Source organism: Pristiophorus japonicus, chromosome 12 (genome assembly GCF_044704955.1).
Source record: "Pristiophorus japonicus isolate sPriJap1 chromosome 12, sPriJap1.hap1, whole genome shotgun sequence".
NCBI classification, from domain to species: domain Eukaryota; kingdom Metazoa; phylum Chordata; class Chondrichthyes; family Pristiophoridae; genus Pristiophorus; species Pristiophorus japonicus.
The window spans coordinates 129057517-129129605 of NC_091988.1; the positions used below are offsets into that span (position 1 = coordinate 129057517).

The 72089-nt window shown below is 46.6% G+C and overlaps 1 protein-coding gene across 2 annotated transcripts; it reads right to left on the bottom strand.

Annotated features, from left to right (window-relative positions):
* Positions 1-5806: 5806 nt before the first annotated feature.
* Positions 5807-44656, bottom strand: stx16 (syntaxin 16). 2 transcript variants are annotated; one of them, XM_070895924.1, is made up of 8 exons: positions 44457-44656; positions 25184-25291; positions 23662-23802; positions 15850-16012; positions 11976-12067; positions 9753-9896; positions 7330-7410; positions 5807-6555 (listed from the first exon to the last, which is right to left on the bottom strand). In XM_070895924.1, exons 1-8 carry the CDS (start codon positions 44535-44537, stop codon positions 6451-6453), a joined length of 915 nt encoding a protein of 304 aa, XP_070752025.1. In that variant the 5' UTR covers positions 44538-44656; the 3' UTR covers positions 5807-6450. The 2 variants fall into 2 exon arrangements, with proteins under 2 accessions (XP_070752025.1, XP_070752026.1); XM_070895925.1 differs by lacking the exon at positions 44457-44656 and adding an exon at positions 44415-44435.
* Positions 44657-72089: the final 27433 nt, after the last annotated feature.

A 72089-nucleotide genomic window follows, 5' to 3' on the forward strand; every position in this document is an offset into this window, starting at 1 on the left:
GTGACCCCCCCAGGATGTTGATGGTGGGGGATTTGGCGATGGTAATGTCATTGAATGTTATGAGGCAATAGTCAAACTCTCTCTTGTTGGAGATAGTCATTGCCTGGCACTTGTGTGGCACGAATGTTACTTGCCACTTATCAGTCCAAGCCTGAATGTCAACCAGTTCTTGCTGCATGTGGGCCTGGACTGCTCCATTATCTGAGGAGTTGCGAATGGCACTGAACACTGTGCAGTCATCAGCGAACATCCCCACTTCTGACCTTATGATGGAGGGAAGATCATTGAAGCAGCTGAAGATGGTTGGGCCGAGAACACTGCCCTGAGGAACTCCTGCAGCGATGTACTGGGGCTGAGATGATTGACCTCCAACCACCACAACTATCTTCCTTTGTGCTAGGTCTGACTCCAGCCAGTGGGGAGTTTTCCCCCGATTCCCATTGACTTCAGTTTTACTACGGCTCCTTGGTGCCACACTGAACCCAAACTGAGCATCGGTGAGTAGGTTGGTAAGTGCTGCTTGATAATGCTGTCGACAACACCTTCCATGAGTTTGCTGATGTTTGAGAGTAGACTAATGGGGTGATAATTGGACAGATTGAATTTGTGGACAGGACATACCTGGGCAGTTTCCACATTGTCGGGTAGCTGTACTGGAAAAGCTTGGCTAGAGACGTGGCTAGCTCTGGAGCTTGACAGCCGGGATGTTGTCGGGGCCGTAGCCGTTGCTGTATCCAGTGCGCTCAGCCGTTTCTTGATATCACATGGAGTGAATCGAATTGGCTGAAGACTGGTTTCTGTGATGGTGGGGACCTCAGAAGGGGGTTCATACGGATCATCCACTTGGCACTTCTGGCTGAAGATGGTTGCAAACACTTCAGCCTTGTCTTTCACACTGACATTCTGGGCTCCGCCATCATTGAGGATGGGGATATTCATGGAGCCTCCACCTCCTGCTGTTATTTAATGGTCCGTCACCATCCACGACTGGATGTGTCAGAGATGCAGAGCTTTGATCTGATCCGTTGATTATGGGATCACTTAGCCCTGACTATAGCATGCTGCTTCCGCTGTTCAGCATGCATGTAATCCTGTGTTACAGCTTCCCCAGGTTGGCCCCTCATTTTTATGTAGGCCCGGTGCTGCTCCTGGCATGCTCTTCTACACTCCTCATTGAACCAGGGTTGGTCCCCTGGCTTGATGGTAATGGTAGAGTGAGGGATATACCTGGCCATGAGGTTACATGAGATGGAATACAATTCTGCTGCTGCTGATGGCCCACAGCGCCTCACAAATGCCCAGTTTTGAGCTGCTAGATCTGTTCTGAATCTATCCCATTTAGCTCGGTGGTATTGCCACACAACACGATGGTAGGTGTCATCTGTGTGAAGATGGGACTTTATCTCCACAATGACTGTGCGGTGGTCACTACTACCAATGCTGTCGTGGACAGATGCATCTGCAACAGGTAGATTTGTGAGGACGAGGTAAAGTAGACTTTTTTTATCAAATGCTTCTCTCACCGCCTGCCACAGGCCCAGTCTGGCAGCTATGTCCTTCAGGACTCGGTCAGCTCGGTCAGTAGTGGTGCTACCGAGACACTCTTGGTGATGGACACTGAAGTCCCTCACCCAGAGTACAATCTGAAGTTGAGGTGAATAGTGTAACTACCATTTAAGGGGAGGCTAGATAAGCATATGAGAGAGAAGGGAATAGAGGGTTAGGCTGATAGTTAGATGAGGAAGGACAGGAGGCTCGAGTGGAGCCTGGAATGGTTGGGCTGAATGGCCTGTTGCTGTGCTGTATATTCCATATATCTGCAACAGCACTCAAGCAATATTTGTCAGTTGAACAGCTTACTGGCATAAGTGTCAGAGTCACCTACTGTCCAAACACTTGGTCAATATTGTACCAGCCCAGTCAGGGAACCACTGCAAGTGGTATCCAGGGAGACGCTCACCCTTAATTTTATCACTTTCATGGGCGTCACCTCTTTTTGCAACTTTGAAATGTATCACATTGGACACAAGAACATAAAGTCTGGAGCAATAGTCAGCCATTGGGCTCATCAAACCCATGCCATGTAGAAATCCATATATAATGGACTCTCTCCCATCCCTACCATTCAGGAGATTGATCAATTGTGGATACTTTTCAGGCAATCTGACTTCAGCATTCAAATGAGATGCGAGTTTGAATGCCTAATTCCGTCAGCTACTGCCCAATACAATGGGATTGCAACTTTTAAAAAGAAAATTTTGGGGAGAAGGGTGTTGCTGGTAAGGCCGATATTTATAGACTCCCTAATTGCCCTCGAGTAGGTGGTGGTGGTGGGCCTTTTTGAACCGCTGCAGTCCGTGTGGTGAAGGTACTCCCACAGTGCTGTTAGCAGTTCCAGGACTTTGACCCAGCGACGATGAAGGAACGGCAAAATATTTCCAAGTCAGGATGGCATCTGACTTGAAGGGAACTTGGGAGGTGATGGTGTTCCCATGCGCCTGCTGCCCTTGTCCTTCTAGGGAGTAGAGGTCGCAGGTTTGGGAGATGCTGCCAAAGAAGCCTTGGCGAGTTGCTCAGGGCATCTTGTAGATGGTACACACTGCAGCCACGGTGTGCCGGTGGTGGAGGGAGTGAATGTTTAAGGTGGTGGATAGGGTGCCGATCAAGCAGGTTGCTTTGCCCTGGATGCCGTCGAGCTTCTTGAGTGTTGGTGGAGCTGCACTCATCCAGGCAAAAGGAGAGTAGTCCATCACACTCCTGACTTGTGCCTTGTAGATGGTGGGAAGTCAGGAGGTGAGACACTCACCGCAGAATACCCAGCCTCTGACCTGCTCTAGTAACCAAAGTATTTATGTGGCTGGTCCAGTTAAGTTTCTGGTCAATGCAACAATAACGGTCCAGGTGGATCTACCTCACACTGTAGAAAGCATGAAGCTGGACTGCAGTGGATGCTTAACAATGTCCTGTGAAGCTGGCCAGTCCCAGGGCATGACGTTCTGTTAAAGGAGCCTCACATTTTACAGGTACAATTATTGTCTTGAGCTACTGATGGGAGAAAAGCAAACCGCGATACAGAATTCCACAACATTAAAGCTGCATAAAGTCTGACAATTCCCACTGGGCAATGAGGTAGGCAGTTTATAATTTAGCTGTGCCTAGCCCACAGAGGAATCCTTTATTCCAAATGTTTCCGGACAACAGGACACCTGGGATAACCAGAGTATTACAGCAATGCAGATTTACTGAAATCTAAATCATCGTTCAAACTGCTAACATCTACTTTAAACAGAATTGCTGTAGTCTCGGAAATAAAAACAGAAAACGCTGGAAACACTCAGCAGGTCAGGCAGTGGCTGTGGAGAGAGGAACTGAGTTAATGTTTCAGGTCAATGACCTTTCATCAGACATTGACTTGAATCGTTAGCTCTTCCTCTCCACAGATGCTGCCAGACCTGCTGATGTTTCCAGCATTTTGTGTTTTTATTTCAGAATTCCAGCACCGGTGGTATTTTTCTGCAGTCTGTACCTCTCACTCCTGTGCCCCTTTGTACTACATCAAAACCCAGTCATGTTCTTTCAATTCCTTTACACTTTATAGAATTATAATGAAACAACACTGAAATAGGCCATTTGGCCCAACCAGTCTGTATTGGCATTTATCCTCCACGTGAACAGTAGTCCTAATCCCATGTGTGCACTCTGTTCCCATATCCCTTTATCCTCCAGTCTTTCAACTTCCCTATCTAACCCATTCTTAAATGTTGACAGTGATTGAAGCAGAGACTAACTCCGATAGTGCATCCCACAGCCTCACAACTGCTCTATTTAATCTCGAGTTTAATTGTATATCTAAGTTTCTTGTTCTAGAACACTCAGCCATTAGAAACAGTCTGTTTCTATTGACTTTGTATCCCTTCACCATCCCAAAGTTTCTCCATTACTGTGTGCTCACTGCAACCTCATTCTATTCCTGATTGTGGTTACAGTTACAAAGCATTGCCACAAACACAGTTTATTTTTAATTAACATCACTGTTGGGAGGGCATAAAACAGGCTTGTGGTTACTGTGCCCACGAGCACAACCTCAATTAATCGACAATGTCGTAAATGCACACTCCCTTCAAAAAACAGTCTGCTCTGAAGAGGTTTCACAATACTGTTACGGATACTACAGGCAGTGCATTCAGCTCACTTCAGTTACCTGGAAATGGGACCCATGTGCATGAAGAACAAACACAAAAGTCACAAAGGAACTTACTGCAGAAGGAAGCCACAACAGGGAGCAATGCCAGACAACCGTTTACTAGCAAGGATGAGAAACAAACTGGTGTTCTATACTGCTTAATCCATTTATAGTACAGGTAAAAATTAAGAAAAACTATAAATTAATCTGGCGTGTCAAAATAGTTAAACACTATTGTTAGATATACAACAGTAAAAAGAATTTTCAAGCACCAACTCTTATTACTTGGTTTATGCTCCTACCCATTGGTAGCATTAATACAAGTTGCTGATTAAAGCCAATCTCGCCACCAAGTCCCAATATTCACTTGACTTGATTAGTAATGGGACCACCAATTACACGCGCATGCACTCATACACACAGAGTTTTATGCTCATTCTGAGCCTCTCTACACATCACAATTAAACCCGCTGTCGAGTTACAGCCAGCCAAGCTGCACATTTTCTAACTTTCACTCCCACTGAAAGAGGCCCAGGGAGGTTGAAAGGCCCCTCGCCATTAGAGAAAGTCTGGGGACTGGATTTCCCGCTCCTGGTTGCCTCTGTTTTTGCCCCGGAGGGGCTGCGGTGAGCTTTTCCGGGCGGGCGGCCAGCTTCCAGCGCCCCGCCGGGGTTTTTGGGGCCGGTGTCGGCGGGGCACGGAGCATTACCACCCCTGGTTGTCACACCGGCTCGATTTTTGACTCGCGCCTGACCCGTACACCCCTTGCTGAGACCACCTGTGAAAGTGGGCGGACCGACCTATAGCGGCTGCAGTGAGGTCAGTAATGTTCACCTCAGGTAAGTGTGATTGTTTATTTTATTTTGCAATTTATGTAGTGGTGGCGTGGGCTATGTATTGTCAATATATTTGGTGTTTTTTTCTACCAAGGCCTCTCTGAGGCCGGTTGTTTAGCTGGGGATTTTCCCATGCTCAGCCGGCCTAGTGCCCTGAGACAGGTGTGAAACGCCTCCCTTACTGCTCCGCCCCACACTCGGGGTCCAGCTGCCCAATTTTGCTGACTGAGGCACAAACTGTTCCCGGGCGGGATCAGGACCGTCCCACCGTCATTAACGCCCCGAAATCCTAAAAGCTGAAACTCCAGCCCTGGGTGTCTTACTGAAAGTGTTTCGGTTTAGAAAGTAAAGATCGTTTGGTTTCAGCCTTATTGTCTCATGTCTTCTCGGGTAGAGCTCGGCTAGCTCCGTTTCCATCACCTCCTGATCTTTAGTTGAAGCATAGTGTTGCAGGTATTTCCCATTCTAGCCATGATTATTTTTGGTAAAAGCAGTTACTCCTTTTTATCCTTTTAATCCCATTCTTATTTAGGTCTTTCAATCATCAACTGCAGCCAAGGGTGGAGTGGGCCAGAGTCCCCGGTACAGATCTCGAGCCAGCCTCCAGCAGTGCGACAGTACCGACTTTGCAACTCGCCCGACCACCTTCCCTAGCCTCCCTCAGCTCGGCGGGCAGGCAACCGACCCTGGCAAACCGTGGCCAGAGCCGCATTGCACCAGTCTGTTCTGCCATACTTTGCAGAAGAGCACACCCTACCCCCCCCTCCCCTCCCCCCCCCTAACGTGCTGAGCATTCAGACGCACACACAGTATGCCAAGCAGAGAGAAGTACAATAAAGCTGGACAACACATACAACTCCAAGAATTATTTGCTCATTAAGTCATAAATGATTTTTGCTTCTGACAAGTCCCCATTGGGACACAGCCGTGAATACAAAAGCTTGGTTATAAGCGATTCCCTCCTGAAAAAAAAAGCTCATTACACAGAACCAGAGTTTGCTGCAACACATACATCAGGGTAAAGGAAAGGGATGCAGACGAACCGGCTGTGCTCAAGGCAAACTAGAGACGCCCTAATCCACACTGGGCTCCACGCTGCTGAATCGCTGATGAGGCTCCTTGCAAGGTGAAACCTGTCCCTGAATGGGTGATCGGCTGGAAACACAGCACCGGAACATCATCAGCTCAAGACGGAAAGCGGAAAGAAGCAAATCCGAGTACTGCTCACAGCAACACGAGAGAACACACCTGGCCCCCCCTCCCCCAATTTACAACACAGCAATCATAATATATTCCTGATTTTCTGTAGTTAAGGAATTCAGAGGATCTATTCCGTATTGCTCTTCGCCCCACCCCTCCCACAGACATTATTTCACCACCAACCCCAGTGAATTGTCCTCGCGGTTCCCACCGCAGGAGAGATCCTGCCCATCACCTCGATTTGGTTCCTATTAGCACGATAATGAGAACCACTACGATCACAAACAGGATCAGAATGACCAGCATCTTCCGGTTCTTCTTCTGGTATTGCTCTGCCTGCAAAATTAAAATATAAACTATTAAACCACATTTAAAAAAAACATGCATTTATATAGCACCTTACACGTCCTCAGAACACCATCATTCAGCCCACTTTCCCGCAATGGAGCCATCTACTCTAATCCCCCTTCCCTTCCTGTACCTTTTAATATTTTTCTACCTGAAGAATTTTCCAACTCCCCTCGTAAATGTTGATCAACTCCGTTTCACTAGCCACTTGTGGTAATGCGTTCATGTTCTAAAAACGTTATACATGAAACGATTTTTGCTAATCTCCCCCTTTAAACTTTTCATGCTAATCATAAATGTATGCTCCCTTGGTATTGATTCACTGACCAGTGTTAATAATGGCCCAGAGGTGGCGGTCGGAGGTTTCTTGCAGGCAGATGCTTCCGACCGACCCTCGGCATCTCTCATCTCAATTCCAAGTCTCGCTCATCTCTATATTCATTGTATAATTGTACACCAATAGCTCAACGTATATTGCTCAGTTTGATACATAGCAACACTGGCACACATTGTACAATCCACCTGAACGATGGTCATAACTATAATCGTATCCATAAAGTTACACTAAACTTGTTTCAAACCTTGCTTAGACCACACAGAGTGCTGTATACAGTTTTGGTCGCCTTAATATCAGAAGCTATACAAGCAGATTGGTGAGACATATTTAGTGCAATAGGATCGCTATACTCACTACAGGAAGCTGCATACAAGTTTGTTTGACAAATAACTTCCGCACAAACAGTTGTCCTGAGGAGGTCATACCTTCTGCAACTGTTGCAAGCCCTCTTCTGTTTTAACACAGGATTGTTCAACATTGTAATCAATCCGGTCCAAAATCGTCCCCTGAAAATGAACACAAAGAGTGAGGCAGCCGCAGTTAATGAAAAGCTCTCGTCATCACACTAAGGAAATCAGAGCTCCCTTGCACCAAATTCACTATCCTGGCCGACAGGAAGCACGGCTGAACTAATAAGAACATAGGAAATAGGAGCAGGAGTCGGCCATTTGGTCCCTCGAGCTTGCTCCGCCATTTAATAAGATCATGGTTGATCTGATCTTGGGCTCAGCTCCACTTCCCTGTCTGCTCCCCATAACTCCTTCACTCCCTTATTGTTCAAAAATCTGTCGATCTCCACCTTAAATACATTCAAACTGCTCCAATGCTACAGGGACTTGTGCTGCAGAGCTGGCTGGATACCAGATCTCCAGCTGCCACATATATATATTGAAAAAGTAGGAATGGGGCAGGAAAGGGGACCTTGAGGCGGGAGAATGATTCTTCGCAGAATAATTACTGAATATATTTAAGAGGGAGATAGATAGATTTCTAGACACAAAAGACATCAAGGAGTATGGGGAAAAAGCAGGAATATGGGCCCCAAGTTTCCACACGCGGTAAAACAGGCGCCCCTCCGAGCTGGGCGCCCGTTTTTCGCACCGAAAACGGCGCCTGAAAAAAAACGCGCTATTCTCGAGCACTTTGTAGCTCGATGTCAACTTGGCGCGGCGTCCAGGGGGCGGAGCCTACCACGCGCACCGATTTTGTAAGTAGGAGGGGGCGGGTACCATTTAAATTAGTTTTTTTCGTGCCGGCAACCCTGCGCGTGCGCGTTGGCGCACGCGCAGTGTGAAGGAAACATTGGCACTCGGCCATTTTTGAAGTTCCTTGTAGCTGTTCAATTTTTAACATTTTTTAATAAAACCACATTGCCCTTCCATGATCAGCACTGAGGCTTCTTGCAGCAGTGAGAAGGCTGCAGGAAGCCTCAGAAGTTGAGGCAGCCGTTACCCGACGGGCCCGACCGACGGCAGGGAAACCTCCCCCACCCCGCCATCGGGAATGGCTGCCTCAACTTCTGAGGCTTCCTGCAGCCTTCTCTCTGCCTCCTCCCTGCCCTGCCGTCGGGAACGGTTGCCTCCTCCCTGCCTCCCCCCCCCCCCGCTGCCGTCGGTCGGGTCCTTACTGCCTCCCTCCCCCGCCGTCGGGAACGGCTGCTGCTGTCGGTCGGGCCCTTACTGCCTCCCCCACCCCCTGCCGTCGGGAACGGCTGCCTCAACTTGAGGCTTCCTGCAGCCTTCTCCCTGCCTGAAGCACTTTCACACAGGTAGGAACATGGTTTATTTAATCTTTTCTTTGCTTATAAATTTTTATTCAGGTTGGAATTATTTGTATAATATTTGTATAAGTATAACTAAGGATTTATTGTAGAATGTAATGACTTCCCTTCCCCCCTCCCCCACCTCGTTCCGGACGCCTAATTTGTAACCTGCGCTTGATTTTTTAATGTGTAGACAAGGTTTTTTCAGGCCTACAAAAATCTTCACTTGCTCCATTCTAAGTTAGTTTGGAGTAGGTTTCCACTGTGGAAACTTTCAAATCAGGCGTCAGTGGCCGGACACGCCCCCTTTTGAAAAAAGAATTCTGTTCAAAAGTGAAACTGTTCTAACTGACTAGAACTGCAGAAAACTTAAATGTGGAGAATTGCGATTTCTAAGATACTCTGTTCTCCACCAGTTGCTCCTAAAAATCAGGAGCAAATCATGTGGAAACTTGGGGCCATGGTGTTGAGATAGAGGATCAGCCATGATCATACTGAATGGCGGTGCAGACTCGAAGGGCCGAATGGCCTACATTTGCTCCTATTTTCTATGACCGCTGATTTTGGCAGAAGTGTCTTGCCGTTTTGCTCGGTGACACTGTTCAATTGGGCTTCCCAACATCAGAGCAGCCAACTGAGGTGGCCTGCCTTCTACAAGGGGGAAGGGAGGGGGGGGGGGGGGGGGCGGGTGAAGTTCGATCCCTCCTCACTGCCTCTTTCCTGTGGAGAATCAGTGGTGCATAAAGTAAGGGACCTGGTTTGATATGGAGGGGCAAGGATGTTGGAGTAAGCTGAAAAGTACTGGGGTTGAGCTGATGCACATGTGCATAGCAAGTGCAACTGTGGCCATGAGTCGCAGACTATGGAACATGTCACATCACATCAACCTGCCCACTAAGATCTTTCGCGGGAGGCACCTCATTTCTCTATTCAATGGCTTCCTAAGATGCCGAGTGGAGAGCCAAACCTGTTCTAAGCTTTTCCGGTCATACAAAACAACATTTACATGACTCCTTCCTTCTAGTAGCACAGCTGGAAAAGGATCTTATTTTTTAATGTGTTAACGCTTATCCAAAACCACTCCACCTGTTCCACTATCATGGTGGCCAGCTCTCTGAAGATTTCATTCAAGTCTGAGATTGACTGCACGATTTGTCGGATCTCTCTCTCTCGTTCTTCCACCATCAGAGTGTTCTCTTCCACCAGCAGCAACTGATCATTCGTAAAACCCTGCGAGTGCAACAGAGAAAGAATATAAGGCCTGCTCACGTGCCCTTAACACACGGGGACACTTTATCAAATTAGTCACACACAGGATACAGCAGATCCACACTTGCACACAAAAGATTCTTCCCGGTATCAGTAGGTTGTGTCTTAAAATTCATACTCTACAAAGTGGAGCTTTCCATACTAGGGCCTTCATTTTCAAGATTTATGGATTTAAAAACGTGACATATCCTAAATACACAGATCATTACGCACTGCACCTGAATGAACAACCATAGTGTGTGTCAGGGCAGCAACTTACCCGGGAGTTGCTTGTACGCTAGGCCAGACTCGTGCTGGCACTCCCAACTCCCGGTGCATTAAGCCAGCTGCAACCTGAAGGGACATCGGCTCAGATTTGCCAAAGCCAGCGACTGAGATGACAGGAATTTCACCGCGTCTCGCCAGTGGCCAGGCCTTGCAAACGCAGCAGCTTTATTTTTGGGTTACAGCCAGTTGGGTGAGCCCTGTAAAATCAGGAGCTGACGGTGCCAGGACGGGTCGTACACAGTATAAAAGCAGCTACTTAATCTCTTAAGATTCAACTGTTACAAGAACCCTGGTTACGGAGCTCGCTGTCATGATAATTTTTAAAAAATCATTCTTGGGAAGTGGGCGTTGCTGGTAAAGCTGGTATTTATTGCCCATCCCTGGTTGCCCTGAACTGAGTGACTTGCTAGGCCACTTCAGAGGGAACTTAAGAATCAAGCTTTTCCACCGTCTACAAGGCACAAGTCAGGAGTGTGATAGAATACTCCCCACTTGCCTGGATGAGTGCAGCTCCAACAACACACAAGAAGCTCGACACCATCCAGGACAAAGCAGCCCGCTTGTTTGGCTCCCCATCCACCACCTTAAACATTCACTCCCTCTACCACCGGCGCACCGTGGCTGCAGTGTGTACCATCTACAAGATGCACTGCAGCAACTCACCAAGGCTTCTTCGGCAGCACCTCCCAAACCCGTGACCTCTAGCACCTAGAAGGACAAGGGCAGCAGGCGCATGAGAACACCACCTCCACATTCCCCTCCAAGTACACACACCATCCTGACTTGGAAATATATCGCCGTTCCTTCATCATTACTGGGTCAAAATCCTGGAACTCCCTAACAGCACTGTGGGAGCACTTTCACGACACGGACTGCAGCGGTTCAAGGCGGCTCACCACCACCTCCTCAAGGGCAGAAGGGATGGGCAATAAATGCTGGCATTGCCAGCGATGCCCACATCCGATGAACGAATAAAATTTTTAAAAACTACGATGGTGTGGAACCAAACTTGACCAGGTAAGGTCGGCAGGTTTGCTTCCCTAAAGGTCATTAGTGAACCAGTTGGGTTTTAACAACAATCAGACAGCTTCATGGTCACTTTTACTTTTTTTCTTTAGTTGAAATCAAATTTGCAAACCACCATGGTGGGATTTAAGCTAGCTCTCTAGATCATCCATCAGGCAAGAGCTCTAGTCCAGTAACATAACCACGACATGACCAAAAGACATGTACAAAATTACACTACAGTCCCCGCCACCTAAAATGCCCAAGGTTAAAATGGTCAGCTGCTTATTTCAACCAAAAGGCGATAACCACCAACAAATTTGCATTAACCCCAATTTCAAAGTTTAGTTTGTGAAGAAACAGCTGTGCTTACTCACTAGCTCGCACCTCGCTAAGGTGCGCTGGATGCAAGAACAAACATAAGTAAGTAAATAAGAAAGTAATTATTAATGTTCAATTACCTTTTGTGTACTTAAACGCTTCCAATTCACCTCTGAGTGGTGTGTGGGGTTACTGTTTGTACTAAACACTGACTGCAGTTTAAACAAAGCGAGTTGCATTGGGTGCAGTCTAGTTTAGTTTAGTTTATTCAATGGTGATCTGCAACATTTTTGTCGATGACTATAATGTTATCGGCCATTGCGTATAGCAAGCAAATCGCTTTCACACCAACGCACTTCATTATAAGCACTGGGGACTGTACCACTAAGCCAAGTGGGGCTGGCTAACACGCATCTCTGCAGCACGATGCCATTGAAGTGTGCCCACCTTGTCATAAAGGGTGTTGTCTTCACCATCGTCCATTAGTGGTACCGACGTGTCAAAAAAGTGTTTGGATCTTTCCTCTCGATTCTTCAAACCTGTGACAAAAGCAAAAATCCTGTAAATGGAAGGGAGCAAGCATGGGATATATAAATAAAACATGGAATCCCTTTGGTCCATTCACTGATTCAGGACAGGGTCATATTTGGCAGGATTGAGATAAAACCAGTACTCCCGTACAGCACCCTCCAATTATCCCGCCGCTCCCCTAGAGGTGCTGAATCTCACTGGGATACAGGTGCTGGCAGCCTGCAATTCCTCATCCATTCTCCATGTGTACAATTGGTCAGTGAATGTGAGAAGGCTAGTCAAATTCTGTCTTTGCCACACACATGTACACTTTCATCATCATCATAGGCAGTCCCTCAGAATCGAGGGAGATTTGCTTCCACTCTTAAAATGAATCCTTAGGTGGCTGAATAGTCCAATACGAGAGCCACAGTCCCTGTCACAGGTGGGACAGATAGTCGTTGAGGGAAAGGGTGGGTGGGACTGGTTTGCCGCACGCTCTTTCTGCTGCCTGCATTTGGTTTCTGCATTCTCTCGGCGTTGAGACTCGAGGTGCTCTGCGCCCTCCTGGATACACTTCCTCCACTTAGGGTGATCTTTGGCCAGGGACTCCCAGGTGTCAGTGGGGATGTTGCACTTTATCAGGGAAGCTTTGAGGGTGTCCTTGTAACGTTTCCTCTGCCCACCTTTGGCCCGTTTGCCGTGAAGGAGTTCCGAGTAGAGCGCTTGCTTTGGGAGTCACGTGTCTGGCATGCGAACAATGTGGCCTGCCCAGCAAAGCTGATCAAGTGTGGTCAGTGCTTTGGGGTTGTTGGCCTGATCGCGGACACTAATGTTGGCGCGTCTGTCCTCCCTGGGGCTTTGCAGGATCTTGTGGAAATATCGTTGGTGGTATTTCTCCAGCAACTTGAGGTGTCTGCTGTACATGGTCCATATTTCTGAGCCATACAGGAGGGCAGGACCACAGAGGCGGTCGCTGGACAGTAACGAGGAGGGCAATCCCTCCCTAGTCCCAGGGCATTGGACAATTTTTGGGTATTTTGCCATAAATGTAAATCTACAGACACGTCACCTTACACCAGGTGATGAGTGTTTATCTCCGGGATAACAAGTGTGTAAGTGCACATTTGTTAAAATAAACCAACTGTTACTGGGCTTACAACATACTACATACACTGGGCTCAATTTTTCTTAATGCCGTTTTTTGGCATATTTTTTGGGGGGCCTGACTACGCCCCCAAAAAAGTTAAAGTTTCCCCGTTCCAATTTGTGAAATTATTGCCGCCAATCCTTTAGCTTTGGGGGGTGGAGCTGAAGGTCTGCGCCGAAAAAAGGCATCGAGAAAAATTGAGCCCAGCGTATGTAGTATGAAGTTTTCACGTAACTGGTATGGGCGCGCATGTCCAGTACCCCTCCTAGTCTGCATACAGCCATTTTTAAAGAGCCAGTTGTGTGAGAGAACTTTTATTCTGAGTGGAAAAAAAAATCGGAGTTGCAATATGCAATGCGGCTCAAGGAGCAATAATTCCTCACAGTATGAAAAGGAGGCACTAGTTACTGTAATTGAGGCCAGATGGCAAGAGCTGGATACCAGCAGAGATCAAATAAAAGTTTCACCAAATGAAATGAAGAAACGCTGGAACCAACTTGCAGAAGATTACTGTGCAATGGTGACCACCCCGAGGTCCGCAGGCCAGTGCAAAAAGTGGCAAGACCTTAGTCAAGCAGTTAGTGTAAGTAATATTTTCATTTATTCACTGTGATTGCAATTGGAAATACTCATGCCACCCTGCCCCCTCCCCTGTTGCTAACCATTTGTCTGTTCGGTTATATTTTGCAGAACTTGAGGCCAACCCTGACGAGGCTGAAGCCGATGCAGAAGATGATTCAGACGTGGCGAGCCTGAAGAGGAGAACATCTTCCATTCCGTCCTTCCAGAACAAGAGCTTGGGGGTGAGGGGGAGGATAAGCTCCCACTCTTGTACTCACTTTGGAGGTGCTGGTGCCACCCATGGAGGTACCAGCCGCTTTCTTAAGTGCTGCGAGAGTGTTGGGACATTTCATGTGTTCACAGTGTCTGAGGCTGCGGGTCCCAGTGGGATACATTGAGCTACACCCAGGGCCCAACCGTCCGAGGCTGCGGGTCCCAGTGGGGTGCAGCGAGCCACACCCAGGGTGAGGAGGGGCAGGAGAGCTCAAGAGCACTCCCCCGAGATGCAGGATGTAACATATGTGGTTCAGATGATGGCAATGAGTGCTGAGAGCACTGACCTTATGCGATCACTCCTGGACACCATCGGTGGGGTGGGTGATGAGGTATCGGGACTGTCGGGAGAAGTAACAACACTCTTGCGAGAAATGGGAACACTGTCGGTGAGCGTGAGGGAGGGAATGTCGCAGGTAGCCGATATTTGCTTAAATCTCAAAAACTGGCGCAGTCATCAGGTTACGCCCGTACGACGCAAAAAAATCTTTGCCTAAAAAAACCGTACCAAGTGAATTACGCTGCCGCAGAAACTTTGGAGAAACGTGGAGATTTTTATTTACTCAAAAAAAAATGGTACACGCCAAAAAAAACAGTGCAGATATATTTCAAAATCCCCAAGTATGCATGTGGGATCCTCGGTTTTTTAAACAGAGACATAGAGTACCAAAGCAAGGAAGCTACATTAAAAAGAGTTATAAATCACTGGTTAGGCCTCAGCTACAGCAGTGTGTCCAATTCTGGGCAGCACACTTTAGGAAGGATATCAAGGCCTTGGAGGTTGTACATAGCAGATTTACCAGAATGACAGCAAGGATGCTGGACTTCAGTTATGTGGAGAGATTAGAGATGCTGTGATCGTTCTCCTCATGGCAGAGAAGGTTATGGGGAGATTTAATACGTGTTCAAAATTATGAGGGGTTTTGATAGAATAAATAAGGAGAAACTGATTCCATTGGCAGGCGGGTCGGTAACCAGAGGACAAGATTTAGAATAATTGGCAAGGAGATGAGAATTTTTATTACACAGCAAGATTTTAAAGGGTGATGGGAGCAGATTCAATAGTCACTGTCATAAGGATATATACTTTGCATGCCAGACACGAGACTCCCAAAGCAAGTGCTCTATTCGGAACTCCTTTACGGCAAATGAGCCAAAGGTAGGCAGAGGAAATTTACAAGGACACCCTCAAAGCCTCCCTGATAAAGTGCAACATCCCCACTGATACCTGGGAATCCCTGGCCAAAGACCGCCCTAAGTGGAGGAAGTGCATCCAGGAGGCACTGAGCACCTCGAGTCTCATCGCCGAAAGCATGCAGAAACCAAGCACAGGCAGCGGAAGGAGCGTGCAGCAAACCAGTCCCACCCTCCCTTACCCGCAACGACTATCTGTCCCACCTGTGGTTCTCGTATTGGACTGTACACCTAAGGACTCATTTTAAGAGTGGAAGCAAGTCTTCCTCGATTCCGAGGGACTGCCGATGATGATGATGATGATGTTATACTTGAAGAGGAAAAATTTGCAGGGCGATGGGCATAGAGTGGAGGAAGTGAGACTAATTGGATAGCTCATTCATGAGTCGACACAGGTGCTGTAAGATTCTATGAATTGATGCGGGAGCGACTTATAACCAAAGCAGACCAAGTGCTTACAGTAGCATTTCTTTTGCATGTCACCTGCTTGGGCTAACAATGAACGTCAGCCCATTTGGTGAAGACACTTGGTCGTTACCAATCAATACAAACATTTTACTGTTCTAGAGAGCACTGCTGGCCAATAACACTCAAAAAATGATTCTCGGACCAGACCTGTCCTTGGCTGCTTACGTTTGAGATAGCTGGACTGGGCGTGTCGAAAGTTGGTCGACAGTTCCTGAAGAGCTTGTGCCAGAGAGGAGACGACGTTTCGAAGGACCCGTTCTTCCTGCTCCGTGCAGGTACGCCGCTTGCTTTGCAGGCTCTGCACCGATCGCTGACACCTGTGAAACATCTGAAGGACAGCAGCAACGTCAAAGGTTAGGGCATCCAATTCATCTCCCAGCTCAACTGGCATCGAATGCTTTAAACCGGGGACAATTTGCCATTGTATGGAAACGTATCTATCGTGTGAACCTAGAATAGACTTGCGGCAGACAAACCCCATCAGAAATTCGCCCCCTCCCGTGTTAACTCTGGCTTTTAGCATTGGTATTCTGCATCTGGACAATGTACATGGAAAAACCTGACGGCTTTCACATTGCCACTGCCTGACATCACTTCCATGACAGTTTTTTCCTCCATTCCTCTAGTGAACACCTTGTTGCGGTATGATTCCATGGGCGCTAGATGCACACACACTCTTTATTGAAAAAGTTCCGCTTCCAGTGAAGAGAATGTTAATTGGGAGTGCAGAACCTCAACCCCGCACTCTGCAACCATATCGTCACAGAGGGGAGGTCTACACAAGATCATCAGCACAGTCAGTGATTTAAAGCATTGTGAGCAGGAGGAGAGAAGCCGAGATGGATCTGAAAGATCTTCCTTTAAAATAATTATCTGGCATTTCATAATTCAATCCTCTTAAAAGATTTCCTTAAAGAAGAATTAAACTGCTGACAATACTTCTGATTAAAATTATTACAGTTTAATTTGTTTATTTCTATTGATTTTTTTTTAAAACATTGTTACATAAATAGTAAGCGCTAGTGACATTATCAATGGAGCTGGTATAAAGGATTAACTTATTCTGACACTGTGAACCAAACAGCCAATTAGTAGGAGCCCACATGCCTTGATTGAGGACGTATATGTCCATCTCCTTAGAGTTCTAGTTGGGTTTGTATGTACACACATTTCCTCCAACAGCCAGTGCAGCATTAAGTGTAGGTCAGGTATCTCGAGTAAGGGCCCCCCTTCTTCCCTTTGATTCATCTGGGAAAAATCACCCTGCGTGACCCAAAACCTTAAAGACCAGGAAGGTCCTATGTGCACCCATAATGGCAGTACAATTAATGGGTTACTGACCCTGGGGTAGAGGGAAGGAAAATCAGGCATGACTGTCACGTATGACCACTGTTCATAACCACTGCTGATAAAGTATCTGTCTGTATTAAACCAGTAATTGGCATAATTAGAGGAGGGCACCAGTAAATGAGGGAATTGGGGGAGGGCACCAGTAAATGGGGGAATTGGGGGAGGGCACCAGTAAATGGGGGAATTGGGGGAGGGCACCAGTAAATGGGGGAATTGGGGGAGGGCACCAGTAAATGGGGGAGGGCACTAGTGAACTGCTCTCCTGCTGCAGGTTGATTCCCTCTTATATAAGCCTACAGCTTCCCTCTGTGCCTCTCTTGGCAGACCAACTGAACACTAAAGAAGACACAAATAGCCTTCCAGAAATACTAGAGGACCGAGGGTCTAGCGAGGAGGAGGAACTTAAGGAAATCCTTATTAGTCAGGAGATTGTGTTGGGGAAATTGATGGGATTGAAGGCCGATAAATCCCCAGGGCCTGATATAGTCTGCATCCCAGAGCACTTAAGGAAGTGGCCCTAGAAACAGTGGATGCATTGGTGGTTTCAACATTCTATAGACTCTGGATCAGTTCCTATGGACTGGAGGGTAACCCCACTTTTTAAAAAAGGAGGAAGAGAGAAAACAAAGAATTATAGACCGGTTAGCTTCACATCAGTAATGGGGAAAATGTTGGAATCAATTACTAAAGACGTAATAGCAGCGCATTTGGAAAGCAGTGACAGTATCGGTCCAAGTCAGCATGGATTTATTTTATGACAAACCTTCTAGAATTTTTTGAGGATATAACTAGTAGAGCGGACAAGGGAGAACCAGTGGATGTGGTGTATTTGGACTTTCAAAAGGCTGTTGACAAGGTCCCACACAAGAGATTAGTGTGCAAAATTAAAGCACATGGTATTGGGGGTAATGTATTGACGTGGATAGAGAACTGGTTGGCAGACAGGAAGCAAAGAGTAGGAATAGCAGGCAGTGACTAATGGGGTACCGCAAGGTTCAGTGCTGGCCCCCAGCTATTTATAATATACATTAGTGATTTGGACAAAGGAATTGAATTGGTGGTGCAGGCTCGAAGAGCCAAATGGCTAATCCTGCACCTATTTTCTATATTTCTTGGCATCTTCTGAAGGGGCCATTGAGGCACTTGTCGAGCAGCAACCCCAATCTTACTCTCTCTCCAACCTTCCCGCCCAGCAAGCCCACTGGGAGCTAATCTTGCGAATTTCCTTCCCGTCCAACTCACCCCTCCCAGCGCTGACCCTGTGGACGCTGGCAGTGGATCAGCCATCACCGACCCTCTCCACATCTCCCTCTTGCAAACAAGACCCTCGTCATCCATGAGCTTATTGTGGATGATTGCATCAACATCATGACCCTGATGTAAACTTGGTTCAGGGGCGATGACACCTTACCCTTAAATGAAGCCTCCCGCCCGGCTATACCTTCCACCATTTGCCCCACTCAGACCGCCATGGTGGCAGTGTGGCTCTCATCAACAAACCACACCTTGGTCCATCCCTACTCCTCCCACACTTTCACCTCCTTTGAAGATCTCACTTTATTCCACCCCTCTCATTTAAAATTCACCCAAGTTACATAAAAATATTATCACCGAGATATCTTCAATGGTTTCCTCCCTCAGCACCAAGTGACTTCTCATCCTCAGTAATTTAGAAACATAGAAACATAGAAAATAGGTGCAGGAGTAGGCCATTCGGCCCTTCTAGCCTGCACCGCCATTCAATGAGTTCATGGCTGAACATTCAACTTCAGTACCCCATTCCTGCTTTCTCGCCATACCCCTTGATCCCCCTAGCAGTAAGGACCTCATCTAACTCCTTTTTGAATATATTTAGTGAATTGGCCTCAACAACTTTCTGTGGTAGAGAATTCCACAGGTTCACCACTCTCTGGGTGAAGAAGTTCCTCCGCATCTCGGTCCTAAATGGCTTACCCCTTATCCTTAGACTGTGACCCCTGGTTCTGGACTTCCCCAACATTGGGAACATTCTTCCTGCATCTAACCTGTCTAACCCCGTCAGAATTTTATATGTTTCTATGAGGTCCCCTCTCATTCTTCTGAACTCCAGTGAATACAAGCCCAGTTGATCCAGTCTTTCTTGATAGGTCAGTCCCGCCATCCCGGGAATCAGTCTGGTGAACCTTCGCTGCACTCCCTCAATAGCAAGAATGTCCTTCCTCAGGTTAGGAGACCAAAACTGTACACAATACTCCAGGTGTGGCCTCACCAATGCCCTGTACAACTGTAGCAACACCTCCCTGTCCCTGTACTCAAATCCCCTTGCTATGAAGGCCAACATGCCATTTGCTTTCTTAACCGCCTGCTGCACCTGCATGCCAACCTTCAATGACTGATGTACCATGACACCCAGGTCTCTTTGCACCTCCCCTTTTCCTAATCTGTCACCATTCAGATAATAGTCTGTCTCTCTGTTTTTACCACCAAAGTGGATAACCTCACATTTATCCACATTATACTTCATCTGCCATGCATTTGCCCACTCACCTAACCTATCCAAGTCGCTCTGCAGCCTCACAGCATCCTCCTCGCAGCTCACACTGCCACCCAACTTAGTGTCATCCGCAAACTTGGAGATACTACACTCAATCCCCTCATCTAAATCATTAATGTACAGTGTAAACAGCTGGGGCCCCAGCACAGAACCCTGCGGTACCCCACTAGTCACTGCCTGCCATTCTGAAAAGTACCCATTTACTCCTACTCTTTGCTTCCTGTCTGACAACCAGTTCTCAATCCATGTCAGTACACTACCCCCAATCCCATGTGCTCTAACTTTGCACATCAATCTCTTGTGTGGGACCTTGTCGAACGCCTTCTGAAAGTCCAAATATACCACATCAACTGGTTCTCCCTTATCCACTCTACTGGAAACATCCTCAAAAAATTCCAGAAGATTTGTCAAGCATGATTTCCCTTTCACAAATCCATGCTGACTTGGACCTATCATGTCACCTCTTTCCAAATGCACTGCTATGACATCCTTAATAATTGATTCCATCATTTTACCCACTACCGATGTCAGGCTGACCGGTCTATAATTCCCTGTTTTCTCTCTCCCTCCTTTTTTAAAAAGTGGGGTTACATTGGCTACCCTCCACTCCATAGGAACTGATCCAGAGTCAATGGAATGTTGGAAAATGACTGTCAACGCATCCACTATTTCCAAGGCCACCTCCTTAAGTACTCTGGGATGCAGTCCATCAGGCCCTGGGGATTTATCGGCCTTCAATCCCATCAATTTCCCCAACACAATTTCCCGGCTAATAAGGATTTCCCTCAGTTCCTCCTCCTTACTAGACCCCCCGACCCCTTTTATAACCGGAAGGTTGTTCGTGTCCTCCTTCGTGAATACCGAACCAAAGTACTTGTTTAATTGGTCCGCCATTTCTTTGTTCCCCGTTATGACTTCCCCTGATTCTGACTGCAGGGGACCTACGTTTGTCTTTACTAACCTTTTTCTCTTTACATATCTATAGAAACTTTTGCAATCCGTCTTAATGTTCCCTGCAAGCTTCTTCTCATACTCCATTTTCCCTGCCCTAATCAAACCCTTTGTCCTCCTCTGCTGAGTTCTAAATTTCTCCCAGTCCCCAGGTTCGCTGCTATTTCTGGCCAATTTGTATGCCACTTCCTTGGCTTTAATACTATCCCTGATTTCCCTTGATAGCCACGGTTGAGCCACCTTCCCTTTTTTATTTCTATGCCAGACAGGAATGTACAATTGTTGTAGTTCATCCATGCGGTCTCTAAATGTCTGCCATTGCCCATCCACAGTCAACCCCTTAAGTATCATTCGCCAATCCATCTCAGCCAATTCACGCCTCATACCTTCAAAGTTAGCCTTCTTTAAGTTCTGGACCATGGTCTCTGAATTAACTGTTTCATTCTCCATCCTAATGCAGAATTCCACCATATTATGGTCACTCTTCCCCAAGGGGCCTCGCACAACGAGATTGCTAATTAATCCTTTCTCATTACATAACACCCAGTCTAAGATGGCCTCCCCCCTAGTTGGTTCCTCGACATATTGGTCTAAAAAACCATCCCTTATGCACTCCAGAAAATCCTCCTCCACCGTATTGCTTCCAGTTTGGTTAGCCCAATCTATGTGCATATTAAAGTCACCCATTATAACTGCTGCACCTTTATTGCACGCACCCCTAATTTCCTGTTTGATGCCCTCCCCAACATCACTACTACTGTTTGGAGGTCTGTACACAACTCCCACTAACGTTTTTTGCCCTTTGGTGTTCTGCAGCTCTACCCATATAGATTCCACATCATCCAAGCTAATGTCCTTCCTAACTATTGCCTTAATCTCCTCCTTAACCAGCAATGCTACCCCACCTCCTTTTCCTTTTATTCTATCCTTCCTGAATGTTGAATACCCCTGGATGTTGAGTTCCCAGCCCTGCTCATCCTGGAGCCACGTCTCCGTAATCCCAATCACATCATATTTGTTAACATCTATTTGCACAGTTAATTCATCCACCTTATTGCGGATACTCCTTGCATTAAGACACAAAGCCTTTAGGCTTGTTTTTTTAACACCCTCTGTCCTTTTAGAATTTTGCTGTACAATTTTGCTGTACAATGGCCCTTTTTGTTCTTTGCCTTGGGTTTCTCTGCCCTCCACTTTTCCTCATCTCCTTTCTGTCTTTTCAAACTCCATCTCAATTCATCATGCGCTCTCCTCTGAGATCACTAGCCCCTCCTATCTTCCCTTAATGTCTCCCTCCATGTGAACTCCCCAACACATATTCATGGCCATCACCTCAACCTTGCTATCTCTCGTGGACTCTACTTCCTTCGTGTCAATCTCAGATAAGACCATCTCTGACCACTTTCTTGAATCGTACTCCACCCACAACTCCCTCCCCCACCCCCCCAAACTCCACATAACCTTACTTCCTCCCATGTCCGCCCCTGGAAAAAACACTCTCTCAACTCACTTACAACTGCACTTACAAAATCCCAACTGTCCAGCCTTTGGCCCTCCATTCACTATGACATTTGCGCAACTATCGATCTGCTCAACCACACCCTCACCACCACCTTTGATGCCCTAGTCCCTACTAAAACACTCTCCCACCCTGGCCGTTCCCCGATATCTTCGCTCCTTTAAGTCCAAGGGACGAAGACTTGAATGGTCAGGGCGGACAACTGGCTGGACCACTTAAAGCATTATCAAGTCCTGCTCTCGTCTGCCAAAATTGCTCAGTGTGCTAGAATTGTGGAATGTAAAGATAAAGCCCGGCTTCTATTGTCCACTGCTAACCGTCTTCTCCCCCATCTCCTCCACCCTCACCTCCGACAATAAGTGTGAGGAGCTCATGGACTTCTTTGTCTCTAAGATTGAGACATCCCTATTCTAATAGCTGCCTCTGCCCTCCCTTCCCCTAGTCCACCGGGCCAAACTTCCTCCAAGGATACCCCTGCCTAGACCTGAACCCACATCTTTCTCCAGTTTCTCTCCGATCTCTCCTCAACCTTTCCACGCTCATGAGACCTACTTCTTGCCCCTTTGACCCTATTCCCACCAAACTGTTGATCTCCCAACTTACTTTTCTGGCTCCCATGTTAGCTGACATTGTTAACAGTTCTCTCTCCTCAGGTATAGTCCCCCTCTCCCTCAAATCTGCCGTCATCAACCCTCTGCTCACAACCACTGGACGTCCCAAAGCACCTTACAGCCAATTAAGTACTTTTTTCTTCTAGTTACTGTTGTAATGTAGGAAAACATGGCAGCCAATTTGTGCACAGCAAGGTGAGAATGACCAGATAATCTGGTTTAGATGTTGATTGAGAGATAAATATTGGCTAGGACACGAGGGATAATTCTCCTGCTCTTCTTAGAAATAATGCCAATTGATCTTTTTTACATCTCTTCAATAGTGCAGCACTCCCTCAGCACTGCACTGGAGTGTCAGCCCAAATTTATGTGCTTAAGTCTCTGGAGTGGGACTTGAACCCACAATCTTCTGACTTTGAGGTGAGAGTGCTGCCCACTGAGCCACAGTGGACACTGTTGAAGCATTGTTCATATATTCATCAAAAAGGGAGATGGATAGCTGCTTGACAAATAGGCATGTTAAAGGTTATGGGGAGCTAGCAGAAGCGAGGGATTAGAATAGGTGGCTCAAGTGGAGATGATTAGGGCAGACTTTATCGGCCGAGTGGTCTGTATCATTGTATGGTTGGTTTCCGAGTAAAGCAGAGGCAGTTTGATGGGAATAGTGTCGAAGGAGCAGGAAGTAGGTCTCATGGACAAGATGACCACAGAATGGTCATGAGGAGAGATCAGTGAGAAACTGGAGAAAGATGTGAGGCAGGGAAGTTTGGCCCGGTGGACTAGGGGAAGGAAGGGAAGAAGCAGAGGCAACTGAATGGATGGTCTCAATTTGAGAGACAAAAGTCAATGAGCTCCTCACACTTACTGTGGGAGGTGAGGGTGAAGGAGACGGGGGAGAAGACAATTAGCAGTGGACAATAGAAGCCGGGCTTTATCTTTACATTCCAGAATAATTCTAGCATACTGGTGTCTCCTCTCCATTAATGCTGCCTCAGTGCAGAGGTATTCCTCACCTGCGTTATTTCCTGTGTGGTGATTTCTATCGCATGCTCCTCCTCGCTGCTGTCATCCAGTGTCGGCCGGTTCAGGTACTTGTCGTGTAAACTGGCCAGCTCTTTCATCTTCTGTTTTATTCTGGTGATGTCAAACTGAATCTGAAAGGAGAGAGCGAATAAAAACATCTCAACATGCATCCCACCTCAATGACACGTGGTGGCTCTCCATCAATGTTCCCTGTGAGCTGCCCTTTGTTCTGTGCCACTTGTTTCCTTGAGTGCATGGTTCCTGTAACTTTCCACCCACGCGCGGTATTTACAACAGAGAAACCCGTGACGTTTCCCATTGCTGAGCGGCTGCACAGATTCATCATCCTTAAACCATGAAGGTTATGGGGAGATTTATCATCATCATAGGCAGTCCCTCGAAATCGAGGAAGACTTGCTTCCACTCAGAGTTCGCAGGTGGCTGTACATTCCAATACGAGAATTACAGTCTCTGTCACAGGTGGGACAGACAGTGGTTGAAGGAAAGGGTGGGTGGGACTGGTTTGCCGTACGCTCCTTCCGCTGCCTGCGCCTGCTTTCTGCATGCTCTCGGCAACGAGACTCGAGGCGCTCAGTGTCCTCCCAGATGCACTTCCTCCACTTCGGGCGGTCTTTGGCCAGGGACTCCCAGGTGTCAGTGGGGATGTTGCACTTTATCAAGGAGGCTTTGGGAGTCTCGTGTCGGGCATGCGGACGGTGTTGGACCTAGTCATCAATGTCTGCCCTTGCTGATAGTAGGCAGCCTAGGAATGGAAAATGGTCCACGTTGTCCAGGGCCGCGCCATGGATTTTGATGTCCGGGGAGCAGTGCTGTGTGGCAGGGTCAGGTTGATGGAGGACCTTTGTCTCACGGATGTTTAGTGAGAGGCCCACTATGGTGAAGATGTTGACGATGGCTTGGAGTTCGGGCTCTGAATGTGCGCAGACGCAAGCTTCATCCGCGTACTGTAGCTCGATGACAAAGAATGGGACGACTTTGGATCTAACCTGGAGGTTGAACAGGTTCCCAGTGGTTCTATAGTTTAGTTCCACTCCAGCGGGGAGCTTGTTGAGAGTGAGATGGAGCATTGCAGCAAGGAAGATTGAGAAGAACGTTGGCGCGATGACACAGCCCTGCTTGACCCCGGTCCGGACGTGGATTGGGTCTGTGGTGGATCTGTTGGTCAACCGTTTCGGCTGCTCCCAAAAGTTTGTCACCATGCGCAGATTAGAGGGAACGTGTCTCCCTCCCCTCACTGATCATTGGAAGCCTCTCTTTCCTTCACCTTCCCGACAGACTTTGATTTTGCAGAGCCTTCCCACTCCCTCCTCCGAGTCCAACAGTTGATTATAGGGAACCTCCTCTTCATCTCTTTTCCCCCCTACGCCCACCAAAGTCACCCATTGATTACAGAGACCCTGACCACTCACTAGCTATCGTGTGAACATTACCCTGAACACGTGTCTCACTTTCCCAGAGACTACATCACCCGGAGACAAACTAGTCACTTACCTGCTCCACTCCATCCACCCATTTTGGTGGCAGTCTCTTGGTGACACCAATGGCAGCTTCTGGATCCAGGCTGATCCCGGACACCAAGGCCATGCGATCATCAGCAATCTGACAAGAAGACAAACACAGTCAGTATCCTCATCCCACAGGGAATGCATTCTGACTGCACACCTCCAGATACTCAGAAGTACCAGCCCGTGTGCAATTATTACTTGGGCCCTTTAATGTGGCCCAACCTGTGTCAATGCTTCTTCTGATATCAAAATTAATAGTTTATATAAAAAGGTTAATTTAGCATCCTATGGTTCCATGCACAGAAGTCTCTAAAATTTAAAATAGTTTTCCCAAAGCAGAATCTCTGCTTGTAACCTTTTCTTGTCATTACAATACCAGCTTCATCAGCTGTTATACAGGACCCTGTTTAAAGATTAACAGACAGTGGAGGGAAACAGAAAATATCGGAGATAAAGTAAACCGTGTGGTGTGTAGCCCGGATAACGGCTCAGGCGTCACAGGTTGGGCAGGTTCTGGTGCAATATTTTAACTGCATCTATTTACAAAGGTGTCTGCTGCGGCTCCCAAAGTGGATGTCCTGAGAATCTGTCCCAATTCGAGAGGGTTATATCGCCGTTAGCTGGGTGGAGGGGAGACTCAAATGTCCGCCATTGCATTATTCCTGAACTTACCTCCCACCATGTTTCAACCCAGTGAACTAATCGCAACAAGTACAGATTGGCCAATCCCCTGGAACACCGGCTCTCTGGTCACCTGCTCCCTCGACACTCCAAACCTGTCGCACCTCCCAACGGATCAGCTCAAAATAATACTGCGCCCACCCCCAGAATCCCCAAGGCTGTGCCCCTCCTATCCACTCTAGATGGAATGTGGTATCTGTTTTCTTGGAGCAGTCTCAATCCCACCGTCCCCCGCCCTTTCAGCCTATGAAACGCAGCCCTCTGCTACATTATCTTCCTCCATTTTAGAATCCAGCTGCACTGTACACACCCCGCAACGATTATTCCAAACATTCTTTTAGTCTTTGAGTGAAGAAGTTCTCAATATATTAATTTTAGCTTCTTCTAATTAAGCTTTAGTCCTACTTTACTTTCTCAAGTTAAAGTAATATTCTAGATTTACTCTCTCTACACCATTTAATACAATTTGGATCCCCCCCACCACAACCCCCTCTCTCTAGACTGGAGAGATTAAGCTCTCATCTTTCCTCAACACTCAACTTCTTTTACACTGGGGTTCAGTCGTTTTCTGAACCCGTCCCAATAAGTATACATTCTCGGTGTAGCATGGTAAGCAGAACGGTGTGTGAACAAGCCAGCACAGTATCGAGCTGCAGTGTCACCTCCTGAGAATCCACCTCCAGTCAACCGGTCCAGCAAAATATCCCTGCATTTCCAGACTGAGTGACGGGTCCATCATTACCTCCATTCTAAGGCCCCCTCTGCTCATTTAATCCCACTCACTATCTATTCTGCTCAAGCGCCACTCTCTCCACAAAGGACTACATATAAAGATCCCAATAAAATATTCAGCACCCTCTTCACAGTCAGAGACACAGTTCAGTACAGAAGGCAGCTACTACACAATGAGGTGTCCTTAATGCAAGAGCCATCAGCAATCCTAAACATGTTATATAGGGGACCCTGCAACACACTAATTTAATCCAATTAAAAAAAATAGTAACAGGTCGGTAGAATTTCAGGAGAGAAGTATGTGGGGAAAGATTTTCTATCTGCCGGTTGCAGCATTCAGGCACTATCCCTCTGATCGTCAAATATGGGACACTGAGATTAGGGAACGTTGGCGTGGGGAGAAAGTATGAGAGGGGAGCACTGACATTGATTGTCCTCTGACAGTGGAGTGGGAGCTGGGGCCAAGCAGGCATCCAAAGTCAGAGAGAGTGCACAGGCCGCTCTGGAGAAGATCCCCAGGGAAAGATACAGCGAGACCATGAAGAGATTTAAAAACACGGACAAGTAGTGGAAACTGACATACTGGGGGCGGGGGGGGGGGGGGGCGTGGAGTGCCTGCGGAACTCAGCAAGAGCGGGGTAATGGATGCGTGTGCGTTCAAACAGGATAGGACTCTGGATGCAGAGCTCTGCAGTGTATGGAGCAGGGGGGTCATCCTGGAACAGCATTCAAGCAATCAGAAGGTGCAACGATGTACGCGTGGACTTGGGTTTCAACAGCAGAGGGGATAAAGGGACAATGTTCAGAAGTGTTGGTAACTGGCGAGATGCAAGGTAACGATGACAGCTCAGGGTCTAGCAGAACACACAAGGGTGCATTCCACCATACCAAATAAATCAAACTGAAATCATGGTGTAGGGTATGAAACATTGGGCATCGTCGGTGTATAAACATAGTAAACTCCCATTACTATCGATGGTCCAGAGGTCTCTCATTTGGTGTACATATGTGGGGTGAGGTGGGTTGTGTTTTGCGGTGATCTCATTGAAACACATAAGATTCTGAGGGGGATTGACAGGATAGATGCTGAGGGATTAGTTCCCCGGGCTGGAGTGTCTCGAACTAGGGGGCACAGTCTCGGGATAAGGGATCGGCCGTTTAGGACAGAGATGAGGAGGAATTTCTTCACTCAGAGGGTTGTGAATCGTTGGCATTCTCTACCTCAAAGGGCTGTGGACGCTGAATTGTTGAGTAGATTCAAGACAGAGATCGATAGATTTTTGGACTCGAGAGGAATCAAGGGATATGGGGATCGGGCGGGAAAACGGAGTTGAGGTCAAAGATCAGCCATGATCTTACTGAATGGCGGAGCAGGCTCGAGGGGGGTCGAACGGCCTACTCCTGCTCCTTTTTCTTAAGTATTAAAGGCCATTACCGTCAGAGGTGGAAGTTCTAACACCTTGAACCCCAGAGTCAATACCTCCCAGCCATTTGGGAATTCGTGTTAATGTGAATTTTCAACACAAGATTAAACGGGGCTCGAGCACCAATAGCTTCGCCCTTTTGCAGTTTATGAATGATAAATTGGTCAGTACCTCATCCAACTCCTGCAGCGATTGGTTGCATCCATCAAACCCCGGCCAACCAGGGAGACCAGAACAGAGGAAACAGACACAGGTGGTCAGATCAGACAGTGAGAAAAAACACACACACAGCAGACCGTAAATGAACAGAATCCAGTAACCCCAGTCAGGTCTGTGCCCGTGTGTCACGTGCCATGGCACGCGACACACGGGCACAGACCTGACTCGGCCCACCAGCTAACAGCAGCCTGCTCACTTTACCTGGAGAAAACACAACTGCCCTGCTTGATGACATTAATCCTGGGACTTTCTTTTCCCCCCCCCACCCCCGTCTTATTTATAATGCCGAGATGGGTGGAAGGCGCACTATCGAATACAAGTGAGGGATCTGGTCGAGAGGGGTTACTGAGCCTGGTGTGAGCAAGCTGCAGAATGAAAGCTGGGCCAGCAGCTTAGTGGTTTATCACTGCATGTTAGCTTCAGTATCTCCTCACAGACAGACTCACTGACAGTTGTAGCATTTGCTGCTTGAAAAGACTTACTTTTATATAGAGCCTCATCACATCTCCCAGAAACATCAACAACAACTTGAATTTATATAGCGCCTTTAACGTAGTAAAACATCCCAAGGTGCGTCACAATGTTTTAAGACACAAGAAATAGATTTGACACCGAGCCAGATAGGAAGAAATTACAGATGACTAAACGCTTGGTCACAGAGGTAGGTTTTAAGAAGCGTCTTAAAAGAGGAAAGAGAGGTAGAGAGGCGGAGAGGTTTAGGGAGGGAGTTCCAGAGCTTGGGGCCTAGGCAGCTGAACCGATGGTTGAGTGATTATAATCAGGGATGCTCAAGAGGACAGAATTAGAGGAGTGCAGACATCTCGTGGGGTTGTGTGGCTGGAGGAGATTAGAGATAGGGAGCGGCGAGGCATTGGAGGGATTTGTACACGCGGATGAGAATTTTGAAATCGAGGCGTTGCTTAACTGGGAGCCAATGTAGGTCAGCGAGCACAGGGGTGATGGGCGAGCGGGACTTGGTGCGAGTTAGGACATGGACAGCCGAGTTTTGGATGACCTCAAGTTTACATAGAGTAGAATGTGGGAGGCTAGGAGTGTGTTGTATTGGTCAAGTCTAGAAGACTTGACTACTCCAACACACCCAAAGTGCTACACCAGCATTAAATTACTTTTGAAGTGCAGTTATCATCTGGGTAAATGCAGTCGTCATTTTGCGAGCAGCAAGATCTCACATACAGCACAAGATAAATTACCCATTTAATCTATTTTGTTGATGTTGTTGGTTGAGGGACACGTTGGCCAAAACATTCCATGTTCCTCCTCCACCCTTCAGTTTAACAGCTCACATGAAAAACACCAACTCTGAGTACAGCACTCCTTCAGCACTGCATGGAAGTATCAGCCTAGATTCTGCACTGCAGTGGGGATGTTAAGCATTCAAGATTTAAGTTTTTCCAAGTGGAGGGATTTTCTGGCTATAATTGTTTAATGTTGCACAAAGATCCAAATCATCTTTGTCAGAATGTCAACATACAGCGTCCAAATGGGACTCAATGATCTGGAGAGAAGTTCACTGATGTTAGTGACACTATATCTGTACTAGTACAGTTCACTGGCACACTTGGCAAGCTGTTCCTTTCATGAAGTTTATACGCTCTGTGCACAAAGGGCTTGGCAGCTATAAATTAGGCTCAACAGATTTGGTTATCGACTAAACCTTTGCAACTTGCTGACATCAGCTGCAGACATGTTGCCAACTTCCACAGATGTACCGATGACGCCAAGCTCTGCCTCTGAACCAGTTCTCTCAATCCCTCCACTGCCTGTGCGCGAGACCGCTTGCCCAACATCCACGATTTCCTCCAGTTAAATATCGGGAAGACCAAAGCCATTGCCCCCTCAACAAACTCCATTCCCCAGCCACCAACTCTATCTGCCGCCCCAATCACTGAGCCTAAAGCAGACTGTTGGCAACCTCCATGTCCTATTGGTCCCCAAGCTGAGTTTCCGACTCATTATCTTCTCCGTCTCAAAGACCAACTACTTCTACCTCAAACACTGCCCGCCTCTACCTCTACCTGACCCCATTAGATTTGGAAAATCTCATCAATGTCTGTGTTACCTCCAGACTCGACTATTCCAACTCCTAGCTGACCTCTCAACCTCCATAAACTTCAGCACATACAAAGCTCTGTTGATTCCCACTATTTGAGGGATATGGAAATTTACTTTTAAAGTTACATTTTCTGTTAAATGTACCCTTTTGTAATAAAACAAAATGGAGTCTCAGTTCTCCCAGAAGCCCCTGCAGCAGACAGCCTGTTTCTGCATAAACATAGTAACCTTGACTGATAAGTGATTAAAGAAAGGCAGAAGTCATCTGTGTGAGTGAGGGAACCTTGAACTTACCCTCCCTATCCTGTTAGAACTATACTCCCTGCTAAATAACTGTCGTTGTGCTAAATCTTAGAAGTATTAGATAAAGGCTGTATAGATAAGTAGGAAATTAAAACAAGGATGTAATGTTAATTAAGTGATTAAAGAACTCCTTATCTGTATTTGCTGACCGCAAGGGCAGAACTGATACACGTGATGGAACCATAATTTCTTTGTTTGTTCTTCTGTATAAAGATAGTGTGATTTTGAACCTCTGTAGAAGTCTTTGCTGAGCCTTTGACTTAGCAGGACTTTTCCTCGCAGCAAGTAAAACTTATTAAAGGAGCTGTTTATGTCAGAGTTTCATTTTTACTAGTTAAATTGAGAGTCGAGATTTCGACAGGGAGACCAAAGCTAGGGATCATAAATAGCAGTCACTAAATTTCTTTACCCAGAGAGTGATTAGAAGATGGAACTTGCTACTACAAGAAGTAGTTGAGGTGAACAGGGGAAGTTAGATATGTACACGGGAGTAAAGGAATAGAAGGATATACTGATCGCGTTAGATGAAGTCATGGAGGAGGAGGCTCGTGTGGAGCATAAAGACCGGCTCAGACCGAATAGGCTGTTTCTGTGCTATAAATTCTGCCACTTATATCCTACACCATACAAAGTCCCTTCACCACTCTCTTTGGTGAACCTACATTGGCTCCAGATTCCTAACACCTTCAATTCTGATCCTCGTGTTTAAATTCCTTCCTGGCCTCGACCTCCCTATATCTCTGTATCGCCCGTCTTCTTACACCCCTACATTTCTCTGCCCGACTTCTTGTGCAACCCCTTTGCTTCTCCCCACAATTGGCGGCCTGATCTTCAGCCCCACTCTCTTAATTCCCTGGATAAGCCTCTCCACCATCCTTTCCTCCTTTAAGCCCCTCCTTAAAACTCACTTCTTTAACCAAGCTTTTGGTCAGCCCCCTTACATACCTTCTGCTTTGGCTTGGTGGACATTTTGTGGATTACACGTCAGTGAAGCACATTTCGACGTCTTTCAACATTAAAGGCACTATACAAGTACAACTTGTTGCTTCAATATGGAAAATGTATAATGATGCCCCCATAGGTACATCCCTGAACACTATCCAGAAAACCCCCAGCCCTCCTCAAAACTCCAATGAACCATCATTTTGGAAGTAAACCTGCAGTTTTGTTTAAAAAAGAGAAAGGCTATCACTTTGTAACAAGACTGATTGACACAAGATCTCTAATCATATCTCAAGCAGTCTCCAACCAATAGGAATCAGCACTACAGCAACACACAACAGGATTAGTGGTAGAACTCTCGCCTCTTATGAAGAAGGTAATTGTTCAACCCCGCGCCTCTGGAAACTTGAACGCACATCTAGGCTGACACTCCGGTGCAGGACTGAGGGAGTGTTTCTTCTGAGACATTTAACCCTCTCACATGGACATGCACCCCATGGCACTATTTGAAGAGCGGTGGGGTTTTCCCCGTGCCTTGGCCAACATTTATCCCTTAACTAACATTGCTAAAAACAGATCAATTAACTCATTATTGTTTGTGGGAGCTTGCTGTGTGCAAATTAGCTGCCGCATTTCTTACATTACAACAGTGATTACTCTTCAAAGGTAGTTCATTGACTGAAGCGTTTGAAACGTCCTGTGGTTGTGAAAGGCGCTATAGAAATGCAAGTCTTTCTTTGAAGCTCCTTCCACTTCTCTCAAATGCTTGAGAACAGAATGCAATTTAAACAGATTGTCATATTCAGAACTCTACAATACACATTTCCATGAAACAGTCTTGGCATCCATGCAAACAGAAACATGCACAAAAGTCACAATCCTTCGCTTCATTAAATGATGAATGGGGGAAAAAGTGTCACATTGCAACAGAAGGATACGCCCCGTCTTCCTCACGGTTACTGGATCACCAATCACAACAGCGAGACCCTGCGATCAATAGGTTATTGTATTTGGAGTGGGAACAAAAGCACTCTTTGAGGACTGTCCTCGATCAGCATCTCAGATTGTATTTCTTCCCCTGCTCATCAGAGCTTGATGCTAGGGAATGTACAGTGATTAAACCCAGCACACACACAGTATATTCCACAATGTAGTGATTAAACCCAACACACACACACAATATATTCCACAATGTAGTGATTAAACCCAACACACAGTATTTTCCACAATGTAGTGATTAAACCCAACACACACACACACACAACTATATTCCACGATATAGTGATTAAACCCAGCACACACACAGTATATTCCACAATGTAGTGATTAAACCCAGCACACACACAGTATATTCCACAATGTAGTGATTAAACCCAACACACACACACAGTATATTCCACAATGTAGTGATTAAACCCAACACACACACAGTACATTCCACAATGTAGTGATTAAACCCAGCACACACACGCACACACACACACATACACAATATATTCCAGAATATAGATTACACCCAACACACACAAAGTATATTCCACAATGCAGTGATTAAACCCCAGCATTGGTGATAATTCCTTTTAAATCACTCCCCGTTAATTTTAAACATTGAACCAGAAGCAAGTATTTTAGAGCACATGATAAATATTGCAGGCATAAGCAGTAAAAAAGCCTCAGTACTAAAGAGCCCCTTGGAACTTTTACACTTTTATTTCCTGAATTATTTTTGGAGAGGCTAACACCAACCTGGGATGGCACCGGGAGTTTATAGCATTAGACCAGGCCAGTAAGGGTCACTGAATAATCATCGAGACCAAAAGCCCTGCTTAGCGTCTCCTCCTCCTAACCCAAAGACATTTTAGCTAATTTAACTTTCCCATTTCTACTGCTCTGTTGTGACACTTCAATATACAACATTTCCTCAAATTTAGAATTATTTGCAAAGTTAGCATTGGCTAATTTCCACTGCTAGGTATTCATTTTACCAATATTGCAGTTATACGGACCAGCGGGAAAGGTTCTGGGCAGGGTTCACAGGTCGTGGGCAGGGCTCGCAGGTCATGGGCACAGGCCGTGGGCAGGGTTCGCAGGTCATGGGCACAGGCCGTGGGCAGGGCTCGCAGGTCATGGGCACAGGCCGTGGGCAGGGCTCGCAGGTCATGGGCACAGGCCGTGGGCAGGGCTCGCAGGTCATGGGCACAGGCCGTGGGCAGGGCTCGCAGGTCATGGGCACAGGCCGTGGGCAGGGCTCGCAGGTCATGGGCACAGGCTGTGGGCAGGGTTCGCAGGTCATGGGCAGGGCTCGCAGGTCATGGGCACAGGCCGTGGGCAGGGCTCGCAGGTCATGGGCACAGGCCGTGGGCAGGGTCCAATGGCTAATGGTATGAATTTCACACCAGGTTTTGGGGCCTGAGCTCAATGCTGACACTTGTTTGCAGAGAAGGCAGAACAATTAATACAATAGCCCCACTTTTATTGTGAAAACTGATACCAAACAGAGAGCTAATTCATAGCAAATATTGTGTGTTATACAGAGAGCTGCTGTCACTCTGCTATAAACCAAGCCAGCTTTTAAAAAGTAGTTGCAGTCAACAGGCAGAATAGAGAATCAAAGACAATGAAAGGAATGGGAATTAATGCAAGAGTTTTTAAGTACAGTTTCTGTAAGATCCATCACCTTAAATATTTCACTCAACAAATAGCCTGGGGAGATCTGCTTTTTAGCTTTGATGAGGAGCAACACAATATCAGACCTCCAGCTTTTATCCACTTCTTGCTGCCTCAGAGATATGTTGCAACCTCTCTCTATCCGTGACCAGCTCTCAGTCTGCATCAAGGAGGAATATTTGACTCCTTTTTTTTTTTAAAAAAAAGGATTAGTTCCCTAGCTTCTCCCAATGACTTTGTGGCTAAAAGTGACACATGGCACTACCACTGCATGGTCTCAGGTTCACTCCCCACACCCCCAAATTGCAGTCTGTTGTTCCATTGAGGCATTACAATTAACATAAGCCACCCTGGGCTATGGATGAGGACAAGAAAATATCAGCCAGGATTCCCACTCGATATGGAACCCCAGTAGCAACCCATGTGCCAATATTTATCCCTCAACCAACATCACTAACACAGATTATCTGATTATCACATCACTGTTTGTGGGACCTAACTGAGCGCAAATTGGTTGCCACATTTCCTACATAGCCACAGTCCGAGATCATGAAAGGAGCTACAGAAATGCACGTCTTTCTTTAAAGCCAGTTGCAAGAATGATCCAGTAAAACATTATAAAACAGTTCCATATTATGAAAAGGAGAAGGTGCAAAAATATTTAGTAAAATAGTATCAGAACTGAGAGGTTATACCTATCAGTAAAGATTGAACTGGCTGGGGCTCGTTTCTCTCGAAAAAAGACCGACTGACGGGTGATCTGATAGTCTTCAAGATTGTGAAAGGGTTAGATAGGGTAGACGGAGAGATGTTTACATTTGCGGGGGGAGAACAGAACTAGGTGCCATCAATATAAGATAATCACTAATAAATCCAATCGTGAATTCAGGAGAAACGTCTTTACTCAGAGAGTGGAGAGAATGTGGAACTCGCCACCACAGGAGTGGTTGAGGCGAATAGTATCAATGCATTTAAGGGGAGGCTAGATAAACATATGAGGGAGAAAGGAACAGAAGGATATGTTCAAGGGGTCAGATGTAGAAGGGTAGGAGGAGGCTTGTGTGGAGCATAAACACCAGTGTGGACCAGTTGGGTTTAATGGGTGTGTTTCCACTGATGGGGGAGACTAGAGCTAGAGGGTATAATCTTAGAATAAGTGACTGCCCATTTAAAACTAAGATGAGGAGAAATTTCTTCTCTGAGGATTGTAAATCTGTGGAATTCATTACCTCAGAGAGTTGTGGAAGCTGGTACATTGAATACATGTATAAAGGCAGTTTAATATTCCTAGATGGATTGGCTACACTGCAGTTTGAGGCAATGAGTATGATTAACCCGCCCACCCACCCCAGGCCACAGATATCAAATTTCTTTGAAAGCAACAGGCACTTGAAGTTAAGCAAAGAAACATTTTGCGTTGTGCTATCGAGACAGTGGTGCCAACTAGCATCCATTACAACTTTAGTCCGAAACTTAGCCTGAACAATTTAACCTACAGAAAGTCAGTTTCTAATTCCAGTTGATTGCACTAAGAGCTAGTGAACTGCCAATTTGTTTGTGAATTTGCTGGACTCTCCAGCACACCCAGGGTGGATCATTCTCTTGCACTGCATCAGTTTCCACAGTATTCATATGATCACTGTCTGACTTAAGTTATTTATTGTCAACTGCCCACTGCAATTCTTCATCTGCTTTCATTGTCAACAGATTGGGCGTTTCCCCCTACCCCGGGCCACGGGGCGTCCCCCCTACCCCGGGCGTTCATAAGAACATAAGAAATAGGAGCAGGAGTAGGCCATACGGCCCCTCGAGCCTGCTCCGCCATTCAATAAGATCATGGCTGATCCGATCATGGACTCAGCTTCACTTCCCTATCCGCTCCCCATAATGCTTTATCGTTTAAGAAACTGTCTATTTCTGTCTTAAATTTATTCAATGACCCAGTTTCCACAGCTCTCTGAGGCAGCAAATTCCACAGATTTACAACCCTCAGAGAAGAAATTTCTCCTCAGCTCAGTTTTAAATGGACGGCCCCTTATTCTAAGATCATGCCCCCTAGTTCTAGTTTCCCCCATCAGTGGAAACATCCTCTCTACATGCACTTTGTCAAGCCCCGTCAAAATCTTATACATTTCGATAAGATCATCTCTCATTCTTCTGAATTCCAAAGCCCAACCTACTCAACCTTTCCTCATAAGTCAATAACTCAACCGAAATCTACCTAGTTAAACTTCTCTGAACTGCCTCCAAAGCAAGCATATCCTTTCGTAAATATGGAAACCAAAATTGCATGCAGTATTCCAGGTGTGGCCTCACCAATACCCTGTATAACAGTAGCAAGACTTCCCTGCTTTTATACTCCATCCCCTTTGCAATAAAGGCCAAGATACCATTGGCCTTCCTGATCACTTGCTGTACCTGCATACAATCCTTTTATGTTTCATGCACAAGTACACCCAGGTCCCGCTGTACTGCGGCACTTTGCAATCTTTCCCCATTTAAATAATAATTTGCTCTTTGATTCTTTTTCTGCCAAAGTGCATGACCTCACACTTTCCGACATTATACTCCATCTGCCAAATTTTTGCCCACTCACTTAGCCTGTCTATGTCCTTTTGCAGATTTTGTGTGTCCTCCTCACACATTGCTTTTCCTCCTATCTTTGTATCGTCAGTAAACTTGGCTACGTTACACTCAGTCCCTTCTTCCAAGTTGTTAATATAGATTGTAAATAGTTGGGTCCCAGCACCGATCCCTGCGGCACCCCACTAATTACTGGCTGCCAACCAGTGAATGAGAGCTCAGATGAACAGGACCCAAAGAAAGAATGCAAAAGGCAGGAGGCAACAGAGCAGAGTAGCACTGGGGTAAGTGTAAACCACAAGGTGATAGGAAGGGACAATATGTGTGAATATAAAGGGGCTGCAGGAGGGGTCAAAACTAAAAATCATGGTTTAAAAACTAGTATTAAAACACTCTACCTAAACGCACACAGCATTCGAAATAAAGTAAATGAGTTGACGGCACAAATCATTACAAATGGGTATGATTTGGTGGCCATTACAGAAACGTGGTTGCAGGGTGGCCAAGACTGGGAATTAAACATACAGGGATCTGACAATTCGGAAAGATAGACAAGAAGGAAAAGGAGGTGGGGTAGCTCTGTTAATAAAGGATGATATCAGGGCAGTTGTGAGAGATGATATTGGCTCTAATGAACAAAATGTTGAATCATTGTGGGTGGAGATTAGAGATAGTAAGAGGAAAAAGTCACTGGTAGGCATAGTTTATAGGCCCCCAAATAATAACGTCACGGTGGGGCGGACAATAATCAAGGGAATAATGGAGGCATGTGAAAAAGGAACGGCAGTAATCATGGTGGATTTTAACCTACATATTGATTGGTCAAATCAAATCGCACAGGGTAGCCTGGAGGAGGAATGCATAGAATGCATACGGGATTGTTTCTTGGAACAGTATGTTACAGAACCTACAAGGGAGTAAGCTATCTTAGATCTGGTCCTGTGTAATGAGTCAGGAATAATAAACAATCTCCTCGTAAAAGATCCTCTCGGAATGAATGATCACAGTATGGTTGAATTTGTAATACAGATTGAGGGTGAGGAAGTAGTGTCTCAAACGAGCGTACTATGCTTAAACAAAGGGGACTACAGTGGGATGAGGGCAGAGTTGGCTAAAGTAGACTGGGAACACAGACTAAACGGTGGCACAATTGAGGAACAGTGGAGGACTTTTAAGGAGCTCTTTCATAGTGCTCAACAAAAATATATTCCAGTGAAAAAGGGCGGTAAGAGAAGGGATAACCAAGGAAATAAAGGAGAGTATCAAATTAAAAATCAATGCGTATAAGGTGGCCAAGGTTAGTGGGAAACTAGAAGATTGGGAAAATTTTAAACGACAGCAAAGAATGACTAAGAATGTAATAAAGAAAGGAAAGATAGATTACGAAAGTAAACTTGCGCAAAACATAAAAATAGATAGTAAAAGCTTTTACCGATATATAAAACGGAAAAGAGTGACTAAAGTAAATGTTGGTCCCTTAGAAGATGAGAAGGGGGATTTAATAATGGGAAATGTGGAAATGGCTGAGACCTTAAACAATTATTTTGCTTCGGTCTTCACAGTGGAAGACACAAAAATTGCTGGTCACGGGAATGTAGGAAGGGAGGACCTTGAGACAATCACTATCACTCGGGGGGTAGTGCTGGACTCAAGGTAGACAAGTCCCCTGGTCCTGATGAAATGCATCCCAGGGTATTAAAAGAGATGGCGAAAGTTATAGCAGATGCATTCGTTATAATCTACCAAAATTCTCTGGACTCTGGGGAGGTACCAGCGGATTGGAAAGCAGCTAATGTAGCGCCTCTGTTTAAAAAAGGGGGCAGACAAAAGGCAGGTAACTATAGGCTGGTTAGTTTAACATCTGTAGTGGGGAAAATGCTTGAAGCTATCATTAAGGAAGAAATAGCAGGACATCTAGATAGGAATAGTCAATCAAGCAGACGCAACATGGATTCATGAAGGGGAAATCATGCTTAACTAATTTACTGGAATTCTTTGAGGATATAACGATCATGGTGGATAGAGGTGTACCGATGGATGTGGTGTATTTAGATTTCCAAAAGGCATTCGATAAGGTGCCACACAAAAGGTTACTGCAGAAGATAAAGGTACGCGGAGTCAGAGGAAATGTATTAGCATGGATAGAGAATTGGCTGGCGAACAGAAAGCAGAGAGTCGGGATAAATGGGTCCTTTTCGGGTTGGAAATCGGTGGTTAGTGGTGTGCCACAGGGATCGGTGCTGGGACCACAACTGTTTACAATATACATAGATGACCTGGAAGAGGAGACAGAGTGTAGTGTAACAAAATTTGCAGATGACACAAAGATTAGCGGGTTGTGTAGAGGACACAGAGAGGCTGCAAAGAGATTTAGATAGGTTAAGCGAATAGGCTAAGGTTTGGCAGATGGAATACAATGTCGGAAAATGTGAGTTCATCCATCTGGGAAAAAAGAACAGTAAAAGGGAATATTATTTGAATGGGGAGAAATTACAAGATGCTGCGGTGCAGCGGAACCTGGGAGTCCTTGTGCATGAGGTGGTTAGCTGGCAGGTACAGCAGGTAATCAGGAAGGCGAATGGAATGTTGGCTTTCATTGCGGGAGGGATGGAGTACAAAAGCAGGGAGGTCCTGCTGCAACTGTACAGGGTATTGGTGAGGCCGCACCTGGAGTACTGCGTGCAGTTTTGGTCACCTTACTTAAGAAAGGAAATACTAGCTTTGGAGGGGGTACAGAGACGATTCACTAGGCTGATTCCGGAGATGAGCGGGTTACCTTATGATGATGGATTGAGTAGACTGGGTCTTTACTCGTTGGGAGTTCAGAAGGATGAGGGGTGATCTTATAGAAACATTTAAAATAATGAAAGGAATAGACAAGACAGAGGCAGAGAAGCTGTTGCCACTGGTCGAGGAGACTAGAACTAGGGGACAGTGCCTCAAAATACGGGGGAGCCAATTTAAAACCGAGTTGAGAAGGAATTTCTTCTCCCAGAGGGTTGTGAATCTGTGGAATTCTCTGCCCAAGAAAGCAGTTGAGGCTAGCTCATTGAATGTATTCAAATCACAGATAGATAGACTTTTAACCAATAAGGGAATTAAGGGTTATGGGGAGCGGGCGGGTAAGTGGAGCTGAGTCCACGGCCAGATCAGCCATGAAACATTTATCCCGACTCTCTGTTTTCTGTTAGTTAGCCAATCCTCTATCCATGCTAATATATTACCCCCAACCCCGTGAACTTTTATCTTGTGCAGTAACCTGCCAACAAACATGACCATAACCTCGAGCTGAAGCCAGCCTGGCTCCAACACCAACCCTGGGGAAGCCTGACTGAGCTGATGTCAGCCTAGTTCCAATGCCAGGGCCGCGGGCATAACTCCAACCCTGGGTAGTTTAGCCAAAGGGCACGCGTTGTCACACATCCCAAGAAACCATATAGCTCACAAATTGGCATGTTAGCCATTACTTCCGAATTTTCCATTTCTGCTCTGCAATATGAAAAACCGATTAAACAAGTCAGCTATTAACCCTCAATTTAATTCATCGATGCACTATCCAGTAACAACTTGCCATATTAAATAATTGTAAATCAAATACGCTTTCAGCACCAGATAATCTCTTCCAAAATTTAAAGAACTTCTTAACACTAGTTCGGTGCTCTCCCTCAGAGAATCCAGTCATTTTCTCTTCAATCTCTGGTCCAGTATGTTCCTCGCACCAACAGAGTATTAACTGGCTCCTCATTTTATTCTGTACTGGAAATCACAAATTTACACAAATCCAACGACAAAAATATCAGTTTAATGCTTTATAGCAAAGAGTGACACACACTGGCTACTCTGCCAACTCGAAACCAACTGTTTCAGACTCCCAGAAAATTTAGGTCATCAGAAACTTTTTATTTACTGTTTGATACAATATTTGAGAGCAAACTTAACAGTGAGATAACGTTAAATATTAAAGCCACCAGTGTAGAATTGCTGGAGTCTGGAATATGGTTACCAGTGCCCCTTGAAGGTCCAAGTACTCCCTGCAATTACAGCTACTTGTAAATTGCTGAGGTCAGTAACTGCTCATATATTACAGGCTGCATGTGTGAATTACAGCGGAAACACACCAAGCGGCTTTTACAAGGGCTTGAGTGGGGAGCTTGCAGCACCAGTTCCCACACAGCAGAGGGAAATGTAAAATTGACAGATTAGCTCAATCTTGTGCCACAGTCTACCCAATACACCATTGTAAAAACAGCTTTAAACTGCTTCAAATGAAGATTTTTCAATACAAATACCTGGAATCAATGCTGTTTCTCACTGTGTATATATTTATATATCCCAGTACTCTGGCCTTGTGTATATTTATATATAACATTCCTAGTGCTCTGACCCTGGGGATAATTATAAGAATATAAGAAATAGGAGCAGGAGTAGTCCCCCCCAAGCCTGCTCCGTCATTTAATAAGATCACGGCTGATCTGATCATGGACACAGCTCCACTTCCCTGCCCACTCCCCATAACCCTTTATTCCCATATCACTCAAAAATCTATCTCCACCTTAAATATTCAATGACTCAGCCTCCACAGCTCTCTGGGGCAGAGAATTCCACAGATTTACAACCCTCAGAGAAGGAATTCCTCCTCATCTCAGTTTTAAACGGGCGGCCCCTTATTCTGAGACTATGTTCCCTAGTTTTAGTTTCCCCTATGAGTGGAAATATCCTCTCTGCATCTACCTTGTCGAGCCCCCTCATTATCTTATATGTTTCAATAAGATCACCTCTCATTCTTCTGAATGCCAATGTATATAGGCCCAATCTACTCAACCTATCTTCATAAGTCAATGTCCTCATCTCCGGAATCAACCTAGTGAACCTTCTCTGAACAGCCTCCAATGCAAGTACATCCTTCCTTAAATATGGAGACCAAAACTGTACGCAGTACTTCAGGTGTGGACTCACCAATACCCTGTACAGTTGTAGCAGAACTTCTCTGCTTTTATACTCTATCCCCCTTGCAGTAAAGGCCAACATTCCATTTGCCTTCCTGATTACTTGCTGTACCTGCATACTAATGTTTTGTGTTTCACACACAAGGATCCCCAGGTCCCTCTGTACTGCAGCACTTTGCAATTTTTCCCCACTTAAATTATAATTTGCTTTTCTATTTTTTCTGCCAAAGTGGATAACCTCACATTTTCCCACATTATAATCCATCGACCAAAAATTTTGCCCACTCATTTCGCCTGTCTATATCACTTTGCAGATTTTTTGTGTCCTCCTCACAATTTGCTTTCCCACCCATCTTTATATCATCTGCAAATTTGGCTACATTACACTCGGTCCCTTCATCCAGTCATTAATAAAGATTGGAATAGTTGAGGCCCCAGTACCAATCCCTGCGGCACCCCACTAGTTACTGTTTGCCAACCTGAAAATGACCCATTTATCCTGACTCTGTTTTCTGTTAGTTAGCTAATCCTCTATCCACACGAATATATTACCCCCAATCCCGTGAACTTTTATTTTGTGCAGTAACCTTTTATGTGGCACCTTATCGAATGCCTTCTGGAAATCCAAATACACCACATCCAGTGGTTCTTCCTTATCCACCCTGCACATTACATCCTCAAAGAACTCCAGCAAATTTGTCAAAAATGATTTCCCTTTCATAAAAGCATGCTGGCTCTGCTAGGTTGAATTATGCTTTTCCAAATGTTCTGCTACTGCTTACTTAATAATGGACTCCAGCATTTTCCCCAACGACAGATGTTCGGTTAACTGTTCTAAAGTTACCTGCTTTTTGTCTGCCTCCTTTTTTAAATAGGGGCATTACATTTGCGGTTTTCCAATCTGCTGGGAGCTCCCCAGAATCAAGGGAATTTTGGTAGATTACAACTAATGCATCCACTATCACTGCAGCCACTTCTTTTAAGACCCTAGATGTAAGCCATCAGATCCAGGGGATTTGTCCACCTTTACTCCTATTATTTTACCGAGTATTACTTCTTTTGTGATAGTGATTGCATTAAGTTCCTCCCTCCCGATAATCCACTATTGGTATGTGTTTAGTGTCTTCTACCGTGAAGACCGATACAAAATATTTGCTCAGCGTCTCTGCCATTCCCCTGTTCTCCATTATTAATTCCCCAGTCTCATCCACCAGGGGACCAACATTTACTTTAGCCACACTTCTCCTTTTTATGCACCTGTAGAAACTCTTCCTATCTATTTTTATATTTCATACTAGTTTACTTTCATAATCTATCTTCCCTTTCTTTATCATTTTTTTTAGTCGTTCTTTGTTGGCTTTTAAAAGTTTCCCAATCCTCTGGCCTCCCACTAGTCTTGGCCACATTGTATGCCCTTGTTTTCAATTTGATACCCTCCCTTATTTCCTTAATTAGCCACGGATGGTTATCAGATTGATATCGAACAATCCTAGTGCCCTGACCCTGGGTACAACGATACTGATATTGAACAATCCTAGTGCCCTGACCCTGGGTACAATGATACTGATATTGAACAATCCTAGTGCCCTGACCCTGGGTACAATGATACTGATATTGAACAATCCTAGTGCCCTGACCCTGGGTACAATGATACTGATATTGAACAATCCTAGTGCCCTGACCCTGGGTACAATGATACTGATATTGAACAATCCTAGTGCCCTGGGTACAATGATACTGATATTGAACAATCCTAGTGCCCTGACCATGGGTACAGTGATACTGATATTGAACAATCCTAGTGCCCTGACCCTGGGTACAATGATACTGATATTGAACAATCCTAGTGCCCTGACCCTGGATACAATGGTACCAATGTTGAACAATCCTAGTGCCCTGACCCTGGGTACAATGATACTGATATTGAACAATCCTAGTGCCCTGACCCTGGATACAATGGTACCGATGTTGAACAATCCTAGTGCCCTGACCCTGGGTACAATGGTACCGATGTTGAACAATCCTAGTGCCCTGACCCTGGGTACAATGGTACCGATGTTGAACAATCCTAGTGCCCTGACCCTGGGTACAATGGTACCGATGTTGAACAATCCTAGTGCCCTGACCCTGGGTACAATGGTACCGATGTTGAACAATCCTAGTGCCCTGACCCTGGGTACAATGATACTGATATTGAACAATCCTAGTGCCCTGACCCTGGGTACAATGGTACCGATGTTGAACAATCCTAGTGCCCTGACCCTAAGTACAATGTTACTGATATTGAACAATCCTACTGCCCTGACCCTGGGTACAATGATACTGATATTGAACAATCCTAGTGCCCTGACCCTGGGTACAATGATACTGATATTGAACAATCCTAGTGCCCTGACCCTAAGTACAATGTTACTGATATTGAACAATCCTACTGCCCTGACCCTAGGTACAATGTTACTGATATTGAACAATCCTAGTGCCCTGACCCTGGGTACAATGATACTGATATTGAACACTCCTAGTCCCAGCTCTGGGCCTTTATTAACCATGTTGGATGCAGCTGGTGTTGAGCGCCCCTTGGCCCGGTGCCGGCCCGAGTTGCTGTGTCTCTCCCCGGTAGTCGCCTGGCCCTCGGACTGGGACTCACCGCAGCGCCGCGGCCCAGGGCGTGTGCCGGCTGTTTACTCACTTGCTCCGCCAGCAGGTGCCGGCTCTGGGCCGCCCGGTTCCGCAGCAGCACGTAGACGTCGGTCAGGCTGCGGGTCGCCATGGTGACCGTGACAGGCCGCGGCCTGGGCCTCGCTCCCTCCTGCGCCCCGGCCTGGCCCCCCCACTGTCCCCGCTAACCGGGGAAGAGAAAGAATGAGGCACCCGGAAACCGGCCACCGAGGGGCCACCCGCTAAAGGAGCCGACTGCAACTGCGGCCTGAGCAAAGGGACCAGTGCGCATGTGTGCGCCCAGTGCCCTCCACTGCGCATGTGCGCGCCCAGTGCCCAGTGCGCATGTGTGAGTCCAGTGCTCAGTGCAGCCACTTTCATCATCATCATAGGCAGTCTCTTGGAATCGAGGAAGACTTGCTTCCACTTCTGAAGTGAGTCCTTAGGTGGTTGAACAGTCCAATACGAGAACCACAGTCCCTGTCACAGGTGGGACAGATAGTTGTTGAGGGAAAGTGTCGGTGGGACTGGTTTGCCGCACGCTCTTTCTGCTGCCTGCGCTTGATTTCTGCACGCTCTCGGCGATGAGACTCGAGGTGCTCAGCGCCCTCCCAAATGCACTTCCTCCACTTAGGGTGGTCTTTAGCCAGGGACTCCAAGGTGTCGGTGGGGATTTTGCACTTTATCAGGGAGGCTTTGAGGGTGTCCTTGTAACATTTCCTTTGCCCACCTTTGGCTCATTTGCCGTGAAGGAGTTCTGAGTAGAGCGCTTGCTTTGGGAGTCTCGTGTCAGGCATGCGAACAATGTGGCCTGCCCAGCTGAGCTGATCAAGTGTGGTCAGTACTTCAATGCTGGGGATGTTGGCCTGGTTGAGGACACTGATGTTGGTGCGTCTGTCCTCCCAGGGGATTTGTAGGATCTTGTGGAGGCCTCGGTGGTATTTCTCCAGTGACTTGAGAGGTCTACTGTACATGGTCCATGTCTCTGAGCCATGCAGGAGGGCGGATATTAATACAGCCCTGTAGACCATGAGCTTGCTGGCAGTTTTGACAGCCTGGTCTTCAAACACTTTTCCTCAGGTGGCCAAAGGCTGCACTGGCACACTGGAGGCGGTGTTGGGACTTAGTCGTCAATGTCTGCTCTTGTTCATAAGAGGCTCCCGAAGTATGGGAAATGGTCCACGTTGTACAGGGCCGCGCCGTGGATCTTGATGACTGGGGGGCAGTGCTGTGCGGCGAGGACAGGCTGGTGGAGGACCTTTGTCTTATGGATTACTCTGAGCCTTACCAACACATCTGGTCTTCACACTGTGGCTCAGTGAGCAGCACTCTCTCTCGCCTCTGAATCAGAGGTTGTGAGTTCAAGTCCCACTCCAGAGACTTAAGCCCATAAATCTAGGCTGACACTCCTAGTGCAATGCTGAGAGAGTGCCACACTGTCAGAGGTGTCGTCTTTTGGAAGAGACGACAAACCGTCTGCTGTCTCAGGTGGACGTAAAAGATCTCATGGCACTGTTTTTAAGAAGAGCAGAGGAGTTCTCCCCAGTGTCATAAGAACATAATAAATAGGAGTAAGCCATTTGTCCCCTCGCCATTCAATAAGATCGTGGCTGGTCTGATCTTGGCATCAATTCCACTTCCCCGCCCGCTCCCCATAACCCTTCACTCCCTTATCATTCAAAAATCTGTCTATCTCCCTTTTAAATATATGTTCTGACTGATCATAGAAATGTACAGAAGGTGGAAGGGGTATAAGTGGGAGAGCATTTGGTGCTAGTGACCATAATTCAGTAAGATTTAGGCTAGTTATGGAAAAGGACAAACGTGGACCAGGAAAAATAGTTCTCAATTGGGGTAAAGCCAATTTTGCTGAGCTGAGATGGGTTTGGCCAAAGTGGACTGAAAACGGCTACTTGATAGTAAATCAATGTCAGAACAGTGGAGGCATTCAAGGATGAGATCCTCAGGGTACAGAGAAAGTATGTTCCCTAAAAAAAAGGGTGGGGCTAACAAATCTAGATGTGGGTGTGAATCTTAATGAATACTTTGCATCTGTTTTCACAAAAGTGAGGGGCGATGCTGACTTTGCAATGAGGGAGGAGGAGTGTGAAATATTAGACGAGATAAACATAGTGAGAGGAGAAGTGTTAAGGGGCTTAGCAGCTTTGGCAGTGGTAAATCCCTAGGCCCGGATGAAATGTATCCCAGGCTGTTAAGAGAAGCAAAAGAGGAAATAGCAGAGGCTCTGACCATCATTTTCCAATCCTCTCTGGCTACAGATGTGGTGCCAGAGGACTGGAGGACTGCCATTGTTGTACCTTTGTTTAAAAGGGGAGAAAGGGATTGACCGAGTAATTACAGGCCAGTCAGCCTAACCTCAGTGGTGGGAAAATTATTGGAAAAAATCCTGAGGGACAGGATAATTCTTCATTTGGAAAGACATGGATTAATCAAGGACAGTCAGCACGGATTTGTTAAGGGACGGTCGTGTCTGAGGTAACAAGGAGGGTTGATGAGGAAAGTACGTATAATGTGGTGTAAATGGATTTTAGCAAAGCTTTTGATAAGGTCCCACATGGCAGACTGCTCATGAAAGTAAAAGCCCATGGGATCTAGGGCAAAGTGGCAAGTTGGATCCAAAATAGGCTCAGAGGCAGGAAGCAAAGGGTAATGGTCGATGGGTGTTTTTGTGACTGGAAGGATGTTTCCAGTGGGGTTCTGCAGGGCTCAGTACTAGGTCCCTTCCTTTTTGGGGTATGACTTGGACTTGAATGTTGGGGGTAGGATTAAGAAGTTTGCAGATGAAACTAAAATGGGCTGTGTGGTTGATAATGAAGAAGAAAGCTGTGGATTGCAGGAAGATATCAATCTAATTATCCCCAGGGTTAGGTGGGCAAATGGAATTCAATCCGGATAAGTGCGCGGTAATCCAGGGGGCGCTACCTCCTCGTAGGACTGCTCCTGGGCACAGCCAAGGGGGCCATCAACCGGTCCAGGCAGCGGGCAGTCGAGAGGGTCGTTCAGCCCGACTGCCTGCCTCTCTTCCGCGCTTACATCCGAGTCAGGCTGTCCCTGGAGATGGAGCACGCGGGAGTACGCTCGCGGCCTTCCGTGAGAGGTGGGCGCCGGACGGACCAGAGTGCATCATCACCCCCGGCAACCAAATTTTAATTTGAACCATTATTGTAAAAAGTCCAGGGGGCTCTAGAATTGTTATTCCCACCCTTTTTCTTTAAGGGCACATATTTTGCCTGAGCCCTCTGGATCTCCTCCTTAAATATCCCCCGTTGTTCTGACACTGATTTATCTACAAGTAGCTGTTTCCAGTCCACTGTAGCCAAATCACTTCTCAACTTAGCAAAATTAGCTTTTCCCCAATTTGGAACTTTTATTCCTGGTCTATCCTTGTCCTTATCCATAACTACCTTGAATCTGACTGAATTATGGTCACTGGCACCCAAGTGCTCTCCCACTAATACCCCTTCAACCTGCCCAGCTTCATTCCCCAAAACTAAATCCACCCCCTCTCATGTTGGGCTTGTTACATACTGACTAAAAAAGTTCTCTTGAATGCATTTTAAGAATTCCGCACCCTGTATACCTTTCCCACTATATCTAGGCCCCTCATAATTTTATACACCTCAATAAGGTCTCCTCTCACCTCCTCTGTTCCAAAGAAAACAACCCCAGCCTATCTAATTTTTCCTTATGGCTAAAATTGTCCAGTCCAGGCAACATCCTCGTAAATCTCCTCTGTACCCTCTCGAGTGCAATCACATCTTTCCTGTAATGTGACCAGAACAGCACGCAGTACTCTAGCTATGACCTAACTAGTATTTTATACAGTTCAAGCATAACCTCCCTACTCTTATATTCTATGCCTCAGCTAATAAAGGCAAGTATCCCGTATGCCTTCTTAACCACCATATCTACCTGTCCTGCTACCTTCAAGGATCTGTGGACGTGCACTCCCTCTGTTTCCTGTACACTTCTCAGTGTCCTATCATTTATTGTGTATTCGCTCGCCTTGTTAGACCTCCCCAAATGCATTACCTTACTCTTCTCCTGATTGAATTCCATTTGCCACTGTTCTGTCCACCTAACCAGTCCATTGATATCTTCCTGCAGTCTGCAGCTTTCTTCATTGTTAACCACATGGCCAATTTTTGTATCATCTGCATACTCCTAAATCATATGCACATAGATTGGGCTAACCAAACTGGAAGCAATACGGTGGAGGAGGATTTTCTGGAGTGCATAAGGGATGGTTTTTTAGACCAATATGTCGAGGAACCAACTAGGGGGGAGGCCATCTTAGACTGGGTGTTATGTAATGAGAAAGGATTAATTAGCAATCTCGTTGTGCGAGGCCCCTTGGGGAAGAGTGACCATAATATGGTGGAATTCTGCATTAGGATGGAGAATGAAACAGTTAATTCAGAGACCATGGTCCAGAACTTAAAGAAGGCTAACTTTGAAGGTATGAGGCGTGAATTGGCTGAGATGGATTGGCGAATGATACTTAAGGGGTTGACTGTGGATGGGCAATGGCAGACATTTAGAGACCGCATGGATGAACTACAACAATTGTACATTCCTGTCTGGCATAGAAATAAAAAAGGGAAGGTGGCTCAACCGTGGCTATCAAGGGAAATCAGGGATAGTATTAAAGCCAAGGAAGTGGCATACAAATTGGCCAGAAATAGCAGCGAACCTGGGGACTGGGAGAAATTTAGAACTCAGCAGAGGAGGACAAAGGGTTTGATTAGGGCAGGGAAAATGGAGTATGAGAAGAAGCTTGCAGGGAACATTAAGACGGATTGCAAAAGTTTCTATAGATATGTGAAGAGAAAAAGGTTAGTAAAGGCAAACGTAGGTCCCCTGCAGTCAGAATCAGGGGAAGTCATAACGGGGAACAAAGAAATGGCGGACCAATTGAACAAGTACTTTGGTTCGGTATTCACGAAGGAGGACACGAACAACCTTCCGGTTATAAAAGGGGTCGGGGGGTCTAGTAAGGAGGAGGAACTGAGGGAAATCCTTATTAGCCGGGAAATTGTGTTGGGGAAATTGATGGGATTGAAGGCCGATAAATCCCCAGGGCCTGATGGACTGCATCCCAGAGTACTTAAGGAGGTGGCCTTGGAAATAGTGGATGCGTTGACAGTCATTTTCCAACATTCCATTGACTCTGGATCAGTTCCTATGGAGTGGAGGGTAGCCAATGTAACCCCACTTTTTAAAAAAGGAGGGAGAGAGAAAACAGGGAATTATAGACCGGTCAGCCTGACATCGGTAGTGGGTAAAATGATGGAATCAATTATTAAGGATGTCATAGCAGTGCATTTGGAAAGAGGTGACATGATAGGTCCAAGTCAGCATGGATTTGTGAAAGGGAAATCATGCTTGACAAATCTTCTGGAATTTTTTGAGGATGTTTCCAGTAGAGTGGATAAGGGAGAACCAGTTGATGTGGTATATTTGGACTTTCAGAAGGCGTTCGACAAGGTCCCACACAAGAGATTGATGTGCAAAGTTAGAGCACATGGGATTGGGGGTAGTGTACTGACATGGATTGAGAACTGGTTGTCAGACAGGAAGCAAAGAGTAGGAGTAAATGGGTACTTTTCAGAATGGCAGGCAGTGACTAGTGGGGTACCGCAAGGTTCTGTGCTGGGGCCCCAGCTGTTTACACTGTACATTAATGATTTAGATGAGGGGATTAAATGTAGTATCTCCAAATTTGCGGATGACACTAAGTTGGGTGGCAGTGTGAGCTGCGAGGAGGATGCTGTGAGGCTGCAGAGCGACTTGGATAGGTTAGGTGAGTGGGCAAATGCATGGCAGATGAAGTATAATGTGGATAAATGTGAGGTTATCCACTTTGGTGGTAAAAACAGAGAGACAGACTATTATCTGAATGGTGACAGATTAGGAAAAGGGGAGGTGCAAAGAGACCTGGGTGTCATGGTACATCAGTCATTGAAGGTTGGCATGCAGGTGCAGCAGGCGGTTAAGAAAGCAAATGGCATGTTGGCCTTCATAGCAAGGGGATTTGAGTACAGGGACAGGGAGGTGTTGCTACAGTTGTACAGGGCATTGGTGAGGCCACACCTGGAGTATTGTGTACAGTTTTGGTCTCCTAACCTGAGGAAGGACATTCTTGCTATTGAGGGAGTGCAGCGAAGGTTCACCAGACTGATTCCCGGGATGGCGGGACTGACCTATCAAGAAAGACTGGATCAACTGGGCTTGTATTCACTGGAGTTCAGAAGAATGAGAGGGGACCTCATAGAAACATATAAAATTCTGACGGGGTTAGACAGGTTAGATGCAGGAAGAATGTTCCCAATGTTGGGGAAGTCCAGAACCAGGGGTCACAGTCTAAGGATAAGGGGTAAGCCATTTAGGACCGAGATGCGGAGGAACTTCTTCACCCAGAGAGTGGTGAACCTGTGGAATTCTCTACCACAGAAAGTTGTTGAGGCCAATTCACTAAATATATTCAAAAAGGAGTTAGATGAGGTCCTTACTGCTAGGGGGATCAAGGGGTATGGCGAGAAAGCAGGAATGGGGTACTGAAGTTGAATGTTCAGCCATGAACTCATTGAATGGCGGTGCAGGCTAGAAGGGCCGAATGGCCTACTCCTGCACCTATTTTCTATGTTTCTATGTTTCTATATCCCCTACATTCAAGTCTAAATTATTGATGTATACCACAAAAAGCAAGGGACCTAAAACTGAGCCCTCCGGAACCCCACTGGAAACAACCTTTCTGTCACAAAAACACCCATTGACCATTACTCTGCTTCTTGCCTCTGAGACAATTTTGGATCCAACTTGCCACATTGTCCTGGATCCCATGCGCTTTTACTTTCATGAGCAGTCTGCCATGTGGGACCTTATCAAAAGCCTTGCTAAAATCTATATACCCTACATCGTACACACTACCCTCATCGACACTCCTTGTTACCTCCCCAAAAAATTCAATCAACTTAGTCAGACACGACCTTCCCTTAACAAATCCATGTTCCACCTTCAATGAATATTATAAAAAACGATCTCAGTCATTATCTCAGTATTGCCAACTCTCGCGAATTAATCACGGGACACGCGATTTTCAGTGAAAATATACTCTAACTTGCGATTTGAACTGAAAATTCACCATTTTCTTTCTGCTATATTAATTCTCATCGGGCCTCCTGTGATTGGCTGCTGCTGGGACATATAAATGCACAACCTGGGGTCCGTGAGTTGGTTTTCCCATTGGAAGCCTCCCCCGCTCCCCTTTGTATTTGAGACGATTGCAATAGCATGTTGGGCGAGTTCACTGGCTTAAGGATTTCCTTGGAAAGTTTTTCTTGATTGAAACCTGAGAGAAAATCACTGGAGCCATTTTCAGTCCTTTTAAATTCTTTGCGCCTGCCCCTAATCTAGTCAACTCAAAGCGGATAAAACCCCTGGTCTGGATGGATTGCATCCACACATTTTAAAAGAATCAGGAAGTGTTAGCAGAGGCGTTACTACACATATTTAATAATTCATTTGATATTCTTAAGGAGCCACTTAGCAAAATTGTACAATGAAAATGGAAGGGGGAGAAACACACATGCAATTTCTTTCAATGACCATGAGATTTTGCTCTCGCAAGAGCAAACCTGCGAGAGACCACCAGCGGCAGGTCGGAGCCATAAAGGGAGCGGCGAGCGGCGGCCATGGGCAGCGTGGCGGTATACCACGGCAAGATACAGCGCGAGCTGGTGCAGGAGGGCGACGGCAGCGAAGAGGGACATCATCAAGGTCCAGGTCGGTGATTGGAGCGTGGGCAGGTACAGCAGGAGCGGCGAGGTCGGGGCGAAGGAGCGGCGAGAGAATGTAGAGGGACGTGATTGGGGCCCAGGAGAGGCGAGAGTTCGGGGCCAGAAGAGGCATGAGTTCGGGGCCAACCCACACTGCAATCCAGTCGTCCTGGTTAATCCTTGCCACTGGACCAAGACCTAGCTCTGTCAAGCCCGTGTGGTGGCTGGTGTGCAACGGCCACCCCACGTTAAACAATCCACGCACAGGCATCTTCCACCCTTCAAGATTTACTCTGGGACCTGGAGTATTAGGTCCTTCATTGAAACACCTGTGAACTTATCTCTTTTTGGTGTGGAAGCAAGTCATCCTCGCTATGAGGGACTGCCTATGATGATGATGAATTCATTAGAAAAAGGTCTAGTGCCAAGGACTGGCGGATTGCTAACGTAATACCTATAAGTAAAATGGGGGATAGAACATGTCCAGGGAATTATAGACCAGTCAGCTTAGCATTAGTGGTAGGAAAAATAATGGAATCCCCACTAAAGGAGAAAATAGAACATCTAGAAACCAAAAACGAATAGTCAGCATGGATTTCAAAAAGGAAAGTATTGTTTGACCAACCTCGTTGAATTTTTTGAAGAGAACCAAGAGTAGACAATGGTAATGCAGTAGATGTCATGTATCTAGATTTTCAAAAGGCCTTCGATAAGGTACCCCATAATAGACTGAAGAACTGATGAACAAGGTCAGAGAATGCGGAGTCAGGGGACAAGTAGCAGAATGGATAGCTCGCTGGCTTCACAATAGAAAGCCGAGAGTAGGAGTAAAGGGTCGCTATTCACAGTGGCAGAAGGTGGGTAGTGGTGTTCCACAAGGATCAGTGCTGGAACTACTGTTCACAATTTATATTAATGATTTAAACTTTGGAATCAAAAACACAATTTCTAAATTTGCGGATGACACCAAATTAAGGGTGGGGAGGCGGGGGGAGATAGTCAATACCGAGGAGGACTGCAACAAATTACAGGAGGACATTAATAAACTTGCAGAATGGGTGTATAATTGGTAAATGACATTCAACACAGATAAATGTGAGGGATTACATTTAGGAAGAATAGGGAGGTCACTTATTACTTGGAGGGTGTGAGTCTGGGTGGGGTAGAGGAACAAAGGGATCTCGGGGTACAAATACACAAATCACTAAAAGTAGCGATACAGGTTAGCAAGATCACAAAAAAAGCACTTGGATTTATTTTTAGAGGTATAGAATTGAAAAGTAGGGAAGTTATGCTAAACCTGTATCGAACCTTGGTTAGACCACACAATTCTGGCCTTGTTAATCTTTTTACGCCCACACACAAAGCAATGTGAATCGGTTCCATCTCTGAACTGATCTCTGCCTTTTCTGGGAACAACTTGACTTACTTGGTTTCTCTGCACAGTGATCAGGCTGAGATCAGGAATTTATTATGTGGCAAAAATATGGGTGTGCACTGAGGTCAAAGCCCTGTATCAGCTGCCTGATTATTTTTAATGCATGATTCTTTCCTAATCTTCAATAAAATCACAAGTCAAGCTCCACCCTGCCAGATCCTGCAAGTTCTTTCCATTACCTTTTGATGTGACCTGACGGCAGTACATAAATCAGTGTAATTTTAACACTGCTTTTTTCACAATCTAGTGTAACACAAGAGATTTTAACTGTTGAGTATAGACTCTGGAGATCACTATACTGAGACTGGTGGTTTCTGTCCTCAGCAGGTTCGTAAGACAAATCCATTCAGTTCTTCTGTTCCTTGCACAGCCCATATCAAATTTTCTCCAGATGGACTCCCCTGATTTATTTAACCTCCTGAGGGTTATCCGTGCCTTTGTTACTTCCAGACTCAATTGTTCCATTGCTCTCCAGGTCATACTCCCACTTTCCACCCTCCGTAAACTGGAGTTCGTCAAAAACTCTGGTGTCCGTATCCTAACTCGCACTAGCTCCCGCTCACCCATCACCCCGTACCCGCTGACCTACATTGGCTGGCAACACCTCAATGTTAAAATTCTCACCCTTATAAGAACATAACATAAAAAATATCAGAGTTGGCCTCTCGAGCCTGCTCCGCGTTCAATAAGATCATGGTTGATCTCCTCATGGACTCAGCTCCACTTCCCTGCCCGCTCCCCATAACCCTCGACTCCCTTATCGTTCAAAAATGTGTCTATCTCCACCTTAAATATATTCAATGACCCAGCCTGCACAGCCCTCTGGGGCAGAGAATTCCAAAGGTTCACGACCCTCCAAGAGACGAAATTTCTCCTCATCTCCATTTTAAATGGGCGACCCCTTATTCTGAAACTATGTCCCCTAGTTCTAGATTCCCCCATGAGGGGAAACATCCTCTCTGCATCTACCCTGTCAAGCCCCCTCAGAATCATATACGTTTCCAGCCCTACAACCCTGCAAGATCTCTGCGCTCCCCCAATTCTGGCCCCTTGCGCATCACCGATATTAATTGCACCACCATTGGTGGCCGTGCCTTCAGCTGTCTCGTCTCTAAGCTCTGGAATTCCCTCCCTAAACCTGACCGTTTCAGTCTCCTCCTTTCAGATGCTCCTATATTTGATAATGCTCCGGTGAAGCTCCTTGTTATGTTTTATTACATTAAAGGGTGCTATATGAATGCTAGTTGTTTTTGATGTATAATATGCATTGAAATGTTAGTCTGCAATGTAGAATTGTACTGTGAACTGCAATGTTAGTTTTGTAATATTAGATTGTAATCATTATAGTGTTTGTAATTTTGGATTGTAATGTTAGATTATAATGGGAATTGAAATTTTAGATTGTAATATGAATTATAATTTGGATTATAATGTCAGATTGTAATGTGGATTGCAATGATAAATTTTAATTTAAGATTGCAAGGTTAGATTGTAATGTTAGATTCTAATACGGATTGCAGTATTAGATTTTAATGTTAGATTGTTAGGGCCCGAAATTGATACACTCCCCGCCCACTCCCGCCCACATTGCTCCTGACGATCTGCCCAGTGCCACTTTCGGGGCGGCCTGAAGCGGGTAGGAGGGGAGAGCCGCCTGGAAGCGCCCGCTGACATCAGCGGACGGCCGAGTGGCACAACTAAGCTCCCGCCCTCCGAGCTCCCCGATTCCTGCGGGTGGGAGTCGGCGGCAGAACGGGGGGTTGGGCCGCTGCGAGGCTGGTCTGTCCCCGACGGTCAGTCTGAAGAACCTGAAAAAAAAGTGAGTAAACATTTTATATTATTTTTCTTTACAGCAACTTACCTGTATGGGGTCCCCTGAAGGTGTTCCGATGGTTTTTATTTTAATGCTGGATCTTTTCAGCTCTTCGACCCTCCGTGGGCCCGACTCCATCCTCAGCGGCACTTGGGCGGCAAGTGCCTCTGAAGCCGAGATTTGGAGCTCCCGTCGGCTGCCGCCAATCCCTCATTTGCCACCCGCCGACCTTTGAAAGACCTTTTTGATGAAAACCCCGCCCAAATTACCTCGGCGGACATGGGCGGCACTTGGGCAGGCGGGGGCCTTCATCAAATTCGCCCCTTATTCTGGAGACCTTCGCTCGATTACATTCGGACTCTGGGAATGAGACTCTCTCCTCAGAAACGGTACCAGTGATATTCAGGTCTCTCGGCGCATTAACTGTCTGTTGGCTCGATGTTTTGAGCCGTCTGTTTTACATTCCAGAATGTCTACGCTTTGCACTTGCGGTCCAGCCCAGCAGAGGGCGGTATGACCAGTGGCCTGTCACAGCTTGTGTAAAACTGAAATATAGGTTTGCCAATCTTTGGGCTGGGGACATCACCCTTTTCCAATACCTCCAGGAAGGTTGCTGACAAGTAACTCTCTCTTATTTGAATCAAATAAAAGATTATACTTTCTCCGCTCTTGCCTCAGCTCATCCACTGCTTAAGCCTTTGTTACCGCTAGAGTTTACTACTATAACCTGCTCCTGTCTGGTCTTCCACATTCTACCCTACGTAAACTAGAGCTGATCCAAAACTCGGCAGCCCGTATCCTAACTCGCACCAAGTCCCGCTCACCCATCATCATCATCATCACAGGCAGTCTCTCGAATCGAGGATGACTTGCTTCCACACCAAAAAAGGATGAGTTCACAGGTGTTTCAACAAAGGGCCTAATATTCCAGATCCCGAACTACATCGTGAAGGGTGGAAGATGCCTGTGCATGGATTGTTTTAACGTGTGGTGGCCGTTGCACACCAGATTCCACACGGGCTTGACAGAGCTAGGTCTTGGTCCAGTGGCAAGGGTTAACCAAGACAACTGGAGACCTGCTCTGCTGCACGGACCTAGTGCGCACACATATCGCAGTGTGGGCTGGCCCATGCTGCCCCAGGGCCCTTGCCTCTCCTGGGCCTCGAACTCACGCCTCTCCTGGGCCCCGATCACGTCCCGCTACAATCTCTCGCCGCTCCCTCACCCCGACCTCGCCGCTCCTGCTGTACCTGCCCATGCTCCAATCACTGACCTGGACCTTGATGATGTCACTGTTCACTGCCGTCGCCCTCCTGCACCAGCTCTCACTGTACCTTGCCGTGGTATACCGCCACGCTCGCCGCTCCTTTTATGGCCCCGACCTGCTCACCCATCACCCCTGTGCTCGCTGACCTATATTGACTTCCGTTTAAGCAACACCTCGATTTCAAAATTCTCATCCTTATTTTCAAATCATAGAAACATAGAAAATAGGTGCAGGAGTAGGCCATTCGGCCCTTCTAGCTGCACCGCCATTCAATGAGTTCATGGCTGAACATGCAACTTCAGTAACCCATTCCTGCTTTCTCGCCATACCCCTTGATCCCCCTAGTAGTAAGGACTTCATCTAACTCCTTTTTGAATATATTTAGTGAATTGGCCTCAACAACTTTCTGTGGTAGATAATTCCACAGGTTCACCACTCTCTGGGTGAAGAAATTCCTCCTCATCTCGGTCCTAAATGGCTTACCCCTTATCCTTAGACTGTGACCCCTGGTTCTGGACTTCCCCAACATTGGGAACATTCTTCCTGCATCTAATCTGTCTAACCCCGTCAGAATTTTAAACGTTTCTATGAGGTCCCCTCTCATTCTTCTGAACTCAGTGAATACAAGCCCAGTTGATCCAGTCTTTCTTGATAGGTCAGTCCCGCCATCCCGGGAATCAGTCTGGTGAACCTTCGCTGCATTCCCTCAATAGCAAGAATGCCCTTCCTCAGGTTAGGAGACCAAAACTGTACACAATACTCCAGGTGTGGCCTCACCAAGGCCCTGTACAACTGTAGCAACACCTCCCTGCCCCTGTACTCAAATCCCCTCGCTATGAAGGCCAACATGCCATTTGCTTTCTTAACCGCCTGTTGTACCTGCATGCCAACCTTCAATGACTGATGTACCATGACACCCAGGTCTCTTTGCACCTCCCCTTTTCCTAATCTGTCACCATTCAGATAATAGTCTGTCTCTCTGTTTTTACCATCAAAGTGGATAACCTCACATTTATCCACATTATACTTCATCTGCCATGCATTTGCCCACTCACCTAACCTATCAAAGTCGCTCTGCAGCCTCATAGCATCCTCCTCGCAGCTCACACTGCCACCCAACTTAGTGTCATCCGCAAATTTGGAGATACTACATTTAATCCCCTCGTCTAAATCATTAATGTACAATGTAAACAGCTGGGGCCCCAGCACAGAACCTTGCGGTACCCCACTAGTCACTGCCTGCCATTCTGAAAAGTCCCCATTTACTCCTACTCTTTGCTTCCTGTCTGACAACCAGTTCTCAATGCATGTCAGCACACTACCCCCAATCCCATGTGCTTTAACTTTACACATTAATCTCTTGTCGAAAGCCTTCTGAAAGTCCAAATATACCACATCAACTGGTTCTCCCTTATCCACTCTACTGGAAACATTCTCAAAAAATTCCAGAAGATTTGTCAAGCATGATTTCCCTTTCACAAATCCATGCTGACTTGGACCTATCATGTCACCTCTTTCCAAATGCACTGCTATGACATCCTTAATAATTGATTCCATCATTTTACCCACTACCGATGTCAGGCTGACCGTTCTATAATTCCCTGTTATCTCTCTCCATCCTTTTTTAAAAAGTGGGGTTACATTGGCTACCTTCCATTCCATAGGAACTGATCCAGAGTCAATGGAATGTTGGAAAATGACTGTCAATGCATCCACTATTTCCAAGGCCACCTCCTTAAGTACTCTGGGATGCAGTCCATCAGGCCCTGGGGATTTATCGGCCTTCAATCCCATCAATTTCCCCAACACAATTTCCCGATTAATAAGGATTTCCCTCAGTTCCTCCTCCTTACTAGGCCCTCCGACCTCTTTTATATCCGGAAGGTTGTTTGTGTCCTCCTTAGTGAATACCGAACCAAAGTACTTGTTCAATTGGTCTGCCATTTCTTTGTTCCCCGTTATGACTTCCCCTGATTCTGACTGCAGGGGACCTACGTTTGTCTTTACTAACCTTTTTCTCTTTACATATCTATAGAAACTTTTGCAATCCGTCTTAATGTTCCCTGCAAGCTTCTTCTCGTACTCCATTTTCCCTGTCCTAATCAAACCCTTTGTCCTCCTCTGCTGAGTTCTAAATTTCTCCCAGTCCCCGGGTTCGCTGCTATTTCTGGCCAATTTGTATGCCACTTCCTTGGCTTTAATATTATCCTTGATTTCCCTTGATAGCCACGGTTGAGCCACCTTCCCTTTTTTATTTTTACTCCAGACAGGAATGTACAATTGTTGTAGTTCATCCATGTGGTCTCTAAATGTCTGCCATTGCCCATCCACAGTCAACCCCTTAAGTATCATTCGCCAATCTATCCTAGCCAATTCACGCCTCATACCTTCAAAGTTAGCCTTCTTTAAGTTCTAGACCATGGTCTCTGAATTAACTGTTTCATTCTCCATCCTAATGCAGAATTCCACCATATTATGGTCACTCTTCCCCAAGGGGCCTCGCACAACGAATTGCTAATTAATCCTCTCTCATTACACAACACCCAGTCTAAGATGGCCTCCCCCTAGTTGGTTCCTCGACATATTGGTCTAAAAAACCATCCCTTATGCACTCCAGGAAATCCTCCTCCACCGTATTGCTTCCAGCTTGGTTAACCCAATCTGTGTGCATATTAAAGTCACCCATTATAACTGCTGCACCTTTATTGCATGCACTCCTAATTTCATGTTTGATGCTCTCCCCAACATCACTACTACTGTTTGGAGGTCTGTACACAACTCCCACTAATGTTTTTTGCCCTTTGGTGTTCTGCAGCTCTACCCATATAGATTCCACATCATCCAAGCTAATGTCCTTCCGAACTATTGTCTTAATTTCCTCCTTAACCAGCAATGCTACCCCACCTCCTTTTCCTTTTATTCTATCTTTCCTGAATGTTGAATACCCCTGGATGTTGAGTTCCCAGCCCTGATCATCCTGGAGCCACGTCTCCATAATCCCAATCACATCATATTTGTTAACATCTATTTGCACTGTTAATTCATCCACTTTATTGCGGATACTCCTTGCATTAAGACACAAAGCCTTCAGGCTTGTTTTTTTAACACCCTTTGTCCTTTTAGAATTTTGCTGTACAGTGGCCCTTTTTGTTCTTTGCCTTGGGTTTCTCTGCCCTCCACTTTTCCTTATCTCCTTCCTGTCTTTTGCTTTTGCCTCCTTTTTGTTTCCCTCTGTCTCCCTGCATTGGTTCCCATCCCCCTGCCATATTAGTTTAACTCCTCCCCAACAGCACTAGCAAACACTCCCCCTAGGACATTGGTTCCGGTCCTGCCCAGGTGCAGACCGTCCGGTTTGTACTGGTCCCACCTCCCCCAGAACCGGTTCCAATGCCCCAGGAATTTGAATCCCTCTCTGCTGCACCACTGCTCAAGCCACGTATTCATCTGCGCTATCCTGCGATTCCTACTCTGACTAGCACGTGGCACTGGTAGCAATCCCGAGATTACTACTTTTGGGGTCCTACTTTTTAATTTAGCTCCTAGCTCCTTAAATTCGTTTCGTAGGACCTCATCCCTTTTTTTACCTATGTCGTTGGTACCAATGTGCACCACGACAACTGGCTGATCTCCCTCCCTTTTTAGAATGTCCTGCACCCGCTCCGAGACATCCTTGACCCTTGCACCAGGGAGGCAACATACCATCCTGGAGTCTTGGTTGCGACCGCAGAAACGCCTATCTATTCCCCTTACAATTGAATCCCCTATCACTATCGCTCTCCCACTCTTTTTCCTGCCCTCCTGTGCAGCAGAGCCAGCCACGGTGCCATGAACTTGGCTGCTGCTGCCCTCCCCTGATGAGTCATCCCCCTCAACAGTACCCAAAGCAGTGTATCTGTTTTGCAGGGGGATGACCACAGGGGACCCCTGCACTATCTTCCTTGCACTGCTCTTCCAGTTGGTCTTCCATTCCCTATCTGGCTGTGGACCCTTTCCCTGCGGTACGACCAACTCGCTACACGTGATACTCATGTCATTCTCAGCATCGTGGATGCTCCAGAGTGAATCCACCCTCAGCTCCAACTCCGCAACGCGGACCGTCAGGAGCTGGATGTGGATACACTTCCTGCACACATAGTCGTCAGGGTCACTGGAGTCGTCCCTGAGTTCCCACATGGTACAGGAGGAGCATAACACCCGACCGAGCTCTCCTGCCATGACCTCACCCCTCCCTATCTCTGTAATCTCCAGCTCCAAAACTCCACGAGATCTCTGTGCTCCTCTACTTCTGCCCTCTTGAGCATCCCTGATTATAATTGTTCAACCATCGATGGCCGTGCCTTCAGCTGCCTGGGCCCCAAGCTCTGGAACTCCCTCCCTAAACCTCTCCGCATCTCTACCTCGCTTCAAGATGTTGCTTAAAACCTACCTCTTTGACTAAGCTTTTGGTCACCTGCACTAATTTCTACTTATGCGGCTCGGTGTCAAATTTTTAAAATCTCACAATACTCATGTGAAGCACCTTGGGACGTTTCACTACGTTAAAGACGCTATATAAATACAAGTTGTTGCTTTAAATTTCAAGAGTATCTATTGCATCATGCGAGAATGCAACCCCCTAATGTCTAATTTAGAAAGGATCAAGGAGGCTTTGTCTTTTCCTTCAGCCCATTTTAGATCTGTATTCTGTGACAGCTGGAGTGCGGCAGACCCACACAGAGCACAAGGCTTTTACATGTAGACCAGCAGATCTTGGTAAAGAGGTGTGTAAGAGGGTTGTAAATCTATGGAATTTGCTGCCTCAGAGAGCTGTGGAAGCTGGGACATTGAATACATTTAAGACAGAGATAGACAGATTTTTGAGCGATAAGGGGTTATGGGGAGTGGGCAGGGAAGTGCAGCTGAGTCCATGATCAGATCAGCCATGATCTTATTAAATGGCGGAGCAGGCTCGAGGGGCCGTATGGCCTACTCCTGCTCTAATTTCTTATGTTTTTATGTAAGAGATCTCTTCAAAAACAGTGAAGTGTTTGATCACTGGCAAATAAGTTTTACCAATTTCCCATCTGCAGATTGGGACAGGTTGCATAGATTAGGCATGTATTCCTTTGAGTTTAGAAGATTAAGGGATGATGTAATTGTGGTGTTCAAGGATTGGATAGGGTAGATAGAGAGAACCAATTTCCTCTGGCGGGGGTGTTCAGAACAATGGGGCATCACCTTAAAATTAGAGCCAGGTCATTCGAGGGCGATGTCAGGAAGCAGTTCTTCACACAAAGGGTGATGGGAATCTGGAATTCTCTCTCCCAAAAAGCTGTTGAGGCTGGGGGCCAATTGAAAATTTCAAAACGGAGATTGATCAATTTTTGTTCGGCAAGGGTATTAAAGGATATGTGAGTAAAGGTGGGTAAGGTACAGATCAGTCATGATCTAATAGAATGCCAGAACAGGCTCGAGCGGCTGAATGGCCTCCTCCTGATCCTGTATTCCTTTAAATAATTACATATAAATTCTCTCATTTTATTAACCAATTGAGGAGGAAATCTCTGAGCTCTGTTTCGTGCACCAGACCCATATGGCTATCATCGTGTGGGATGAATGAGGGGTCAGCTGCCAGTTTACCCCTAGAATAATTGGATATTGCCCCCACTGATGGCAGCCAGGCTGGCAGTGTCTCAGTCCAGGCCTCTTGTGGTCCGTGTGACCCTCGATCCATGGGGGCCAAGTGCTGAGGTGGGATGAGCTACAGGCTGCACCACTTGTGCCTCTGCGCCAGGCATGGCCCAGCAGGTAGCATTCTCGCCTCTGAGTCAGAAGGTTGTGGGTTCAAGTCCCACATGAGCACAAAGATCTAGGCTGACACTCCAGTGCAGTTCTGAGGATGTGCCATCTCTCGTACGAGACATTAAACCGAGACCCCCGTCTGCTTTCTCAGGTGGATGTAAATGACACCACGGCACTACTTCACAGTGATGGGAAAAATACTGGAATCAACTCTGAGGGACAGGATAAAGCTTCCTTTAGAAAGACACGGATTAATCAAGGACAGTCAACATGGATTTGTTAAGGGAAGGTCGTGTCTGACAAACTTGATTGAGTTCTTTGAGGAGGTAAAAAGGAGGGCCGATGAGGGCAGTGCATTTAATGTCGTTTACATGGATTTTAGCAAGGCTTTTGACAAGATCCCACATGGCAGGCTGATCATAAAAGTAAAAGCCCAATGGATCCAAGGGAGAGTGACAAGTTGGATCCAAAATTGGTTCAGTGGCAGTAAGCAAAGGGTAATGGTTGAGGGGAGTTTTTGTGACTGGAAGGCTGTTTCCAATGGGGTTCCACAGGGCTCAGTACTTGGTCCCTTGCTTTTTGTAGCATATATTAATGATTTAAACTTAAATGTAAGGGGCATGATAAAGAAATTTGCAGATTGTGGTGTATGTAGCACCGGGACCAGCTTGGGTCGTGCAGCTGGGTTAATCCACAGTTTATCAAAAGTTCTCCGACTCATCAACGATGGACACAAGCCCGTGTCCACTTCCATACTCACTGGGACTCCGTTGATTTTTACTTCACTTATCACTGGGGGCGAATCGTCGGTGCACGTATACAGTCCAAGCACCTCATCTTCTTCTACCTGCTCCTCGCTGAACAGTGGATCATCCCCCATCTCCTCAGCCACACAGTGAGTCCGATTTCTTTTACACATACACTGAAGGTGGCCCTTAACGTGGCAGGTATTGCACGTATACTCCGCAAACCTGCACCGGTGAGCCCCATGGCTTCCTCCACAGCGCCAGCATGGTGCTGCTTGATTGGCCCCCCTCGGTGGACTCTGAGCTCCAGGATCCCGAGGTCCGTGCTCTCTGCCCCTGGCAGAGCCACATTCTGAAGTTTTGTCCGTGGTGGGCGCTATCCTGTGGACAGTGCCTGCCGGGTTCGAGACTGTGTGGATCATTTGCTTGGTGCTGCAAGTTGAGTTCATATATGCCCTGCTGATGGTGATGGCCTTTGTCAGAGTGACTCTGGACTCTGGCCAGCAGCTTGTGAAGGAGGCCCTCGTGGCCAATCCCCATAACAAAAACGTTCCGCAAAGCCTCGTCAAGGTGTGCCCCAAAATCACACGGCGCCGCGAGTCTCCTGAGGTCTGCAGCATATTTGGTGACATCCTGGCCCTCAGATCTGCAGTGATGGTAAAATTTGTATCTGGCCGTGAGGATGCTCTCCTTCGGTTTCAACTGGTTACGAATGAGTTCAGTCAGCTCCTCGTATGACTTGTCCTTGGCGCTCCCAGGTGCCAGCAAATCCCTGACGAGACAGTAAACCTCATCTCCACAACTGGAGAGCAATATCGCCTTACGCTTCTCACTCATTGAGTATGTGTCCTCCGTCAGGTCATTTGCTGTGAAGTAGTACTCGAGCCTTTCCGTAAAGGCCTCCCAATCATTGCCCACGGTAAAATCCTTTAGCGAGCCCAGAGTAGCCATGGTTGCGTGGAGTTCGTCCACTTCCTCGTTGCCAATGTGGTGTATGTAGCACACAAATCACTGACTCCACACGGTCTGGTGTAAGTCTAACTGCTGTGACCTTCGTCCTTTATTATTCAGCTCCAGAATACCTCCCAGGTGTGGTGGTCACCCTTATATCGTCCTTATTACAGGTACTACCAGGGTTTCCCACCGCAGCGCCCTCTGTGGTATGGCATAGTACTTACATTACATTTAAGGTACTGGGACGATACACGCATCATTACATAACACAGATGATACAAAAATTGTCCATGTGGTTGACAATGAGGAGGAACCCTGCAGACTGCAGGAAGATATCGATGGACTGGTCAATTGGGAAGAAAAGTGGCAAATGGAATTCAATCCAGAGAAGTGTGAGGTAATGCATTTGGGGAGGTGAAACAAGGCAAGGGAATACACAATAAATGGGAGGATACTGAGGTGTGGAGGAACAGAGGGGCCTTGAAGTATATGTCCACAGATCCTTAAAGGTAGCAGGACAGGTTGATAAGGTAGTTAAAAAGGTATATAGAATGCTTTCCTTTATTAGCTGAGGCATAGAATACAAGAGCAGGGAGGTTATGCTAGAACTGTTTAAAACACTAGTTAGGCCGTAGCTTGAGTACTGCATACAGTTCTAGTCACCACATTACAGGAAAGATGTGATTGCACTAGAAGGGTGCAGAGGAGATTTATGAGGATGTTGCCAGGACTGGAAAACTTTAGCGATGAGAAAAGATTGGACAGGCTGGGTTTGTTTTCCTGGGAACAGAAGTGGAGATTTAACTGAGGTGCATAAAATTATGAGGGGCCGAGATAGAGTGGATAGGAAGGATCTAGTTTCCTTAGCAGAGGGGTCAATAACCAGCAGGAATAGAATTAAAGTAGTTGGTAGAAGGATTAGAGGGGAGATGAGGAAACATTTCTTGACCCAGTGGGTGGTGGGGTCTGGAACTCACTGCCTGAAAGGGTGGTAGAGGCAGAAACTCTCATCGCATTTAAAAGTACTTGGAAGTGCACCTGAAGTGCTGTAACCGAAAGGGCTACGGACCTAGAGCTGGAAGGTGGAATTAGGCTGGATGGCTTTCTTTCGACCGGCGTGGACACGATGGGCCGAATGACCTCCTTCTGCGTGCTAATTTTCCCATGATGCTACATGTGGAAGGGGTCCCAGCGAAGTCGACACGTACAGAATAGGTTTACCAGCCCTCCATGATTGGCCTGGCTTCTCCGGGAATTGTAGATTAATCTTCAGAACAAACCTGCAAGCAGCCCGGGAGAAAGATCATGGGGGCATTTAATAAATAGTGTGCTTTTTAATTTTCTACCCACACTTTTCTTTATTAGTTATAAAAATATTGGAGACAGTTAATCAACGAGATAACAAAGAGCCTGCTGGCTTTCCAATTGGTGTGGGAAGGTGGTGCAGGGGAGGTGGACGTGTTGTGTGACCAGTGTGGAGCCAAGGCAGCTGGAGTTCATGTGATGTAATCTCCTGGAATATGTCCAACCAGCGTTGGCAAACTTTTGCCTGAGGTGTCAGTGCATCTGCATTTGTGGATCCTTATAGGCCAGTAGCAGACAGCAACAATGTAAGCAGGCTGAGCGGCCTCCGGCCTTTAGCACCATTGGAGCAGGCCAGGGAGCGGAAGGAGCAGTGAGGCGGCACACCACTCCAGGGAGCAGCACGTACTGGAGGAGAGCGACAGCTTGAAGAGGGACGTCACCAAGATCCAGGTCGGTGATTGGAGCGTCAGCAGGTACAGCAGGAGCGGCGAGGTTGGGGCGAAGGAGCAGTGAGAGATTGTAGAGAGATGTGATCGGGGCCCAGGAGATGCACGATTTCGGGGCCCAGAAGAGGCGAGGGCCCAGGGGCAGCACAGGCCAGCCCACACTGCGATATGTGTGCGCGCTCGGTCCGTGCAGCAGAGCTGGTCTCCAGTCGTCTTGGTTAACCCTTGCCACTGGACCAAGACCTAGCTCTGTCAAGCCCGTGTGGTGGCTGGTGTGCAATGGCCACCCCACGTTAAAAAAATCCACGCACAGGTATCTTCCACCCTTCAGGATTTAGTTTGGGACCTGGAATATTAGCTCCTTCATTGAAACACCTGTGAACTTTTTGACGTGGAAGCGAGTCATCCTCGATTCGAGGGACTGCCTATGATGATGAAGCGTCCATGGCAGAGGCTGATGCAGATGGCCCCACCTATTGTAGAGCCTGCCCAATATCACTGCATTAAACGCGGACGGAGTCTGTAACCGGAGGGCAATCAGTTGCACGGGATTACTCACACGTGCGTTGCCGCTGGAAAGTTACAGTGTGCTTCCCCGGCACCGTCTCCTTTTATTTCAGATTTCCATCCTGTCCTTTTAATCTCTCGGTTCAAAAGCTGGCTGTTGTTGTTGCAAACCTGCTCTCTCTCAGGTGAGTGTAAACGATCCCATGGCACTATTTCGAAGAAGAGCAGGGGAGTTATTCCCGGTGTCCTGGGGCCAATATGTATCCCTCAATCAACATAACAAAAACAGATTATCGGGTCATTATCACATTGCTGTCTGTGGGAGCTTGCTGTGTGCAAATTGCCTGCCGCATTTCCCACATTACACAGTGACTACGCTCCGAAAGTACTTCATTGGCTGTAAAGCGCTTTGAGACTTCTGGTCGTCGTGAAAGGCGCGATATAAATGCAAGTCTTTCTTCTTCAAAGGAAAGGTCCAAGACTATCTGAGCTCCCTTCATCATCATAGGCAGCCCCTCGAAATCGAGGAAGACTTGTTTCCACTCTAAAAATGAATTCTTAGGTGACTGTACAGTCCAATACGGGAATTACAGTCTCTGTCACAGGTGGGGCAGACAGTCATTGAGGGAAAGGGTGGGTGGGACAGGTTTGCCGCACGCTCCTTCCGCTGCCTGTGCTTGGTTTCTGCATGCTTTTGGCGACGAGGCTCGAGGTGCTCAGCTGAGCTCTCTCATGTGACTATTGAGATACAAATCGCAGGCCACCTGCGCTCCCTTGCATGCCACGGGATGAAAGGAAAGGCACGGGTGGTAACATGCGGAGTGAGGAGGAGGGGGTGTCGTCGGGCAGCTGTCTGAGCCAACCCCATTTCTCGCTGCAACCTGCCCTTTGATGTGGTTGTGTGTCAATGGTCGGGCGTAAGCAAGCAGATATCGAGAAGCCTCTTGTCAACGAGATCAAATGGAGCCGGGAGCGAGGAGGAGGGGGGCGGAGGTGGGGGGGAGGAGGTGGGAGACTGCCTCTTGAGGAGTCACTCACCCTTTTCAGGTCAGCAACACGCCACGCACAGCTTGCTGGGTGCGTTACCCAGCTTTATCTGCTACCTTGCATCTGCAACAGCGAACCAAAAACAACAACATTGAGACCGTTTCTCTTTCGCCCCGCTCGAGCGGCAGCAGCAATCAGCAAACAATTTACACACTCGAGGGGAACAAAAAATCAAAAGCCTCCATTTGACCTGCTGAAACACAATCGTGTATTCATGAATCCGGTCCCTGGAATGACATAATGGGATATTAATGGGCAGTGCCTTCAGGCACTTAAGATTAGTAGACATGTTAACCTGTTTATTTTAAACATGTTAGTGTGAGAACACCACCACAGGTCGGGGCTATAAATAGAGCAAATGAGGGTACGTCCCAGAAGAGCCGAGGGCCCAGGGGCAGCGTGGGTCAGCCCACACTGCAATATGTGTGCACACTAGGTCCGTGCAGCAGAGCAGGTCTCCAGTTGTCCTGGTTAACCCTTGCCACTGGATAAAGGCCCAGCTCTGTCAAGCCCATGTGGTAGCTAAGGTGCAACGGTCACCACACGTTAAAAAAATCCACACACAGGCATCTTCCACCCCCTCAATTAGAGTTCAGGACTGGAACATCGGGTCCTTCATTAAAACATCTGTGAACTCTTGTGGTAGCAAGTCATCCTCATTCGAGGGACCGCCTATGATGATTGTACATCCCTGTCTGGCGTAAAAATAAAATGGGGAAGGTGGCTCAACCGTGGTGAACAAGGGAAATTAGGGATAGTGTTAAATCCAAGGAAGAGGCATATAAATTGGCCAGAAAAAGCAGCAAACCTGAGGACTGGGAGAAATTTAGAATTCAGCAGAGGAGGACAAAGGGTTTAATTAGAAGGGGGAAACTAGAGTATGAGATTGCAGTGAACATAAAAACTGATTGCAAAAGCTTCTACAGATATGTGAAGAGAAAACGATTAGTGAAGACAAATGTCGGTCCCTTGCAGTCAGAATCAGGTGAATTTATAATGGGAACAAAGAAATGGCGGACCAATTGAACAAATACGTTGGTTCTGTCTTCACTCAGGAAGACAGAAACAACCTTCCGGAAATACTAGGGGACCGAGGGTCTAGCGAGAAGGAAGAACTGAAGGAAATCCTTATTGGTCAGGAAATTGTGTTAGGGAAATTGATGGGATTGAAGGCCGATAAATCTCCAGGCCTGATAGTCTGCATCCCAGAGTACTTAAGGAAGTGGCCCTAGAAATAGTAGCTGCATTGGTGATCATTTTCCAACATTCTATAGACTCTGGATCAGTTCCTAATGATTGGAGAGTAGCTAATGTAACCCCACTTTTTAAAAAAGGAGTGAGAGAGAAAACAGTGAATTATAGACCAGTTAGCCTGACATCGGTAGTGGGGTAAATGTTGGAATCAATTATTAGTAATAGCAGTGCATTTGGAAAGCAGTGACAGGATCGGTCCAAGTCAGCATGGACTTATGAAAGGGAAATCATGCTTGACAAATCTTCTAGAATTTTTTGAGGATGTAACTAGTAGAGTGGACAAGGGAGAACCAGTGGATGTGGTGTATTTAGACTTTCAAAAGGCTTTTGACAAGGTCCCACACAAGGGATTAATGTGCAAAATTAAAGCATATGGTATTGGGGGTAATGTATTGACGTGGATAGAGAACTGGTTGGCAGACAGGAAGCAAAGAGTAGGAATAAAAGGGTCCTTTTCAGAATGGCAGGCAGTGACTAGTGGGGTACCGCAAGGTTCAGTGCTTGGGCCCCAGCTATTTACAATATACATTAACGATTTAGATGAAGAAATTGAATGTAATATCTCCAAGTTTGCAGATGGCACTAAGCTGGGTGGCTATGAGGAGGATGCTAAGAGGCTGCAGGGTGACTTGGACAGGTTAGGTGAGTGGGCAAATGCATGGCAGATGCAGTATAATGTAGATAAATGTGCGGTTAGCCACTTTGGTGACAAAAACACGAAGGCAGAATATTATCTGAATGGTAACAGATTAGGAAAAGGGGAGGTGCAATGAGATCTGGGTGTCATGGTCCATCAGTCATTGAAAGTTAGCATACAGGTACAGCAGACAGTGAAGAAGGCAAATGGCATGTTGGCCTTTATAGTGAGAGGATTTGAGTATAGGAGCAGGGAGGTCTTACTGCAGTTGTACAGGGCCTTGGTGAGGCCACACCTTGAATATTGTGTGCAGTTTTGTTCTCCTAATCTGAGGAAGGACATTCTTGCTATTGAGGGAGTGCAGCGAAGGTTCACCAGACTGATTCCCGGGATGGCAGGACTGACAAATGGAGAAAGACTGGATTGACTAGGCTTATAATCCCTGGAATTTAGAAGAATGAAAGGGGATCTCATAGAAACAATAAAATTCTGATGGGATTGGACAGGTTAGATGCAAGAAGAATGTTCCCGATGTTGGGAAAGTCCAGAACCAGGGGTCACAGTCGAAGGATAAGGGGTAAGCCATTTAGGACCGAGATGAGGAGAAACTTCTTCACTCAGAGATTTGTGAATCTGTGGAATTCTCTACCACAGAGAGTTGTTGAGGCCAGTTCGTTAGATATATTCAAAACGGAGTTAGATGTGGCCCTTACGGCTAAAGGGATCAAGGGGTATGGAGAGAAAGCAGGAATGGGGTACTGAAATTGCATGAACAGCCATGATCATATTAATTGGTGGTACAGGCTCGAAGGCCTACGCTTGTACCTATTTTCTCTGTTTCTATGAGACCTTTGCTCACATTGTGTTGACAGGAATTTCAGGCATTATCCAGTAATAGCCCCTTCCTGTACAGTCAAATGGTAAAGACCCCACTCTCAGCCCCAATGGCTTAGTGGATAAAGAGACTGCCAAATGCAGCACTGAGACGCACAGACAAGAAGGTTTGAGGTTGGATTCCCAGGGTGGTGATAGGCGTGCTCCAGAAAGGGTAAGGTGTCAGCTGTGGCTCAGTGGATAGCACTCTCACCTCTGAGTCAGAAAGTCTTGGGTTCAAGTCCCACTCCAGAGACTTCAGCCAATAACCCATGCTGACACTCCAGTGCAGTGCTGAGGGAGTGCTGCACTGTCGGAGATGCTGTCTTTCGGATGAGATGTTAAACCGAGGTCCCGACTGCTCTCTCAGGTGGGTGTAAAAGATCCCATGGCACTATTTTGAAGAAGAGCAGGGGAGTTATCCTTGGTATCCTGGCCAATCTTTCATCATAGACGGTCCCTCGAACGAGGATGACTTGCTTCCACACCAAAAGGGATGATTTCATAGATGTTTCAACGGAGGACCCGATGTTCCAGTCCTGAACTCCAGGGGTGGAAGATGTCGGTGTGTGAATTTTTTTAACGTGTGGTGGCCTTTGCACATCAACCACCACACGGGCTTCACAGAGCTAGGTCTTTATCCAGTGGCAAGGGTTAACCAGGACGACTGGATACCTGCTCTGCTGCACGGACCTAGTGAGCACACATATCGCAGTGTGGGCTGGCCCATGCTGCCCCGGGCCCTTGGATCTTCTGGGCCCCGTACCCTCATTTGCCGCACCTCCGCCACGATCTCTCGCCGCTCCTCCGCTGTGCCTGGGCCCCGCCGATGTTCCAGCCCGGACTCTAACCGGCGATCTGGGCCTTGATGATATCACCCAGTTCCCCATTTCAAAACTGCCGCAGAGCTGTGTCAGCTCGCACTGGAAGCTGTAGTGTGCGCGCTCCAGTTCTTTTTACTGCCAACCTGGGGTGGTGCTCTCTCGCAGGTCGGGGTGGCCCACAATGTTTACCCCTCAACCAACATCACTGAGAAAAACAGATTATCTGGTCATTATCACATTGCTGTTTGTGGGAGCTTGCTGTGCGCAAATTGGCTGACGCGTTTTCTACATTGCAACAGTGACTACACTCCTAAACTACTTCATTGGCTGTAAAGCGCTATGGGACGTCCTGAGGTTGTGAAAGGTGCGATTTAATGCAATTTATTTTATTGTTTTCACCAATCACCATAGTAACGTTGAGTTGTAAACTCTTACACTGGTGATGTGATTGGTATGCCTATATCACCTGCTCCCCTTTCAATGCCACATTGAGTTCAGTCAGTATTTCTCGTGGAACTAGTTTCTACTTCATGACAAGAAGAAACAAGTCTTTGTTACACACCTTGATGAACAACGCTTCGAAAGCAGATGTTATGTCCCTGAATGTAATATGCTTAGAGTGTGATTATCATCATCATCATAGGCAGTCCCTCGGAATCGAGGAAGACTTGCTTCCACTCTTAGCATGAGTTCTCAGATGGCTGTACAGTCCAATACAAGAACCACAGTCTCTGTCACAGGTGGGACAGACAGTGCTGGAAGGGAAGGGTGGGCGGGAAGCCTGGTTTGCCGCACGTTCTTTCCGCTGCCTGCACTTGATTCCTGCATGCTCTCGGCGATGAGACTCGAGGAGCTCAGCGCCCTCCCGGATGCACTTCCTCCACATAGGGCGGTCTTTGACCAGGAACTCCCAGGTGTCAGTGGAGATGTCGCACTTTATCAGGGAGGCTTTGAGGGTGAGCTTGTAATGTTT

Excerpts from the sequence above, each read along its gene's own strand:
- stx16 (XM_070895924.1), bottom strand. The coding sequence starts at position 44,537 with ATGGCGACCCGCAGCCTGACCGACGTCTACGTGCTGCTGCGGAACCGG. Across the intron at positions 23,803-25,183 it reads GGGTGGATGGAGTGGAGCAG|ATTCAGTTTGACATCACCAG; the intron begins GTAAGTGACTAG and ends CTCTCCTTTCAG. Across the intron at positions 7,411-9,752 it reads CCACCATGATAGTGGAACAG|GGGACGATTTTGGACCGGAT; the intron begins GTGGAGTGGTTT and ends GTTCATTTTCAG.